This window comes from Ruditapes philippinarum, unplaced genomic scaffold (assembly GCF_026571515.1).
Source record: "Ruditapes philippinarum isolate M1 unplaced genomic scaffold, ASM2657151v2 ctg5140_1_1_1_1, whole genome shotgun sequence".
Lineage (NCBI taxonomy): Eukaryota > Metazoa > Mollusca > Bivalvia > Venerida > Veneridae > Ruditapes > Ruditapes philippinarum.
Genome location: NW_026857545.1, coordinates 1 through 60789, shown reverse-complemented (window position 1 = coordinate 60789; position 60789 = coordinate 1). Strand labels below are relative to the sequence as shown.

The window sequence follows — 60789 nt, the reverse complement described above, 5'->3', positions numbered from 1 at the left end:
TTATTAAACATTTTTAAGTAGCCCTGTAGATAGCCTCCTACTACTATTTTTATTCTTACATTTTGTAAGCTGCTTAAAAAGGATGCTGACTTGATACTTTTCATAACATTTCATCAGCCTACCCAGCATGCTTGTTGTTCTAAGAGATGTTTTATATTTCCCATTATCAAAGCTCGTTCAGCACGACAATAATTTTGTGTCTTGTGCTATGTTTAGCTTAATCAATTTAATCTCTTACTTGTTGGGTGGTTCTGGTATGTTTTTATTTTTATACTGTTTTAATTTAAAGTCTTTTTGGGGGGTTGGGGTTCTTTTGAACGCCCCCTTTTCCCCTTTTTGATCTTGTTTAAAAAAATTTTAAAGGTTTATTTTTTGTTTTCTTTTTTATCTGTACCCTATTTTTTTGTGAATACTAATTCCCTAATTTCATCTTCAGACAATATTGATTATGGTGCTGCTTAATTGAAACAATATCTATCAGTTGATTTATTTCAAATTTAATTTTTCCTACATATACTATACACGATTAGTTAAAAAATCAAAGAAGATTGTAAAATGCCAAAAGGGTACCGTTGATAAAAGTATGTTTGGGCATTAAAAGTTTTCAAAAAATATCCAAACTATTTTGAAAGTAATTATAAAGATTTTGTCTTTTTTACGGTAACAAACAACAGCTCTTACAAATGTTGATTTTTGTATTAGTGTGATAAATGTTCAGTTCCTGTAATAAAAATTCTTTTCACAGAAGAGGAACATAAAAAACACCATCTCTTGTAACTTGATATGCAATTAACAAAAAGCAGACAATGTGGAACAATTATTTTTCATTCCTTGAATTGTCTATGTACGTACTCTTTCAGTATTTCTGCTTTAATGACATCTGTCTAAAAATAAAACGATATGAGACCATGAAGAGTCCACTTTGTAAATTGCTTTCCTACGTGATGTATCTTTATTGTCTCCTGAAAGCTAGCGTTACTCGATGGATGTGATGGGTGGAGAGGATGTTTTAATGGATATCATTTTCAAATATGAAAAACGCGTACCGAGTTATTAATTTTTTTATTTTTTTTAACTTATTTATTATCAAATTTAGAAAGTCATGTTGAAGATGATTTATGCTCAAATTTGATATTTGGAAAAAATTATTACTGATTATTGCTATAGAGACTTTTTTAATGTTAAATAAACCTCTTTTGAATACACACAGAGAAGATACGTATTACTAACATTTCAAACTCTACACACTAAGGTAGACGCAGTATGAATGCATAGTGTCCGCCGATTATTTACGAAAGAACCACATATGCTTGACCAGTAATAGAGAATTAGTTTCCCAATCATAGTTTGTGCTTTGTCTTTTCAAAATTTAGTATTTCCTAAATATTTTAATGGCAAAAGCAAAAATGTACATTGGCTAGTTACTATGGTGGATATGACATATCTGCAATGCATATGAAAAGTAGGTAGTTATATATTTCTAAAAAAATATTGCAAAAAGTATGTAAAGGACAATATAATCAAGCAAATGCATAACAGTAAACAAATTACCTACAACTCAATTCTTAACTGTTTATAACTTACATATATCATAATGAATAAATCATACTTAATTAACAGTTTCATTTGTTGTTGTTTTTTTGCATCATTAGTATAAATTTATTGATGGTGGGCCAAACACAATGATACATATCGAGGTGAATATAAGTTTTAGTTCAGAACAGAAAACTGATAACAATGAATTGTTTTTGATTCTTGTTGTTCGTGAAATTCTATCAATATTCTTATATCATTCTTCGTCTTTGAACGGTATATCTGATGAGCATCTAAACCTTCATACACATACAATAATGATACGTGTATGTGTATTACGTTGTCAGACCACCTTTGTAATGTTATTTAATTTGATATTCAAGAGGAATAAGGAACAAACATTGCAATAAATAAATTGTGGTAACTAGTAAATTTTTTTCTTCTATAAACAAAAGTTGAATAAACAGAATAAAAAGTCTAACATTTTTTCAAGTTTTAAAGTATTCTTTTAATTCACAAACATGAACACTAATTAAAGGAAGGGAAAACTAGCAATATTAGTAATTACGCGAACAAAAACATAAAGTGTTCTAATTAATAAATGTTCTTCCAATTTCACGTTTTAGTAGTTTACATGTTTGCAACCAATAAGAATATTTGCGACTGTACATCACGATTAGAAAATAATGTCGATTAAACATTTAATGTTATAACTTTTCCAGATGTTTTGTATAAATAATATTACAGCTTAAAGTAAGTGTTGATATTGGAATTATGCATCAACTTTTTAAGAAGAACTCAATATTATGTATAAAAACCTACTGCCGATACATTGATTATAATTCTTCCGAAAAAGTATTACTACATTGATAGCAACAAATACTAGTAAATGAATTGTTGTACTGTTGTCATGTTTGGCTTATTTTATCTAATAATTTATTTCATTAGTTTACATTACAGAGTTTTTAGTATAAAATGTTTTCATCTTAACTGAAGGATAATAAAAGTAAGAACATATACCTATGTTCTATGAATTTATAACAACTCCCTGAATTAAACCAAAATGCGAAAGTCAAAAATTCAAGAAATAAACTGACTTGTTTGTATATTTTGTTTTCCATTCTAATATTATCGTTTTAAACAAAATTTAAATTGTCGGTAAATAATCGATTTTTTCGTCTGGACGCTTGCTGCACATAATTTGTGAATGATAACAAGCGTTTATTCCATTAGTAAGTTACTTCGAGATTTTTCGGCGATTTTTCTCGTGAAGTTAACAATGCCTCATTAAATGAAATTGCGGTTTGAAAAGGGGCAGAAAACAATGCAATTCATGCCTGTTGACACAAACAATAACCATTTAAAAGACTGCCAGTTTGTCAACGCATACAGCAAACGATGAACGGTCTTCCTCCACCAGCCGTGGTAAAACAGACGCGGTTCCAAAAACAGATTATCAGAAAGAAAAAAAAACACGGCAATTTCAAAATATAACTGGTTGAAAATTTGGTCATGGTTATCATTTGACTCAGAGAAAAATCGTATGTTTTGTAAGTTTTATCTTGAAAATAAGAAAAGCAATGATTGCAAAAGTTGGTGTAGTGAATTTAAATTCACCTAAGTATATGAAAAGACCTGAAGTAATACAATAGCACAAAGATGCAGTTAAAGCCACCAGAACATGCAGCAAATGTAGTAAAGACGGTAATAAGTCTCTCTGCATCTGCTGTAATCAAAGGTTTTTAAGCTGTTCTGTTTTGTATAGAATAATGTTGAACCTTCTAAATTTGAAAACTTAATTTACCTTTTGACAAAAAACTGGCAGTAATGATTTGAATAGTCTAAAATGTAATGATCGTGTGCAGTATAGTAGTTATTATACAGCTAATGAACTTATTAACGCATTGAGTGAATACATTGACACTGAAACGGACTTGAAAATACACAACTCCCCTTCCATCAAAATACTTGCAGATGAAGGCAATGATTGCGCGAATAAAAAGTGAATGATATTGAATGCAAGAATTATAAACCCTGAAACTGTTATTCTGGAAAACATTTTTTACGTGACCTCGAACATGTGGATGGCACCGGTGTTGGGTTGACAGGTGTAATTCCCGTTTAACAAAAAAAAGAGACATTAATATTGGCGAAACACTTTAAGGTTTCGGTCCAGTTGGAGCCAGTGTTATGAGTGATCATGACAATGGTGCCAAAGGTTTACTTTTGAGAATTCATTCTCATTTATTACTTGTACATATACTTGTATGGCACATATACTCGCACGTTGTAGTAGCCAGGCTGCAGATGCAGTTTCAGTAATAAAGTCTCATCAACAGTTGTTAACCAATCTTCTATATTATTTTAGTCAGTATAGTTCAAGTGAAAAGGAATGGCACAATGTCCAGCAAGTTCTTCATTGTCCAGTTCTTAAATACAAAGAAATTCATGCAGTAGGATGGCTTTCCTGTTACAATGCTGTAAATGCTATATATCGTACTATTGACCCACAATTAAGTAACTTTCATCAGAGGGAAGCTGGAAAGGATCCTAAGGCAAAATGGTTACTTAAGTTAATGAGTACTACTGAATTCATATACATATGTCACATATGTGCTGATCGACAACTTGACCAGAGTGTCAAATTTATGTCTTTCTCTACAAAGAAAAACAACAACAACAAAATAGAACTTCTTTAGTATATTCTTTATCTATTTATGTTGGGAAGTATTCCCTAAGATCTGTAAACATAATTTATTTTTCATAATCGAAAAAAATTTAAGAAATATTCAGCATTCTTTTAATACATAATTTATCAATGAATTACTTTTCTAATTTAAATATAAAACATTGTTTCAAGGGACCAAAAGACACAAATATATGATAACTTATTTAAGCATTTGACATTTTAAATACATTTAAATGATTTTGCAAAACTAAAGATTTGTTACATTTTGTAGGTTTATCGAGGTGTTGTTGGTCCACCACTTGTCAGTACAGAAATTGTACGAGACTAAATAAATTATAATATCCATGAAGTATCGTGTGGACAATTTTATCAACTGGTGGCAATTATCGGTAGTCTACCATAATGATGATGTTGACGAGATCACAATATTGGCTTTGTAGCGATGATGTCTTTTTTCTAACACCTGCATATTGTACGTACTTTCAGTCAACCATACAATATTCTGACAAACTTAAGTTCCAGACCTTGAACACCTTGACCTACTTACCAGAATCAGATCGTATGCTAAAAAAGGAAAAGAAATTCCCTGTGAAAAGACAAGCAATTATTACATGTTTTGCATCACATAAACAAACTTTACTTATTTATTGTCTTTATCAGTAATTGAGCCTGTGTTAATTGAATCGCAAAAGGATGTTAAATTTTATTCTTGTTATTATGTGTGCTACTGAAAGTAGAATTAGATCGTTTTACAATGTTTTAAAATGTTTTGGACTTACTTTAGGGTTTCTTATTTTCTCTATCTTATCGCCACATCAGAGTTATTTGTGCCGTGTGAAGGCTGTAAAAAGTCGCCCCTTACATTCAATCAAAGATGTTATATTTCCGATCCTTTAAGATCGTTCAACACGACATTATTAATCCCCTTTCAAAATTTCATTTTGTTTAGTTCCGCCCATTGTTTTCTCGTTTCGGGCACACGCTTTCTGTTACTTGGGGACCCTACATAGCTTTCAATGTAATGGCACGGAAGTGTGTCATTAAAGGTTCCATCACAACCGCCGTATGAACATATCTGCGGATGGTTCTAAATTTAAAAGTTTGCAAGTTTATGTTTCAGTGTTGAATTCTGTTTAAGCCGGTGCTAGGGGACGTGGACGGTAGTTTACATTTGACAGTTCTGTCCATGAATAGGCTCAATCAAACCGAGCCTGTGACATTTTTGGACTTTCTTTATGGATTCGGATTTTCTCTATTTTAATAAGTTCGAAATTAAAAAGAACCCTATGTCAATAACATGTGAAACAAACAAGACGACCCATAGAATAGGAGACACTGATGACTCTGACAGGATTATGCATTTATTATCACATGTTTGTGTCTTTTAAATGTCAATATTGCACTTTACAATATTGACAATCTTCTCGGCAATTTCTGCTTTTTTGTTTGTTTTTTGGATATTAAGTAACAAGAGATGGTGATTTTATGTTCCTGTTCAGTGATATGAATCGTTTTTTTTGTTTTGTTTTTTATTACAGGAGTTGTACATTTATTAAACTTAAAGAAGAATTAACATTTATAAAGGCTGTTGTTTGTGGCGTATTAAGGACAAAATCTATATATTACTTCAAATAGTAGTTTGATTATTGTTAGAACTTTATAACGCAAAAATACTTTTATCAACTGTAGATCTTACTTGATTTTTGTATACATTGCTTGCAATGTATACAGAGTTATAGCTGCATTTCAGAAATTAATACGGTAGACTGTTTTGCTGAACAACATCCACCTTCGGATGAAACCTCGATAAAAGTAGATCCTCATTTTGCAGGATTGTCATATTAAGATCACTTTTTATTAAAATATTGTTTGCACAGTTGTCAATAAGCTTTGAAAGTTCAAAACTATGCACTTTCAGTTTAAAGAAACATTTCTAAACATGAAAGCAAAAAATATGAAAATTACTATTTCATTCATTAAAGCATTGTGTAAACCTACGCTTCAAACTTCGTATCCACGCATGCGCGTGCAAGAATGAATGAATTACGACAGACTCAGTATAAAAATATGTCCAACATCCAAAATAAATATTAAATCAAAGAAGTAAACCTTATTTACTTTTAAATATACACTTAATTGCATATTTTTTTCTATTTCAAACTGTTTTAGAAAACGAACATATACAGATATATATGTCTTATTTAGTGGTATGTAACATTGTAAGCGTCTGTATGAATGGAATGAAAGTTTACGTTCTGAAAACGTATTGTCATATAATTGCATATAATAGAACCCTATCAACATGGTGGCATCGGAGGAGTATGCAATTATTTGTTGCACACCTGCAGTGTGAAGTATCTCTGCCACTTTAGTGAAATATATCGCCCAATAGCCATTTTCGGGAAGGGGAAGATTCGTACTCAATATTATTCGATTTGAAGATACGTATTCAATATTATTCGAACCTAGGATTCGTACTCAATATTATTCGAACTTAGCCTTCGTAATCGGTATTATTCGAACTGACAATCATGACAGATACGTTTAGACCCCCTGGACATTTAGATGTTGAAAATGGTAACATATCACATAACTTTATAAAATGGAAGCGCCAATGGAAATTTACTTGACCAGTGTTGACTGCCAGTGGAAATGCTGAGAAAGATGAAAAGATACAAGTAAATATCCTATTACACTGTGCTTGACCTAAAGTTATCAATTTACATGGGCAAATGCAGAACATAAACTGAAAGTGAAAAAATTATTTGACAAAATAGAAAGCTATTAAAATCCTAGAAAAAATGAAGTGCTAGAATCACAGATTTTGGGTAACAAATCCAGATGAATATACATCATTTGACAGTTTTCTTACAGAGTTTTAATTTTAGTATTTTGCCAGGCGGGTTTTCTTTCCGAAACCAGGTGGTTCAGACCCGTGTGCCTACATTAAAAAAATAAGACGGGAGATGTCCTTTACAAACTATAAACACATATTAGAATTGATAAAATATGAATTCAGTATTTGATATCTTTGAGACCTGATATTCTTTCTAGACCTTCTCTTCCCTTTATTTAAGGACCTGTATAATGGTGTTGTAGTTAAGATTTCTGTTTGCTGCCCTGTGTGTGTAAAATTCCATCATGGGCCCTGTCACCACTAGAAATGTACACCAATTTAACCTCGGTACTGAATAGGTCACAAGTTCAGAAATATATTTTGAAATATGTTATTTACAATCAAATCACTAAGTCAGGCTGAGCCACCCTTAACATTTTTTTTCCATAACTCTTTAGACTATTGATATATATAAGTTAAATTATTAGCCATATATGAGCTTATGATTGCATGGGCAGTTAAATTAAAGCCATTAGTAAAAAAAAAAGTTGACCTGGGATAACCCAAGTGAAGAGTGAAATATGACACGCAACACCTGCAGGCACATTCTAAATATTTAGATTGGTGTTTATGCTCAGATTTAGCACAAATAGTAATTTAATTTCCCCTGATACCACAAATATGAATTTATTTAGAGTCCTGAAGATCTTTTTATGATGAAATCTTAATTGAAAAACCAGGTTTAACTGAATAATTATAAAATTCATTGCCACAATAACTAGAAGGTACATAAAGCATTCAAAAAAAAATTCTATCCATATTCATCATTCCTGGACCTCCATCCATTTGATGAATTTCTCCAACTGGTAAATTTTTCATCTTATTATGTTCTGTTTTGTTAATATAAAAGAATGTTTTTTTATGTTTATATACAGCTAGAATGATCTGTAATGACTAAGATAAGACAGATAAGAACAAATATTTAGTAAACATGAGTTACATCCCTTCAAATGGAGATAAAGATGAAACCCATAAGAAATTGCCATGTCTGACAGACAGCAAAATTATAAAATTCTGCAGGCTCAGTTTGATTAGGCCCATTAGGAGGTAGTGGTAATAACTGTGGGTATATCATTTTCAAGGGATGTTTCTGATATTAATCATATGATTAACTTTTAATAATGGGTCATTATCAATGAATGTTTCTTTGACTTCTATATACCCATGTATAATAGATTATTGACATTGCCAGCTAGATAGCTCAGCTGAGTGAGTCAGTACAGCCCACATACATGTATAATAGTCTGATTCAAGTTTGATTCCGGTCAAACTGCACATTTTTTCTCACCCTGTGATATTTTCACCCTGTTACTTTTAGGGTCCAATATATGTTTATGATGGTACATAACTGAATCATAAGTCAATTCACTTTGTTACTTAAGTGTTCCAATGAAAAAGGAAAAATTTCAATATGCTGGGGATTATGTCAATGCATAGAACTATGAGACTGAAAATATTTAAGTTGTAGAGCTGCTGTATGGTATTCCAAGGGTTCTGGGTTTTTGGTAGTGCTGAGGTATGGTATTCTGAGTGTCTATGGTTTGAGTTTTAGTCAGGCTGCATTTTATTTTCTCACTCCTTGATATTGATAAATATTTTCAGCTCATTATTGGCTGGACTGCATATATTAATGATTTATTTGTATTAAATCAATATTGTTAAATATCTAATTATTGTCTATATATGTGACTTTATTTTTGATAAGGCATTGTAACAGTACTACTTCTTAATTTGACATTTTTTGTATTAGGGGGAGAAGCCCTTAATTAACTCCTTACCAGTAAGTTTTATTGTGCACGATGATGATAGCTTGAAAGGATTTAGCTAAATAAAATACTTCATGGTTCATTTTTTTCCTATTGGATTGTGAAATATTTATTGATTGTCAAAAAACTATATGAAGTTCTCCTCGGTGACATTAAACAGTCCCAGCTGGCCATACATGCAGGACCTTCAGACCATGAGACAGGGTGGTCTGTACCAAGACAAATCCGATATCGAGACATGATGAACAGGACAGACGGTGATGTTCAGATCCCACACTCAGAAAGGCAGTACACTCAAGGTCCTGGTCTTCAATTACTTCATTTGCTTACTTGGAGTAAAGGTGCCGGAAACAAAAATATGGTATCACAAAAAGCACAGACTGTGATAAAAGTCAAACCAAAAAAGATACTATAAACTGAATTCATAGATTATATAAAAGAATTTTTTTGATTCTTTAAGTTTATAGTTAACATAAAAAAAAGATATTGAGTATTTAATTTTGATATATAGCATATTAACACATATAAAGTGCATTATGCCATATAAATTTCAACTTAGTGCTTAAATACTTTCTGATGCACTCAGTAAATTTACATGCTTTAAACATGATTTACTAATCTTTGGATTCCCACACTCCTCCCCACCTAGCTCCAATGAGATTCACTTGGTTGACCATACCATGTACCATACCTAATATTGTTTGAGTACAGTTTGGAATGAAAAAATGAAAGTTTATTCTAAATTTTATAAAGCTTTTATTAAATTTCACAAAGCTTTCAACACATCAACAATGTAATTGTCATTTTATTTTTTGAAAATGTGTTGGACTGCTGGTCTGATGCATGTAGATGCTGCGTTGGCATATAGCGATTCCCCTCTGTGTGTGTGTGCATGCATGCGAGCATGTGTGTGTGTTTTATACATAATATAGTAAACATCTTTTGAAAACATCTTGTCCAATTTCAACCAAACTTGACAGGGTTGTTCCATGAGTGAAGGGCTTCCAAAGTTGTTCAAATACTTAAATAAGGCCTAGAGCATAGATATTTTGCATAATGCATTGTCTGGTAGACATTCACAAGATTTTCACATTATACCCCGGGGGTCAAATTAGCCCTGCGCTAGGGTTCATAGATTTTCCTGATATCTATGTAGTTAAAACTTAAAATCTTCTCCTCTGAATTGACAAAGGCTAGAGGTTAGATATTTGTTATGAAACATTTGGTAGTGAACCTCTACCAAGATTATTCAAGGGTCAAAATTAGCCTCACCCCTTTGGTCATATATGTATATAGCAAAAACTTTTTAAAAAATCTTTTTATCAGAAGGTTTAAGGCTTAGAGCTTAGATAGTTGGTAAATAATATCATCAGTACGTCCTTTACCAAAGTTGTTCAAATGTTGCCCCTAGTGAAATAGCACAGGGTGTCATAGGTTTTCCTTTAATGTATAAACATGTATAGAAAAAAAAAACTTAAAAAATATTCTCCTCTGGATTGATAAAGGCTAGATGTTTGATATTTGGCATGAAACCTTTACCTGTGTAGTAGACCTCTATCACTATTGTTCAAATTATAGCCCTGGGATAAAATTTGCCTTGTGCGAGGGTTGGGGGAGGGAGTCATTAATTTTCGTTATATACTTGTAGTAAAAATTTAAGAATGTACAAAGCTTAGGGCTTTGATGCCTAAATTTTGTCAAGTACAAATGCTTTTATTTTGAATCAATAATTGCACTATGGAGTGCATTTTTTCGAGTGAATGTGTTTTGCAGCTGTAAAAAGTTGCCCCATACTTCACTTCAGTGTTGTTATAATTTCTTGTCCTTCGGGATCATTGATGCCAGCACTATTACGTGTTGAGAATTGAATACCGCTCAAGCCGGTGCTAGGGGGCGTGAGGGATGTTGCACTTATTCAGTATCTCTCATGTACAGACTCAATCAAACCGAGTCTGCAATTCTTATGTAATTTTGTTGTGATTAATGCTTCCGAGGGATCACTTTGTTTCCAGAATTTTGCATGTAAACAAAAATGTTCGCCTAACTTTTAAGTCTTGCTGAATGATTCAATACCACATTTTTATAGACTACAAACCCGCATGTTGGTCTTGTTTTTAAAGGAATAGATAAAAACACTGAAGACTCTATTTTAATATTTCAGCATTGTATACTGCAAATTATAAACAGGTCTTTGCAAACTGATTTCTGTATTGCTCTTCAGTTTCGCAAACCATATAGTCTTGCCTGGAAAAACACTCACTAGTCTGTAGGAACAACACCTCTTTCTTGTCCTATTAATAACTTGAGAAGAAATAAGCCAAGATTTGTGTTCGGAATTGACTGTAACCAGAAGATGACTTCTATTGAGTTCAGTAGATTAAAATCACATGGTCTTGATAACACAAATATTGTCAAGCAATGTATACCTCAGTGCTTGCAGTGCTTTGATTTAAATTACTCGTATATAACATTTGTAGAAAAAACTAAATGTGAAATAAATCAATTGATAGAAAATGTTTCTATTAAAGCAGCACGCCTCCAGATCCCTGCTATTTTTCGTGAAAATTTTGAAAATGTGTTAAAAAGTAAAATAGTGTGAAGCTGACAAAGAAAATAATATGCGCAAATGACACTAACAATCCATGTAAATTACCAAAATGTGGTCAAAATATGCAAATTTGCCCTTACTGCGTTAGTCACGCATTAAAAATATGTTGTTGTTTTTTTTGTTTTGTTTTTTCTTTAAATAAGGCCATTTATCGCAAATAGCATGGAAATTATTACTTTTATCTTCAGTTTTTTAACCTTTCAAAAAACCTCAAAACATTTTTCTCAAATTTGTGTTTTTTGTAATATTTTGTCTCATCTGCAGCTTTAAGCAACAACTTAATCAATAATGTCTGAAGATAAAATTAAGCAATTGGTATTCACTCCATTTTCGTGGAGACAAATTAGAAAGCCAACATATCCAAAGACTGATTAAACAATATAAAATAAAATACCAGAACCACCTAACAAGTAAAAGATTAAATTAATAAAGCTAAACATATCACAAGATACAACAATATTGTCGTGTTGAATGGGCTTCTAAGATTGGAAATATTAAACAGCTCTGACAACAACATCTTTATTTCAAAACGCATGCTGCATAAGCTGATCAAATTTTATGAAAAGTATCAAGTCAGCATCTTTTATAAACGGATATCAACCTGTAAGAATATTAATAGCAGTAAAGAATTCTTGTCAGGACACTATCTACAGAAATATAAAAATGCTATTGTTGTATACAGAATGTTTTCATTGTATGATCTTTAGAACAAAATAGAGATAAGAAAATTGGCCCAATGGGGCTGCTTATAATAATTATAACTGCCTTTGCCCATATGCTATTTTTGCTGGTTGAAATAAATTAAGTACACGCTGAATTCGGTAAGGTAATTTATGCTTTTGTACTTCTAATGTGGTATTACATAACAGTAAAAGCGGATGTGTATGCTAAAAGTACACATTAGCGTCTTAAAAAATCTCCTCTTAGTTTAAGTACTGATAGTTGTACGAAAAAAGATACACAATTTTTAATTTATATCGTTAATTAGCGTAATGTTCGCCTTTAAACATATAAGAGCTCATAAACATTGAAAATGTCTTTCGTCGCTGTCATCTATTGAATACAGCATTGCTCAATACATTTGCCCGCCAGACTTTTGGGAGTTCCTTTGCTTTATTCTTCTGGTATTTTGTTTCAGATATATAATCAGAGTTTTTGTTTAAACTTTTCAAATGGTGTTTTTGCATATTTTATATCTTAGATGAATAACCTATTGCTGTTATGCAAAAGAAATTTTTCAAAACTGAAATGAAATTACAATTAATGCGCTTATGTTGAACGGTGTTTGTTGTTGCAGAACATGGCATCTGAGTTGTGTTAAACTGTAAATTAATCAATTGAGAACTTAATACAGTACCTATTATACACTAGTTATTTATGCATTATAGAACTGTATAAAACTGTCTTCTTAAAGACATTCTAGAGAACAATGTTTTGAAATAAATTAAAATGAATTGACAAAAACGTAACACAAAACATGAATTTTGCTTTGGGTTACGTGTTTGTTATTATCTCTCAGGAATAAGATAAGTTTGAGGTAATCAATGATATAATCATGAGATAAATGATAATAATTTCATGACATAAATGTTAACAATTTCATGCAATAGCTTTATTTTCATTGAATTAAGAACCAATCATTTCCCCAAGTTGATTGAAGAAAGAAATATAATCTAGCAAGAGTTCATCTTGAACTTGGACATTTTGTCATGTTAAATATTCTGATATTTCAAAATAAGATTCTACTCTTTGAATGATAAAAGAGAAGGGTTTGAAGAGATTTTCTTTCTCCAGTTATTTGCATGTATATCCTGAATACGACATTTAAGTAATCCTATATAAATATCTACTAAAGAAGGGGATTGTATTACAACAATAAATCATTGTGTTATACATCTCTTATTTTTGAAGACAAATTCAATCTTGTTATACTCGGCACCATCCTTTATTTTTCTTTTAATGATATTTGATAAAATAAAATTATAGATGTTATCATAATGAATTAATAAAACTGCATTACAATCCTATCTTTTCTAACTATATATAGATCTGGTCTACCCAAATCATCATATACTGTTGATACTGAAACCTTTATCAATCATTCCTTGTATTGTCTATGTACTCTTACTGTATTTCTGCTTTACTGGCATCTGTCTTACAATAAAACGATAAGAGACCATGAAGTGTCCACTTTATAAATTGTTTTCCTGCATGATGTATCTATATTGTCTCCTGAAAACTAGTGTTGTTCGCTGGATTTGGTGGGTGGAGAGGATTCTAGATTTCAATCAATTTCTCCAATAAAATGTTTTATCCAATGATGACCATTATATATCTTTAAGACAAATATTTTATTTGCAAAACCAAATAAATGGGCATTGTAGATATGACATATTTGCAATGCATATGCAAATTAAAGTAGGTATATAGTTTACAGCAATATTGCAAAGGGTATTAAAATGACAATATGGTTGAGTCAAACAAGTGTATAACAGTGAATATATCACCTACATATTAATAGTAAACTGTTTGAATTTCTACATGTAGCACAATAAATAAAATTTTGATTAATTAACAATTCCATTTTTTGCATCATTGATATAAATTTATTAATGGTGGGTTAAACACAATAATGCATGTCGAGTTCAGTATAGAGATGAAAATTAATGAAATTTCTTTTGATTCATGTTGTTCGTGTGATCTTCTTCAACTTCTATAAATATTCTTATATCATACCTGTTCATTGAACGTTATATATGATATATATGATGAACAACTAGATAAAGCTATAAGAATCATACAAGTATGTGTATAACATTGTCATTTACCCTTAGCAATGTTATTTATCTTGATATTGGTTTAAATAATATTTATTTTCCAAATAGATTTACACACATGTTATACAATTATACACAATCGAGTAATAATAAATAGAAATATAATAGAAACAATCATTGTGTAAGTATAGCATACAGAATAGAGGATAAAGCTTTGTAGCTTATACTAAGCCTCGCTTATGTCTATCATAAGAATCTGCACTGACGATGTAACTTCATTTGAAACATTTATGAACCGGAACAAAATAAATAAACGAAAAGGTAGACCTGGTTTTAAATAAAAAGAAAAACAGATTTTTATACAAGATATCTTTATCTTGATATTCAAGGTGAATAGGAACAAACATTAAAGTAAATAAATTGTGATAACTAGTAAATTTTTGTATCTAATAATCAAAAGTTGAATAAACAGAAAAAAAAAAGTATTCTGTTAAAATTTCAAGTTTTAAAGTTTTCTTAAATTCACAAACATAAACACTAATTAAGGGAAGAGGAAAACTCGGAATATTAGTAATTACGCCAACATAAAGATTAAAGGGTACTTATAAATAAATGTTCTTCCCGTTTCATTTTTTAGTAATTTACATGTTTGCAACCAATGGAATATTTGCGACAGTACATCACGATTAGAAAATAATAGAATATAAAGCAAACTGATTAAACATTTAATGTAATAACGTTCGAATTTTCCAAATGATTTTGTTTAATTAATATAACAGCTGAAAGTTATGTTTATATTGGTATTATGTATTTACTTTTTAAGAAGTCTTGGCATTAATACTCCATATTATGCATACTTCCTATACAGTGTTTAAAATTCTTCCGAAATATTTATTACTCTTATAATTGAAGCAGAAACATAAGTGTATACAATGCTGCATTGTCCAGCTTTGTTTTGCTTATTTTTTAAATGTCCTTGGTTTCATTTCAGAGCTTGTTAGGTTAATGCTGGAAGCTAAATGATTTTTACAAATGTGTATAGCCTACATAAGGTTTATATACAAACATGCAATATGCCTTACTAAGGTTAATTATACTTCACTCATAATGGCTAATGTATTGAAGAGACCATGAACGTTTTGTCGTCTTTAATGATTTTTATACTTATATTTGTAAGACTGCAGTGTGAATGTATTTTTTTCTATTGTTTTTGACACTTGCAATCATGTTACGAAGTACAGTAGGACAATGCACGTAATCATTCTGCAAAACTAAAGCTTTCTCATTGCTTTATAATCAGCAATCTAATGAATAATTAAATAGAGTTAACAATAAATGGAACCTATGCACGTTATTATAAAGAAAAAATAATGTTCACCTTAAAGGGTATAATAGTCATTTACGTGCAATATATTTTAAGAAATGTCTTTTGTCGATGTCATTTGTAGAATTAAATATTGCTGTTGGTGCATTAGCTCGTTAGCCTTTTGGGATTTTAAATTCACGTTTCTTCAAATATCTTATAGCAGATTTATACGTTGCTTTTAAAAATTTTCGAGTTGTATAATGTAAATATGTCAAAATGCGAAGGCATGTAATTTTATACTACATTGCCTGGTTTAAATATGTAACGAAATGGCTTATTGCTTAATAGAATGAATATATAAGGTTTGTTAAAATGTAATTTTGGACCATGGGCCAAATGCACAATATATACAATATAAAATGTGCGTCAGGTTGTGTCACAAAGAATATTGCAGAATACAACAGCAAACCAGTATACATTGTACACCAAAAGAGAATAATATACATTACATAACATATAATGTGCAGCACGTAGTGTCAAGTTCAGAGAAATATACTGTTCAATATACATGTACATAATATATTCATATACCTAAAGAAAAATATAATTCAAATACACGTATTTAGTTAACGAAAGTATTTTATACTAATAATATGTATGTTAATCTTAGCATATCAGTGCATTAAGATTCATTTTTAAAAATGATAAGGATTTGTTAAACCAAAATCACAGTAAAGAAAGTTGAATATGTTGTTTATCTTTCGGTGTTTGACGTAAAGATTAAAGATGATTTGATTTGTGTCTGCATTTCAATCAAAATAAGCATCTTAAAGGACTTTGTCAGTATAATCATAGTGGATTTTGCCTGCATACAATGTGTGTTGTTTAACCATTTAGAAATGAATCGAGGATTGTTTTACAGTTATAATAATCGCGATCTGTGGAAACCATATTCACGTCGTATGTTAGTTATTAGAAGTCACTGTATTAAATATTTTCATTTTCTATTTCAGTTGAAACAAAGGATTACGATGCCAGCAGATATGACGCAGTTTGTAAGTATTTGTTTTGTATGTGCATGTATTTATCACTGTATGTTAAAGATTTGTTTTTACAAGAAAAATGTCAAATTGGCGTTACCTAAATCGTTTCTTTTTAGAATATACAAAAGTTTATAACTATTCATCAAATGTCCTTTGGTTATTTACTAAATTATATGGTATATGCTTAAATGAATTATAAATCAAGTTATGTCGTGTTTTAAGTGATTTTCTATCCAACCAGCTACTACTTAAATGAATCATCTTGAGGTGGCGGCGTTGCCGAGGGGTTAACGCGTCGGACTAGTAATTTAAGGATTGCAGACCGCGTGGGTTCAAAAATCGGTGTTTCCTTGAGCAAGAAACTTTACATTCATTGCTTAGTACTGGTTAGTTCCAGGAACGGATTCAAGAGTGCTTCAATAAACTTATAGATTCCAATACAATCGAACTAAAATAAATTTGTATGAACTAAATGGGTCATTTAGTGGAGTTGTTTGACCCTGCTGGTTACATGCACCCGTCTATCAGATTATATGACTGTCTTGTATATTTGACTGCAGGAGTATCTGAAACCATGATATTGCAAGGGTTTAACAAGAATACAATAAACACGTAGATAAAAGCATCATTTTGACCTAACTGTAATATGACCTTGATTCCTTTATTTCATTTACCTTCAAAGTCAAATTTCATAAAAACTCAAGATAAATTTGTTCATGAAATAATCAGATTGGGGACAGGGTATTGTGTAACACAATTTGTAGCAACGGCAAAAACAATTTTAATGAGTTTTTTTTGTTTGTTTGTTGTTTTTATTTGTTTTGTTTTTCGTTTTGTTTTTAATGTATAAAATGTTTGAAGTAATGCATTAAGAATTTTAGGGACTTGGGAACAGGTATATACATGTGTATGTCATTTATATCTCATTTTCACAAAATATATACTTCCATTCACTTTGTTGCAAAGTTCTCAAGCAGAGAAATATTATAAAAGAAAACAAAAGTATTATTTCTCATCATTGTATATCAAATTTTGCCCCGAGAAATACGATGGTTACAAATCAATGATATAGAAATGTGTCTTGTATATTCTTGCTATATTTTGATATCATTGTTTAGGAATCAATGAAAATATAGGTAAAAAATATGACTTTTTAAAGAAGTATGTTCGAAGAAGTTTATTGCGGAGATTCCAGGTCAACAAATTGTAAAGCAACAAAATATCTATGTGCTCTATGAAAGCTTTTTTTATTTTGATTTTCTGCTAAATGTAATCATGTTTTTTTGTTATTTGTTTCACATATGACTTTTGTCGGAAGCAAAACTGAAGAAGTAAAAGATATATCAACTGGAATTTTCATAGATTAATATATCTCAGTAGAGAATATTACATTAGCCAAGAACAATATGAGTCAATAATATTAGAGAAATTGCTCTTTATATAAAAGAAAATTCTGGAGCATATCTTCAAGGCATTTGAATTTATGCTTTTACATTCGGTAATGCAAGATTTCCGTGTTCCATCTTAAATCAAATTACATATATTTGATATAGATAAGAAGTTATTTTAGTGAAATTGCACATTGTAAAATTCTGTCTGAGACAATAATCACGATATTTGAATTAATGCGTTACATCTTAGGACCATAATAATGAGGATTTCACATGGCATAACATACATAATTTACTCGTATATGTAAAACGTAGGAATATGTTGGTAGGAGTTGGAAATATTAATTTACATAATTATGTAGCTTGAACAAATCTTTCTCGTGTCTTACCTGATTGCAGTGGACGGTACTCAGGGATTATTCTTTACCCATTTATGCATGTAAGGGTGCGTTCCGGTTACAGCAGCCCGCTTTTATTAAGATTTCTCTTTTGTTAATTAAGATTTGTACTTCAATATTACTTGAATTTTATTATAGCGCTTCTAACATGCTACCTATGTATTATATCCCGATAAAGTATTCTTATCAAACAGTTCTTTAACAATATTTCAACGAACATATTTCATCAGATTATTGTCTTTAAAAGGCGGGGATATAAATAGATAGTTTCGGAGCATTGGTACTTATTTTGATGTTGTCATTAATATGGCCAAGGAAAACTCTTTCAAATGTAAACGTGTTTTCAATAATCTATTATCTTCTATGTATAAATGTGGCCAATAACTATATTCGGTGTGTTTCAAATTGTTTGATAGTAAGGTGTTACCGGTTCCTAAAATGTGCGTGCAAATATCATTAAGAAGAACTTATGTTTGAACATTTTTATAACTTTGTATTAACAATAAAGTTATTGTTGTTTCTCTTGGTTTAAACATATTTATTTAAGCTCGATTGCGAAACAAGTTCTTGTGACTTACATTAATCACTTTCGAGTCCGCTTCCTGGACCCTACCAGTATTAGTGTCATATGAAGATACACACATGGTCTTGACTCGATCAGAGCTCGAACCCGTGATCCTAGGGTTGAGAGGCAGTCACCTTAACCAATAGGCCACCGCTCCCTTTTTTTCTCTTTCGTACAAACCAATTCTTTAGTCATGTATTAGAGTGCATTTATGTGATGAGGTTGGGAATATATCACAAAATTAATGGTTTGAGTTGGGTTATGGAATGTTATTTTTGAAACTTTCTTATATTTTAAAACTTAGACTGTTGTTACATGCCCTATGTTTTATTTTCTCCTTGTAGTAAATGATGGTTATCTTACACTTTTCTGATATTTTTATAACAGGGACACAGTTATTCTATACAAATACAATCAAGCGAATTATCATCGGCTTCAATAACAAAACAGTATCCTCTTTCTATTTATGTTTTACTGACATCTGTAACTTTTAAACGTACAGTAAACTAAGTATTTGTTATTGTTCAAAAACGTAAAAATGTTCTGATTTAAAAAGTTTTTTTATTCCGTTAAAAAGTCGTGATTTCTTAGTAAGTTCATATACTTTATAATACATGTATATAGTAATACCAAGGCAATATAAGTGCTGTACAACATACGTGCCTAAAACACTTCATGACCATAACTTATCTGCCTTATAAGTCGTGTTCCTGGGATATTAGTTATATGATTATATGATATGTCTACTTATCTCATTCCATATACACATGTAATTTATCTTTCCTGGAAGAAAGTAGTATTTGTTAACTAGGTCATAAACAATTTAATGATTACATACATGAAATACAATACAAAACACATCTACAATCTTAAAAACATGCCAAGGAAATAATAGAAAACAAAGGAGTTGCTTCAGTGCTTAAAAAACAAACTAAACGATCTTTAAGCCCTATCAAATCAGTAAAGTATTTGTACTTTCATACAGTTATAAAATACAAAGAAGTAACGAATATATGTTTTTTAGAAATAACTGTAAAGTGCATTAAGGAAACAAGCACCTGTCACATTAGATGTAATTGATCTGAAGAGGTAACCTTTTGATCTGACAATTTTCTATTTTCATTCGTTATGTTGTACAGATGCTCTTTCAAAGTATGAGACGTCTATTACTTTAAAATGTCGCGTTCAAGCTGGTTTGAAATAGAAAAAAATATATATGTATTTTTTAAATTTTAAAATATTTTTTTTATTTCTGTATGAGGTCGAAATTATTCAAATAGTTAATTGTGTAGTATATAGATTATTTATAATAATTCACGTGTAAGCAAAAAAAATATAATACAAGTAGCTTGATGTATGATAAAGCTACGGTATCAAAAAAGTACAGTTTGATGTATATTTAACCCATTACTACATGAACATTTTGTGAAAAATGCCTGTTTCATTAAAAGGCCTCCTGTTACAAGTTCAATTTGCCATGAAACTATAAAAAGGCTTCAATACTGATCAAACTTGGCACAAATCTTGATTTGACCATGGCCTTTGTAACGGCATACTCAATTTTCAATTTCCTGTATCATGCCAAAGTGGAGACATTTCAAAATTGCCAAAAGTCACTATTTTGCGTTGATTTTTTCAATCATAACTGATTTCAAAGTGCTGCAACTTCTCAATGGATTGAGATAGAGTCAAAGACTTTTCAGCGTTGGTTACGTGTTACCTTAAGGTTGACCCATAAACCTTTCACAACTCCAAAATGTTCTTGGATATGAGAAGTCTGCTGTCTCCCTCCATACTTTCAAGCAGAAAGCTATCATAACGTAAAGAAGATCAGAGCTCGAATAAAGTCATATTTATATTTTACGCATCATTATTCCATGTTGGCTATTTTATCTGTTTGACATTTTATATTGAAGACACTGCGAATGATATATACATATAAAGGCAATGACAATATCCGTAGGTGAAATAAGAGACAAACATGAAAAATAAATCGACTTTCTCGAATTCATAAGTAAAAAGAAATTAAGTATTTCACATGATTTCACTTGTACATTCGTACAAGTAACAGAGACAAGTATTGTTCTATTTTAATTGATTGTTTTGTTGTTATTATTATTATGTTTATAATTTTTATTTATTTTTTTTTAATTAATTAATTAATTAATTAATTAATTATCACCATTTATAACACCTTTATTGAACTATCTATGCCCAAGATATTGTTTGCATAACATAATCGATTCCAGCATTTATCATAATACTTTAACAAGCGTTTAATTGCACTTATCTTGAATAATGTAATCTTTAATTTTATATGATAAATCTTTTTACAGAACGAAAAGATAATGGTTTATTTAAATGTAAGCCTATTGAAGGCAAATTAACAAGATGGGTATATTTTAGATCTTATAAGATGACATACATAATAATTATACAAAAATATTATTTCGGGGCTAAACTAAGAACTCCAAGATTATAAAAAAGGAAATGTAGTTTTATACACTTTTTTTTTTCTTAACCTTAAATACAAGATAGGAAAATATCGCAAACTGAAACGATCGATAATTCATTCAGCTTTACATTGTGTATATTTCGTTAATGACGGACAAAAACTCATGGCCATTGAACAGGTCTACCATCATTGCTTCGAACCAAAAACGGACGCTGCAGGGAGAGGCTGGGGTTCACACCAAATCCTGTTTCAATAAAAACTATTAACAATTTGATCAGCAAAATTGTCGTCATATTAGGTTGAAGTCTACCTTGATATAATCCGAGACAGGGAACATCGATAATAACACAATATACATTCATAATTTCTTTGAATTTTGAAATTTCACACAAGTTAATCTGTGAACTTTAAACAGCATATAAACAAGTACATAGATATTTATTATAATCAAACAAAAGACGCTCAACGCGCATTTTACTGGGTTATTTAAAAAAAACATCCCTTAATTAAGAACGCGCATAACGGCAGACTTGAATGTGCTGCAGACGCGGTCTCTCCGAGGGTAGTGGAAATTACAAGATGCCGTCCTCGTCCCCTCCCCATCTCCCTCCCACAACACCGACTTTAGCAGAATTCAACATTCAAATACGAAAATGGCGAAATTTTGAATTCAGAAACATCCACAAATATTTTTATGTATGCCTGTCCAAAAAAAAAACAAACAAATGAACATAATGCAGTTACTTACTTTAAGAAATATTAACAGTCTTTTTATTGCGTATAAGTAGTTTTATGGTGTCAATATCGATTTCTTTCAGAACTTTTTTTTATTTTTACGCTAATTAGAGACGGGAAAATGCGGGAGGATTTGTTTTCCTTAATCGACTATAAGTATGATGGTTTATAATAACATATCAGGTATACAAGTCAGCCGTTGATGTTAAACTAAACTAAAGACGTAATTTAGATGACAGTGACATGCAAAAAGGTATCGTAAATTCTAACAATATGCGTGCTTTCCATTATTTTTATGACACAAGTAAGCGTATATTATAGTCCTTATTGGGAAAATGCAAATACATAAACCTTAGAAAGGCAGAGGATAACGGTAAAGGGATAACGTGGCCTTATAATTATATGGCGAGTTATCAGCTCGTTTTCATTCATTTATCACCTGAGGCAATAAGGCACAAATTGTGTGTGTTCTAGTGAAACAAGTGTCAACACTTACATACCTTTCCAGAGTCTCTGATTTAAAAGCTTTAAAAGCATTCTCCCCAGGATGTCATTTCACATATATGTTTTATAGGGAGATACTGTTATTTCGTTGGAAGCATACTGAAAGTAAATATCGATTCTTTTCTTCGGATTACAGAACAATAAATGTGCGACGATGTATTTTAGCTAACTTAAAGGCAAAATGTTGTTCTCAATTTAAAAATCAATGGAATATTAAGTAAAGTAAAATCAATTTATGAGATTATTTTTCACGTCCAAATATGCAATAAATGAAAAGGTAAGCTAGTTAAAATAATTGTACTTAAAAGTGAGCTATGCAAACTATTTTTTACGCAACAATCATGATTATGTAAATGTTATATTGTTTTAACTTTTAAATTACGATTAAAATTAATCGTGTTGAGATTGGTGCTAGGAGGCGGGGACTGTAACTTGCACTTTCCGTGAACAGACTCAATCAAATAGAGAAAATAGATAATCCCTAAAGAAAGTCAAACACGGCAAAATTGTAAATGTTGCAGACTCGGTTTGAGCCTGTTCATGGACGGTACTGGAAAGTGCAATTTACCACCCACGACCCCTAGCACTTGCTTAAGCAGAATTCAACAATTAACACGAACTGGTAAAATTTTGAAACATCCACTGTTGTGTTCGTAAGCTGGTGTGACAGATGAACTGGACGGAAGTTAACAATTACCAATACCGTCCTTGCATATTTACAATTTTGTCGTTTTGGACATACTTTTGGGATTCCGTTTTTCGCAAGCAGAAGGGGCAACAGGCTTGAAAATTTAATACCGCTCTCTGCAATTTTCAATTAATTTTGTTGTGATTAACGCTTTCGAGGGATCACACATTTACCAGATTTTTGTATTCTCATTTCCTTGTACATAAGCAGACCGTCTTTCTCAACAGGATAAACTAAACCGGGACTACAACAATCATTTTGGCTTGTTGTGCTACCTTTTGGATACTTAAGTTAATATTTCCATATCAAAAGTAGATAAAATGGAAAGGTAGAGTTGTGCCGGCGCCATTTTAATAAACGGACTAAACAATGGGTGATTAAATATTTGAAACACTTAAACAAATCATAATAATACATATTTGTTTTGTACTATAGTCATATCAAGTTCAAGCTAAAACTAAACCTCTAGTGATATGACTGTCATAGGTGATAGTTGCCGTGGATGGTCGTAGCTTGCAGTTTTCACTACATTCAATTAACCCATTTACGTTATATACACGCCTGTTTTTGTTTGAGAAATGTTGTTAAAAAAAGTGACCTCTTTTTCGGCGCCCCCCCCCAACCAAAAGATACATCAGGGGGTTGCCAGAAAGGGGATGTGCCCCCTTCTGTTTGGGGGGTTTGAAGGGGGGCGGAGTCCCCGTCATCGCCAAGAAAATTAAATTTTGGACTTGTGAGAGGCTATAAATGACCCCAGATTGATCATAAGGTAACGTGTAGGCAACGCATTTGACTCGCTTAAATGGAGCGACACAGGGAGGGATAAATAAGTTTATCCAGACAGTTTAAATATTTGGTTAAAATAAATTCTATTGAGGACATTTCAAGCGAAATAAACTGTCAAAATTTTTCAAAATAGAATACTGCAGTAGACAACTTATGGAGGTGCTAGAGAGCGTGGGGAATGGTGCACCTCATGTACAGACTCAATCAAACCGAGTCTACAATTTTCTTGTAATTTTTTTCGCCCTTTTTCCAGAGTTTTGTAATGCATGTAATGAATTGTTACTTACTGTGTTTTTACACATAAGCGAAGAATACATGAAGAAGGAAATATGTCTAAGGGTTATACGGTCTGTATTCTCCTGCGCAACGGTCCAATGTTTCACAATTGTTCTTGTGAAGTACCGTTAGTGTATTTACTGAGTACACGGTCTGGTGTCCGATGAATCTAACAGTCACAAGGGAAAATGACATTCACTTTGTTTCACCTACATCAAAATTATAACATAAGATTTTTCAAATTTTATATCGTCTTGATTTCCCAAAGGAAAAAAGAATTAATGAGTTTTTAGAATCAATAATTTACTATCCTTTTATGTTATTTTTGTTTTGTTTTGTTTGTGTTCATCTTTTATAAAATAGAGAAAACGTGCAGTATAAGTAACAAATTAGGTATTACAAGCTGCCTTACCGATGCTTTGATTGTTTGATGCTGTGTGGAGGTGTTAAGTTAATTTTGCATTTCCTTATTCTGTTCTTTCATATATTTGTCTACTTTCAGGATGTTGATCAACAGAAGAGATTAAATATGGCAAATTATTCAAACATTCGGAATTAAGATAAAATGACGTTGCTAAATTCAAAGAAATTATCGCTTTGAAATATATATCACTATTTTCTACACGCCAGACAACGAGACATTCTTACATTAATGTAAATTCTCAGAAAAGACAACATATGCCTGAAAAGGGCATTGATTCCACGATAAATAGGAATAATACGACAAAGGTGATAATTAATGAGTAGTTTTTTAATAGGAAATACCTCAAGAGGAATTACTCTAAATGTAGTATGGCTGATTTAAATTATCACGATGAGTACAGTCCAAGGCGAGCGTTCCTTTTAAAAGAGGGAGTAAAGAAAAACAAAAAAGTCTTTGATAAAGGTATTGGAGCAAACCCGGGCAATGGATGTGCTGTTCAAATGGTTGATCTCCCGGATGACGAAAATGTTTTTTCATCTAATTCTCCGGAAACGAAAGGGACTGAGACAGGGACTAATAATGTGCCCCATCTTATTTATGGAAATTATCATCGACACACACAAATCCCGATTCAGGTCAAAATATATAATTTTCTAGAAAGACCGACCGGATGGAAGTGTTTTGCCTATCATTTCACAGTGTATGTATAATTTCATTATATTTTAATTACATAGTATACAACGATTTAAACAAAATATTTTCATACGTTTCTTTAAAGTTTAACCTTCGTAACCTTCAAGTCGAATTTATGATAGCATCGTTCATTTTATTTTAGTGTATGTAATATCTAGTTTAGTTTTTGTCTGAGGTAACTAGAATATATATACAGTTGTACTCATCGTAATTCACCACGTGAAATGTGCTTATTATAACCGGATTCGAAGGATTTCAATTTCAGTCCTAACTAAAATTGTGTTATAAAGTTAGGCTGTGCATTACATTTTTCCATCTCTTTAATGATTAACATTTTCCTTTAGCATTTATATGTATTTAAACAGGTACATTTAGCTATGAAGGGCTACTTCTCTTTACAAGATTAATCCATGATATTTCAATCGCTAGAAAAATTAACGGTATTGAAAGTTGATTATGATTCCACTTATCCATTAAATCAACAATTATCAAATTGGATGAATCTTCCAAAAGTCCATATTTCTGGCAACTATCATACATCTGTTTTATTTTACGAGTTTCAACCAAATCAATAAAACATATTTTGCGGTAAGACGAGAGAATATGTCGTAAAATTAAATAAGCTATAAATAGACGTCACGAACTATGATCAATTGGCGGAATAAGTTTTAATGATCAGAACGGCGGCTCTTACATTTTTACGTCTAAGATTCCTGACAAATTATTACGCTTTTAATAGCATGCGACATTTTTCTATACATTTAATTGCAAGCCTGTTTCTCGAAAGAGGTAATATGATAGTTTTTATTGTTACATCAAAACAATTGCTTCTATTTAATTTAAGCTCCCCTGACAGCGCAATGTGTTAATAATGGCGGAAAACATAATGTTTTACTGAGGTTACATCAATGCTCGTGGCGTTGCAGACATTAACGTTTGATTGATTTCAGAGGGAAATTGTGATTTTGTCTCGCTCAAGATGTCAGTATCAGGCACAAGCTATACGGACACATATTCACCATGAATGTTCAATCTTTTATTGTGAAATAAACATTAAGCTGTAATAATGTGTTTAGACAAAATGTATGCACATGTAATATGTACACCATAGACTAATGTAGATAATGTTAATATAATTATGCTAATACATATAAATAGCACATTGTATAATGATTGCGCATACATAAACTGTTAAGTACATATATAATGTATATATAATCTGTCCTATATATTATATTTTTGTTAATTACATTTAAAACATTTCTGACTGCTCTATGCATATGACAAATAGTTTGAGACAAGTATTTTGTAGGTAAGGTACCCTTCTAGTAGTCTAGTGTTATCCACTTTGTTACAGTACATTAAGAGTCATTGCGCAAAACATTATTCTTCATGTCCTCTCCATTATTAAATAGTGTCTTCGAATATTTGTTTTTATCCATTATCTCATCATTATCTTTGCATTATTCATATCTTTTATTATTCATATTAATGCCTCATCATTGAAGACTAAATTGATATTCATCTGAGACAAACTTTTTAATTACATACTTTTATTAAAATAATTTTTATAAAAAGTTTTCCCTCAAGGTCATCAATTAATGAATTGTATCGGGTAAAATGCTAGGTGACATTTTTAAAATCACAATGACACACAGTATGAATTAGAATAATATATTTGAAAGATAGACTTGTATAAAAGTAATCCGGTATTATAATTTTATAAATTGATAAAGAAAATAGTTAACTGAGTTGATACTGCGTCTTCCTTTTGATCAGTATTTCATTAATATAACTGTACGGTTTATTAACATTATCTTTACAGATTCAAAGCGATGTTATCCTGCCTTATTATAAGTGTTCTTTCAACAATAGAGGAGTTTTCTGGGTACTCCAACCAGGTGCTCTATTGGCTGGTAGGTGATATGTGTTCTTTTGTTTATATGTATTGTATATTTGTAGTGATAACATAATCTTTTTTTACAGATTTATGATGGTTTTGATCTGCCTTATCAGTAGTGTACTCTCAACAATTGACGAGTATGAAGAGTTTACCAATCTATTTTGGATGGTATGTAACAAAGCCATTTCATATATTCCCTTCAACCTTCACATTGCACCTGCACACGTTTTGTTACCCGCTACCAAAAATTATATTGCATCGCGTTACGAGATGCAATCAAGTAATATCTTTAAATTATTTCTTTGATGATTTAATACATTAAATATAATTATCTAATCGATTCTGTAGTAGAGTTATTAATCTCTAAAAACGTTGTATTATAACCTTTTTTTCAAATAATGACAAAAAAGCTTTTTATTCAAGTTTACGTAGACGGTTTAGATAACCTATAAATTGCCATTACATTTTCTTTTTCATAACAAGCAGCATGTTTGAGTTCAGAATATAAAAAATAAATACGTATCTCTAATGCTTAACCTGCTGAATTTCATAAATTAAAAGTATTTTGTCCTGTTTCCATTTCTGGAGCTGCTAAACGTCGACGTAAAGGATAATTAAAATTAAAATTTAGAGTTCAACAGTATTTAGCTCGGTCGCATATCACGGAGGTGTAGGTTAGTCTGGCTCTATACTGGTGACAAAGTTTCATCATGTTTGATTCTGGCAGAATAAAGGTTAAATCTGATATGAAAATAAATTTATATTTTATATCCAAATCTGACGTGCATTTTATCATTCAATTTTGATTCATTAAATGCTTTGTTTAGTAAGATTGTTGTTTATCGTGTTGTATTTATTTGTATTTTATGAATCTTATATTTACAAAAGTAATAAAACGCTCAACAAAGAAATGACACCCATAAGGTGTTAACTGAAATAAAAGTCGACTGGCGGCGTGGCCGGGTTGTTAACGCTTCCAACTAGTAATCTAAGGATTGCTGGCAGCTTGGGTCAGGGCAAGCGTCGTTTCCATGAGTAAAGAACAGATTCGAGAGTGTTTCAATATGCTTATAGCTTCCAACACAATCAAACAAAATAATTAATATACACTAATTGAAATAAGAGCTGTTTATACAAGATATGTAGAATGCGACACTTCACGAGTCAACAACAACCCTATTCCAACATTATATCTATCGTTAACTTTAAAGTCCGGAATGTTTCAAAGTCCGTAATCATGTGATTTTTTCCTCATTTTTCATTTTGAACGTTTCATTCGATTGTAACGTTACAAAAAGACAAAATCTGAACATTGTTCAGATTTTTCACATAATTATATGAAGACACAGTGTGTTTGTATCCTAAACGGATTTTTATGTAACTTTTGATGTAACAAATTATATTAGCCGCGTCATGACAAAACCAGCGTAATGCGTTTGCGACCAGCATGGATCCAGACCAGCCTGCGCTTTCGCGCAGTCTGATCAGGATCCATGCTGTTCGCTATCAGTTTCTCTACTTGTAATAGAGTTCGTAAGCGAACAGCATGGATCCTGATCAGAATACGCGGATGCGCAGCCTGATCTGGATCCATGCTGGTCGCAAACGCATTATGTTGGTTTTGTCATGACGCGGCTCATATATTTATATGTAACATTTGAATGTGGTTTTCAATTGTTACCCTTTCATGCATATATGAAACGACGTGCTATTGCTCAATTCAGACTCACAATGTTTTTCTCTCTGAAAGTAGAATTACTTTCACGTCAATTGTAATTGTATACTAATGCCTTCGCCGCGACAAGGACATTTGTTATTGAATTTACCTCTTCCCTCGACTTTTTTTAGGTCCCCTGAACAAATTTTTGATAGATTGGATTTGACACTTTAAATGTGATAAGTCGCTTCCTTTAGTGCCTTTACCATTTGTTCTACATAAAAGCCTGCCTAAGTAGTAATTGAAAGTTGTGTTGCTAAGAATAAAGACTTTTCCACCGCTTATTGACCATCTATTTTTGTTCAACCTTTTAACATCTAAGTCTCCTTGTTGATCATTATTTATTTTCTGAATGTCATTAAATGTGAATGTTAGATGTTTTTGTTGGTTTTAGTTTTAATAAATTCGATTTCTGTTTATGTGAGATGTTTTTGTCTTTGAAATTGATCATTTAAACTAATTTGTTTCTATGATTGATACTTTAAAAGCCTTTTCTGTGTAGTTCAGGCCACTGAGTTTGATTCACTACTATTCGTTGCTGTAAGTTGTGACTTTGGATACTTTCATAAATGGCAGTAATGCAGCTGGTAAACATTTGATATGGGTCTCTCCATGTACCAACTCGTGCCTGAAATAATGCAGATCGGAACATCTTAAGTCTTCCTCTGAAATAGCGTTAGAATGTCTCTGCGTGACCTTTTCGGTATCGATGATCTAAAACTAAAATAAAAAGTATGGGATATTATCCAAATCCGTTTGAAAACGTCAAAGATAACCCGACTTGACAACATTAAATACAACATGGTAGTCTCGATTTTACTGAATCTGTTCATGGACAACAGTGAGCTGCCGTTAACGCCACTTAACGCCAGCTGAAGCAGAAATCAAGATATATAAATAAGGTCTTATTAAGCATCATTAAAAGCATCGATATATTTTATTTTGTTGATGATAATGATACCTTTAATACTACACATTCGAAAACTGTATAATTTGTCATATCCTATCATCCGCAAATATAACAATATGTAAAGCCTGTGTATTTATTTGCAGAATAGAATAAAATATTCCTTTTCTGACAAAGATTATCTTGATATTGTTTATCAGCTTCTTATGTTTAAAATGACAAACAAAATATATAGAATAGATATTTACAATTTTACATGATATGTGTTTAAAACAATAACAAAGACTGCCCCCGGAAAACTATTTTTTTTCATAAATTTTTAATATATTTTTGTTTTCATTGTCAAGCTGTTCAGTGTTACATAATGTTGAAGTTTTCCATTTATCATTTCCAAACCATTTAATACCAGACGTTCTTCTTCTTGGATTGTTCATAGATAATGTGTAACTAAGTATGTAAAATCCCAAAACGATAAATGCAAATTGAAAATATCTTTTGTTGGAATTGACTTCAAGGCAAAAGACCTGGCTTATATTAATGTACGAACCGCTCTTCAGACATCTACAGACATTCTGAAAGGAAATTTGTAATATAGTTTCCTCTCCTTATCAAGGGTTATAGACGAGAATATTGCTTGCTTGAAGTGCTTGTCAGAAAATAAAAACATGTTAGCGCCTACGAATGTAAATACTCAAAACATTCAAGCAATAAAGTTTTACCTACAAAACATTTGAGACCAACAGAGAAGAAAATATTACAATCAAGTTAAACGCATTCTTTTAAAAACTGTGGCCTAGTTTGTTTATTTGTCGTTTTTTTTTAATGTTTTTGTCGCACCAACTCAGTTTAGGTCATATGGCAACTTTCCAGCTTTACTGGTGGAGGAAGACCTCAGACGCCGCTCTGTACATTATGTCAGGCACAAACGGGTACCAGAGTTTAATCACCGATAATTCCGTTAGCTAGCTGGATAGATGTGGCCTAGAAACAAATGGTTTAGTATCATAGACAAAATTGGTTATGTAATCAAATAATCTGAGTTTACTGTTTTATATCGAAACTGATATCACATGTTTTGTCACTACAAGTATTTATGTTAGAACAGCCTAACACCTTGCCAAATTAGCCTTTTTTTATTAGTGTAATAACAATAAAATAATTAGTTTTTTTAAAGCTTGCCATTTTTTGCTATAGAGTATTGTTACTGCCAATGGGTAATTATATAGCATCCGTTTAAATAACACATGTAAAACGTACAAAAGGTTAGACATACCTTATTTATTACAAAATACATGTATTGTAACGCCGGATCAGTGCGGTTGTACCCATCGTAGGAATTTCTTACAGCCTTTTTAAAACCAAATTATTATACAAGAGAAAAACACTGACATGCTATTATACTATATTAATTTAATTTTAAATCAACTTTAGGAGATGGGGGGTACCACTGTTATCCTGTTAATAGTCATTTCTTTGTTAAACTATTTATATATACATATTACACCGAAAATATGATAATATGATAAAATATTAGAACAGTCTTGAAGTTAAGTAAAGAGAAAAATGAACAGCAGCGCTGTAGATAATCTGTAGTAATCCAGAAGTTATTAAAATGTAATCAATAGTTAAATTGCTTTTATTTATTGAAATCGTTATTTCTTCGGAAGGATAGAGTTTGATAACACGATTACTTTAACCAAAAATTTCTTGTCTGTTACAAAATATCTGATTGATGTTCAGAATATCAGCATTGATATTTTTAATTATTAGCTCCCGACAGAGATGCCTGTTGTTTTGATAATCTTCTGAACGATTATTTGCTACTCTTGATGATGATGATGATAATGATGATGATGATGATGCTGACGATAGTGATAATGATGGTGCTGATAATGGTGTTTTATCAAAACATAGTACATTGTACTTGTTCGCAATGCAGAAAATTCGATATGCCAAATATTCGTGATATCGTTATTGACATACAAGTATACGTTTTTTTATATTACAGGAGATCGTACTTGTCGTATTTTTCGGTGTAGAATATATTGTGCGTCTGTGGTCAGCCGGATGTCGGAGCAAATACATGGGCTTAAGAGGAAGAATACGATTTGCAACAAAACCCATTTCACTTATAGGTAAAATCATAACCAATTTAATCTATAAATAATAAGCAAATACCTTATATCACTTTTATACAAATTAAAAACTCATAACACTCGTATTTAAATACAAAACTCATTAGTTATCCGTGTTCGAACCCTATCCGGAGCATGCGCTGTTTCCTTGAGAAATAAATTTTTCTGTCATTGATTATTAGTACTGGCTCGATTCAGGAACGGTTTCGAGAGTGTGTCTATAACCAAATTGCTTCCTTCACAATCGAGTTACATGTAAGATAAATTAAGTATAAACAAATACTCGTCACATATTATTTATTTAGATCCCTTTTATAAGAACTCCATTGTTAAGTTTGAAAGGTATAAAGTTACATCTTATGAAATAATTTTATAAAATTTATCAACAGTAAAATTTAAGTGTTTCTGTGATCTTATGGTCGATTCGTGAAAGAATTGTAACATACAATGTATCTGTTATTTAACACAAATGAAAACTGTTCGTTTACAGAATAAAATGCTCAGTAACAACATGTGCTGTTATATCAAGAAGGTTTTAACCATTTAAGATATGACATATAGCATTATACACCTTTTCAGCTTATTAAAGCTGCATTTTATAAATATATATGTAAAAAATAATTTGCGGTCTGTTGAGGTTCGGATGACCCAAAGTTTGACATGTAAATAGGATAAGTACTTTCGATTTCGCCACAATAATGTTGCCGAATTTAACGTAAAATCCCATTTTGGTTGTCTGGACACCAAAATAAGAAAGGGAGTCGCTCTCTTATTATACAAATGTAGCTTTTTTCTGTTTTTATGAAATTTATAAAATACAGCTTTAAATGTAATAAGCATAAAAACACGGTATTAAGTGGAAATTAAATTATCAACAATATGCATGCATGAATGTCTCAATTATTTCTGTTTTATTTTTCTAGATTTTTCAGTAGTAGCTGCATCTATAGTTGTATTTACAATAGGCTCAGAAGGACAAGTTTTCGCAACATCAGCAATAAGGTATGTAACTACTAATGAATGAGGCAGTCTTAAACTTCTATAATTTTTTATCATAGCTTAAAACATAGTTATAAATAGTTTTGCTCGTGGATAGTTTGTGTAGTTGTCGGTTTTTGTTAACAGTAAAATAATGAAAAAGCCGGACAAACTTTGAACAATGTAGTTATAACATGAAACATGTACCACAAAATTGATATAATCATACTGAAGTCAAAATTGATAAAAAAATGTATCAGCTTAAAATATAAAAATATTCTTACTAGCTGAAATGGTAACAATTAATTAATTCAAATCGTAAGAGATTTCAATATAAGATAAAATTCGAGTCACAGCAGCCAACACTATAAAGTATGCTCAAACTGTAGAAAGTTGTATTTTTAATTTAACATCATGTATGACATAAATAAAGTACTGAGCTTGAGACAATGTTAGCAACACTTACATCTTATATACATTGTTAATGTTTTGTATTTGTATTTCAGCAGTTATCATGTTGTTCATATTTCAGAGGTGTACGATTTTTACAGATATTGCGCATGCTTCATGTGGACAGACAGGGCGGTACCTGGCGGCTTCTTGGATCTGTGATATATTTACATAGACAGGTATAATCCTATTATGATTATATTTCTTAATAGTCATTAAGACGCACAATAGAATGGCATGTTAGCATTTTTTCTCATACAGTCATGCAAACAAAGTATTTTCTGAGATAGATAAAGTATTTTCAAAAATAGACTTCTTGTGTTTTTCTACGTGCAACAAAGTCCTTAGACAGAGAGTAGTTTTACAATTCTTTTTCTATTTAGATTGCAAAACATTAAGATGTTAAACAAAGGCTGGGATCTTTTTTTAATATCTATATACATGTATTTATCATTGTATGCTTTATGAACATTCAGTTGAAATCGTTGAAGTGCCTTGTAAAGTACGACAAAAAGACTATTTTAAAAAATAGATAAAAACGGAATTCCTAAAGAACGCCAAAAACGACAAAATTGAATGTGTTGCACGCTCGGATTGATGGACGGTACTGAAAAGTGCAAGTTACCGTCCACGCCCGTTAAACCTTGTGTACAGGGCACGAGTGATATATTTAATGTATGACATTCAAATACGTAAATTTCGTCATGCCCTGAAATTCCCCTCATTTGCATAGTTCTTATTTAATCTAAATCTTCTAAATCTTGTTGGATTTTTTTCATATCAATATTGTAATATGACCCATAAAACAATAGCTTCTAAATTACGAATTACTTGTAAGAATATGTTATTTTGTGTGAACCTGTGCCTTTTTGTCTATTTTAGGAGCTTATCACGACGTTATATATAGGTTTTCTCGGCTTGATATTCTCATCATATTTTGTTTACCTTGCTGAGAGAGAACATAATTCTAAAGATTTTAAGAGCTATGCAGACGCGTTATGGTGGGGTGTGGTAAGTGCATTTTACAACAGTACAACAATAACGCCTACAACAGTACAACAATGACGCCTACAACAGTACAACAATGACGCGTATACCTAATACAATACAGTTCTAAGTATTTTGCATGTATATTTGATCTGCAAATGATCTAATATTTAGTATAACAACACATTCGTATGCTTCTTCTCCCTATTTATACATGTAATCGTGTGTAAAATATAAAAATGGCAACAGTTGTAAACAGTTTTAACTATTAACAGTTAGAAATAAGCCGCGTCACGACAAAACCAACATAGTGCGTTTGCGACCAGCATGGATCCAGACCAGCTTGCGCATCCGCGCAGTCTGATCAGGATACATGCTGTTCGCTTACCAATCCTATTACAAGTAGAGAAACTGATAGCGAACAGCATGGATCCTGATCAGACTGCGCGGATGCGCAGGCTGGTGTGGATCCATGCTGGTCGCAAACCCATTATGTTGGTTTTGTCATGACGCGGCTCTAATAAGAAATTAGTAAAGAATAGTCAATAAAGGAACATGCTCCAGTATCTCTCTACAAAATGCATTTTTTATGAAATATACTTTCTAAAAGACGAGGAACTTGAAAACTAATACCATTTTGATACTAATAGGTGAGATTTAACGATGCTAAGAGTGTGTTTAAAAATGGAAAGACACAAAATATAATCGATTTCTATCATCTGTGCCCAGAGTACATATTTAAAAAAACGTTTTAAGACATTCCTCAAAATAGCTGTTTTGTGTGTGTTTCATCATGTTTACATGTATTTTTCTATCATTTGTAATTTGCTATAAGTATGTATTTACTTAATTGCAATAAACGTTTGAATTGAATTATGCTTTCATAAATTTACGTAACACTCATAAAAATGACCAATTTTATAGACACGTGATACATATTTTAGATTGTTTATAATAATAACATTATCTTGCTCACATTTTATTTAGATCACTGTTATGACAATAGGATATGGTGACAAAGTGCCACAGACTTGGATGGGGAAAATTGTTGCTTCATGTTTCGCAGTATTTGCTATATCATTTTTCGCGCTACCAGCAGTAAGTTTCTTCTACTTACTACTTTTATACTAACACATTTTATTAATAAAGTATATACATTCATTTGTTTTGCGTTTATACCTTTTGATATCTTCTCAAATAAAAATCTGGAAAAAGTGTGATCCCTCTGAAGCATTAATAACAACAAAATAACATGAAAAATTGCAGACACGGTTTGAATGGGGGATTGTGAAAATGTGCAATATCCCTCAGGCCCCTCAAAGTCAATTTTGTAATTTTTTTTACACTGAACATTATCAATTCTTAGAATTTGAAATTGAAAATCCATAAATTTTAGTCACAGATCTACAAGGTAAGCATGAAGTTATACGGGCTTGGATGGCTGTAAACTTTATTACAGAAGAAAATTTAAATTCTTACGTTTGATAGAACTGATGACATTTGCTTTCTCTAAGACATATTTTTAAAGCAAAAGAAAGAGACTTCTCATAAGTGTCACTGTGTTTTTTTAGTCCGAAAAAGAAACATTCATAAAGTGGAAATTGTATTGCATTGTATATCAGTGTACAAAGTACCGAATCATCTTACATTTTGAATGTTATTCCTTTAATTAAGTTTAGCTGTCAGCTTCCTTTTAGACAAATGATGAATAAAAAATAATTCCATTTAAATTCTTCAGACCAAAATATTTTCAGAAATTTGACAAATCAATAAAAGTCATTCTAGGTATTAAGTTAGTGTAATTTAGACGTAACTGTCGAAATATATATTTATAGTTCTAAAAAAATCGAAAACTGTACATTAATTACACTGTTTTTATGATATTAACCTGGGAAAAGTAACACATGGGTTATATATAATAACAGAATATAATGTTTCGGATCAAATTGTGCCCATGACACATTTAGCAGATTAAAAATATGATTTTCGTATACACAAACAAATTCGAGGATTGTATCAATTACAGGTAATCCAATATAGCTTTATCCCCTTTTAATCTCATTTTCTGTTATATTTTAAATTGATATCATTTTTTATGTTATTTAAAGTTACACAACTGTTTTCAGGGTATTCTCGGATCTGGTTTTGCATTGAAAGTACAACAAAAACAGAGACAGAAACATTTTAACAGACAGATACCGGCTGCAGCCACTCTAATTCAGGTAAAAGAAAGCATGCTGAGATTAGACTAAGATAATACAACAAAAATGTCTATAAAATGATAAAGGCAGATTTATCATTTGTTTCTAATAACGAAGTTAAAAGTTTTCCTTGACTAATAATTATAACAAAGAACATAAGAATAACCATTATATTCATCATTGTTTTCGGGCATTCATTCATTGAAACAAATTCCCTTTAATTAATTGATTAATTATATGTCTGATATTGTTATGTATTTGCTGTCGATCTTTCCTATGTGCTGTAGCAAATACATAACATAACATAACATAACATATTCTTTATTTGGCATAAAATGACAATATACATTTATAGCCAATACAGTAAACAATCATGTAATGTAAGAACATGATATACAATATAAATACCTTAACGAATTTTAATGTTTTACAGAGAAAGTTCTTGTTGCTACAAAATTTGAATAAATTTAAGTTCCTGTTATCTTACAATGGAAGAACATCATTAATAATAATATAAAGACCTTGACAAAGTTGAAATGTTGTATTTGGTGCTACAAAACTTGAATAAATTTAAAATGCTTACTGTTGTCATTTCTTTCTTAAAATGGAAAATACAAAAATTTGACAAGATACTAACTGTTGTCAGTTTTTCTTAAGATGAAAAATACAAAAATAAATTTGACAACTGAATAAATTTAAGCTACTTATTGTTGTCAACTCTTTCTTTAAATGAGAAATACGAAAAATTTGACAAGTAAAGTAATAACTGTTGTCCATTTTTTTCATGTGAAAAATACAAAAAAATATATATGACAAAGTCAAAAATATACTAAATGTTGTCAGTTCTTTCTTTAAATGAAAAATACAAAAATTTTGACAGGTTATTCAACATTTGCGTATTTGTTGTAGACATTAGTTTTTCAAATTTATGAATTGATGGCCAACGACAATAGTATGGTTTTAAGTATTTACGACGTAAACTATAGTATTTGGGGCAAACTAGCAAAAAATGGAATTCATTTTCTATCACGTTTAAATTGCAATTCGTACATAGTCTGTTTTCTCGCGCTACGTTTTCGTATCGACCAGTTTCTATTGCTAGGTTATGGAATGACAATCTAAATTTTGTAAGTGATATTCGAAATTTGTTAATGTTAACTTTATTAAGATAGTCTTCAGTTTCGAGTGAACGTTTATAGATGCTGTATGACGATAGTCTACTAGAATTTCTTATATTGCTGTACCATTCTTGCTTGTAAATGTCCAATATTCTGTTCTTAATTTGTTGAAAATTGATTGTTATATGTTCTTGATTAATCCATATGTTCGACATTCCTATATCATTTAAAATCTGTTTAATTTGGCATGCCCAGTTGTTACCACCATAAGAAAGACCGTTTTCTGCATCAAATTTTAAGACATTATACATACGTTTAAGCAGACAGTCATTTTGTAAACTAATTAATTTTGTCCAATATTTTAACATTATAAATTTACGATGTATTCGCATTGGATGTCTACCGGTTTCGCCATAAAGACCATCCAGGTTTGTTGCTTTCTTAACACATAAGACTTTTCTGAGAAATTTACAATGGATCGTTTCTATATTTTTTCCTTCTTGATATCCATAAACTTCAGCACCATAGTTTAAAACTGAGCCTACCATACTATCAAAAAGTTTAAATTTGTCTCCAATAGATAATTCTAATTGATTAAACACTGTAAATAAATTATGCAATGAAAACGAAGCATTATCAATATTGTGCTAATTTCTTTTGAGTTCTATTCCAATGACCATTTTTAAATAAATTAATCCCAAGATATTTAAAAAAAATTACGTTTTCCAGAACTATGTCATTATATACGAAATTGTAACTTGTATGTCTGCCTTTTTCAAAAATCATAATTTTCGTTTTATTAGTATTAACTTTAAGTCCCCAAGTTTGACAATATACTTTTAAATCATTTAGCATAGATTGGAGTGCCATAGGAGTATGTGCAAATAAAACGGCGTCATCCGCGAAGAGCAGCAGAAATATTTTAGCGTCGTCGATTTTAAAAAGGTCCTCTATATTGGAATTTATATTTTCTACTATATCATTCACGAAGTATAAAAATAATAATGTGAAACTGGGGTCCCCTTGTTTTGCGCCAATATTTGAATCGAAAAAAGACGAGACTGTATTGTTAAATACTTGTCCATTTATTCTTCGAACATAAAAGTATGCCTAAGTCAATTTATTGTTGACACTCTTGCTCTATATACATCAGTTAATCAAGGTTGAACAAATGTTGTACGGATTATTTGCGTCAATTCTGGTCATAAATTACTTTCGTTGATAATTCTTATTAGTCCCTACTCGATCTCTTGATAAATCAGTCTTTATTTCAGAGCGTGAGCAAAGCATTTGCGTTAATTATCAAGTAATAAATCACCAATGAGGATAAAAACAGGATATTTTGCGTTATCTCCCCGAATTAGTCTATCGTTTTTTTCATTAGATTCCATTCCATTTATGGCAGAAAATGGGTTTCTTCATTGAACTTTAGAATAGCAGCAAAGAGATAAATGAACCTTGTACTTAATTATTAAGCTTTTTCGTGATTTTAAAACATCATTGTAATATAAACGTGTAATGGAGCGTGAACGCTAAGCTTATATTACTAAATTGAACCTTTATTGCGGAAAAATAGGATTCTACGTAAAGAAAATTAATGTAGATATGAATGAATTGTCTTGTCAAAACGCCGGTATGCCTCAAAATTGTTTTATGTTATAGTTCTATAAAAGTAACTTATTGATCTATATCTGATCTTTTCCAAACAGTGCCTATGGCGATGTCACGCGGCTGACCCAAACTCAAAGTCAGAGGCCACGTGGCGTATACATATACACGACACGAGTAATGATGAAACGGTATTGTCACGTGTCGCACGGCGAGCTAGCTTGACACTGAGAAAACGCCGTTTGTCAACGAGATTTGATGCCAGCTCAATGAACAGTCGTACAGCAAGAGACAGCGTGTCGTCTGTCAACTGTGATGACAAAATTGGTAAACTAGGAGATCTTTAGTTTTAGCTTCTGATATTTTTCTTCCTATAAAATGCTCAAATGTACTTAATTACCCGGGGTGTAAAATATAATTCAGTCGATGAAGTTAAATACTTCCTAAGTCTATGCTTAATAGTATATGACAAACGCCAGGCTGATAATGAAACCTACACGACATTTGTTTTCACAAATTAGAGTAATTATTACGGCTCATATATATTTAGTTTGTTATACTTAATAAATTCATAAGTGTTTTGAATGTGATATTTTTTTTCAGGAACTCCGCGACCAAATCGCCGAGACAGTTTCTGGAGTCACCGTCCCAGCATTATAGGTTTTAATTTTGGAGGTAAAGACAATGACAATGACTCTGACTTCGAAAATGAAGAGCCCGAAAAAGTTGTTGTGTAAGTAAAACAGTTGATAAATACAACGGTCACGTCTCATACGTAAACTCGTAGTTATTTTTAAGAAATAGTACGCTGTATTGAGGGTCTCATAGAATTATAGTTACCGATCAGTCAGCCCGCAAACATTTAACGAACCGAAGCCAAAGGTTGAGGTCCGTTTAATGTTTGGGGCGGACTGGAAGGTCACTTTTATGCTATACGGTCTAAAGTGTTGTGTGTTATTTCTAATATTAGTCCGCACTTTACTAAAACAAAATAGTAAAAGTTCAGAGAGAAATGAAATCATACTGTTTGAATAACAAAATTTTAGTAAAATGTACTTATTCTTTGCGCGTTGTGTAAAATATTCATTGCGGTTACACGCTGCTTAATGTTTAAGGTCCGACGAAAACGTTATAGAGCCCGCTAAGGCGGTTCCTACACATTTTGGTCGTACCGGTGACGTTATCTTGAATATTATATTATTTAAAGGCTTTCCGACACTTATAATAAAGAAGAAATATATTTATGTAAGATATAATATTTGTAATTAGTGGATGGGCGTCTTTGGTAGTTTTGTTTATGTGTCTCATTTTTTAATCGCTTTCTGTTCTGAACAATACTATATAAAAGAATGTTTTTTTTTCTCAAGTGGCTCATCGTTCATGAAATTATTCGTTGAAGGACATGGTATATCTACTGTAAGCTGTTAAAAGACGGTCATTGCCATATGAAATATGTATTAAAACCAATCACATTTGATCTGAAAAAAATGCTCATCAGTTATCTTCGTCTTTAAAGATTACAAGACAGGTGTCTTAAATAGATGATTTTAATCATGCCATATCAACTAATATTGATACACTTCAATCTGACACTGGGCACCATCATAAAAGCATTATATGTGTACATGTGCCAAATAAAATGCCTTCTGCGTACGAAAATATATTGATTGCATCAAATTATTTGGTTATGATTTTGGGTCACCATTCTATTAACATGTTCAGTTATGGGAAATATTTGAGCCAGTAAATACTGTTAATCTTCAAATGTCGTCCGATTTAGTTGGAGAAAATAATTTAAAAATGATTAATGCTTTTTTATCGCATTTTAATTTAGTTTTAATGTAGATAGGGATCATCTAAATCTCGTTAGAATTTAATATGTCATTGTTTTGCATCAATTCAATTCAACAAAATTACCACATTATATTCCTTCTGTCACGCTTGACATGTCTCTTTCAGTATATATGCTTTGTAAAATTTAGAATAGTTAATGCAAGTAATTTCGATGCGCTTAAATCTTCTCGTAATAAATATAATAATTTTCAAAATCTGATTTAGAAAAGGGAAGATGGATTGAAAAAAGTAACATAAATGCTTATTTAAAGGAGAAAACTTTTGTGAAAATGTTAAAAAGTGGAAGTGAAGAAGAATTTCAAAAGATGCTTCATTTGATATATGGTATTCCTTATTGTCAAAACTTTTTTTATTGAGTACTTCTAAACAATTTCAAAGAAGTTTTCTTTTCTATATTTATAGAATATTTTGATTTGGTGTCTTTATAATAATATTATCATCTATCCTGCATTCTTCTTCAGCTTAACTGAAGCTCACAAAACAGCGATAAGAGTTTTGAGAAAGATGAAATATTTTGTTGCAAGAAGAAAATTTCAGGTAAATTTACATTGTTTGAAAGTATTTACTAGATAAGAAAGAACTCATGAAGTTTGTTGCAAGAAAACAACTTATCCCATGCGACTTTGCAAAAGTGAAGATCAATAATATATTTCATTTAATAATAAAATAATGTAAAAAATGAAAACCAAATCACGTATATATAATCATAGCACATGCTTACGAAAGGCATTTAATGCCTTTTTATTGCTATTCGTTTAAATAATTTTCTCTATATTTTAAATTCCATTCAATTGTTTTCAAAGTAACTAAAATTCAAACGTACAACACGCGTTTTTGCACTGTCATGCAGTTATGATATGGTTATATTCGGAGGTCAGTGAAAATTGGCCAATACTTGGTAAATGTGCATCAGAATCAAAAAATAACTGGTCCAATGTATGTTCGTTTGTTTGGTTTTACGGCTCATCAACACAATTTACGTGATATGGCGCCGGAACAGTAAAGATGATTTTGGTTACCCTCTAGTGTAACAAACTTAAAGCAACGCCATGGGTCAAAACCAGATCACCTGTCGGAGCTAAGAGATCCATAGACTCATATAATTCGAACCCATTTCGCCGCCTCGCACGATCACACAGGGATAAATAGTGATAGTAATTCTGATGTCTAAACCCTTAAAAACAACCACTCAGCCACAAAGGGGACTTTTGTTCTGATGGCTAAGATATTTCATTTTTAATATAATTTCAAATTTCAGCAAGCACGGAAACCGTATGACGTCCGTGATGTAATTGAACAGTATTCACAAGGCCATCTTAATATGATGGTGAGAATTAAGGAGTTACAACGGCGGTAAGAATAAATGGATACTTGAATTACAAGTTATAAAGAAAGAAAAAAATAGCTTATAATTAAAGTATATATAATGTGGAAATCGATCATTCTGTCTTTCATTTTATGAGTTTTCTCATTACTCTGTGGTCACACGAACAGGTTATTACAAGAAAATATAACATGATTTATAGAAACAGCTTTTTCCTTATGAAAAGTTTTCAGTTAAAAAAATGCTCTACAATAACGGACGCATCAATTATTCGTTAACGGTTTTTAAAATAATTTTGTTTTTACTTGACTTATAAATATATTTTAATATTTGCAATACTTTAATGCGTTTTAAAACTCTGTCATACTCGTATTTTGTAATCATTTGAATCAGTGTAACCTCGGAGAATACAACGCTTATGTATTTTACAAAGGGTATGATTCATAAAATGGGAAACAAACTCATAACCTCCACTTATTAATTTGTTTTTATTATATAGAATTGACCAATCACTAGGGAAACCGGGAATTTTACATTCAAAAAATCACAAAGAAAGAGAGCGGCAAACTATAAGTGCACGAGTTATGAAAATAGAATGCCAGGTTTGTACAGTACCCTTGCTTTATTTTCCTTAAATCCCCTGTGCCAAGAAAGCAATATGTTTCACAATAATTAAGCACTTTTGTTTTATCTTACACATGAGTTAATACCAAAAATTATTGTGTATTTTTACTGAGATCGTGCGCACTTTCTTAATTTTTCCAGGATAAAAAGGAACACTCATGTAAATTATTATCGTTTGATTTATCAATGTATGAAACAATTTATATTTTAATATATCATAGGCAATTAAATCATTTTAGGTGAATAAAATGGACCAGAAGATAGATCAATGTTTGGTATTATTACATCAGTTGGTAAAGAAACGACAAATTATAAACCAAGATTCTCGAGAGGATGAAGTATGAGAATGACGAAATAATCGAATATTACACGGAAAGTTACTGTAAAACACGAAATAACGGGATCTTACACGGAAAGTAACTTTACAACACGAAATGACTAAATGTTACATGGAAAATTACTTTAAAACACGAAAAACGGGATATTACACGGAAAGTTACTTTTTAACACGAAATAATGAAATATTACACGGAAAGTTACTTTATAACACAAAGTAACGCAATAAAACACGGAAAATTACTTTATAACATGAAATGCGAGAAAGCAGAATTAAGGTGTAAACAAAATTTAAATATAGTAGTAGTGATGCTACAACGAGGAACAAGTATTAATGCTGATGTTGCATACGGTAAAGAACAGTGAAAATTTATATTATAAAATGGCATAGTGACAACTCGTATGAAAAACAAATGACACGAAAACGACGTAACAGTAATGTGTTAAAAGGAATGAAAACTTTAAACAATCATTAAGATTATGGTATAGTGCATATAAGATATGATATAAGTATAGTGAGGTTGACAAAGGCAGTTTGACATAACATTGAATGTTTTATACAATAATGAAACAATATCATGAAAATCCGAAATAAACTATGACTAATGGTGAACAATAAATGAGCCGCGTCACGACAAAAACCAACTAGTGCGTTTGCGACCAGCATCCGCGCAGTCTGATCAGGATCCATGCTGTTCGCTTACCAACTCTATTACAAGTAGAGAAACTGATAGCGAACAGCATGGATCCTGATCAGACTGCGCAGATGCGCAGGGTTGGTCTAGATCCATGCTGGTCGCAAACCCATTATGTTGGTTTTGTCATGGCGCGGCTCAAATTATGAAAATGGACACCAAACATTATTGTCTCTCTTTGAAGATGTGATAGAAAGATTTTAGAATGATTCGGTTTTCAGCACACAAAAAATGGCAATTGCCTTTAAGAGGGGCGTTCAGTTACTTGTGTCAATGGAACTATGAAAGGTGCTTTATTAAACGCAATGATAATTTTTCACTTTAAATTTCCAAAGTATCTCCTTTTACACAAAGTCATGTTCTGATCGTTACAGTCATTCTGTAAAGGCCTGTTTGGGCACACCCTGCAGAAAAAGGATATTAAAACTACTCAATGGACCACAAGAATCGTATCGACGTCTAGATAGTTTTTTTTTTCAAAGGAAACAATTACAAAATTACAGGAGCAAAGGTCTGGCGAATTAAAAGGATGTTGTAGCTTAACCAACCTTTCATTTTAAACGAAATCTTTAACGACTTCACACTTTCACAAATACACTTACATTATTACATTTACACTATCAGAACTAAATTATGTTGCTTAAAAGATTTTGCATACAATTTACGATAAGGGGCCTACAAGAAATACCTTGTTTCAAGCTTTTATTTACTTGCGCCATTTTACACACAGTATCCTAGCTAGTTTTTTGATCGGCATCTTTTTGGATTGTTTATAACTTAAGACCGATAAAATGGAAATTTACCAATTCTCTTGTCATTGTTTATCTGCTCTTTATGTGCTGTTTACGTGGCAACAAAATTAATTCCAAGCACAAGTTATAGAAGCGCATCAATTACATAAATGAATGCCTCAACTTTTTGTAAGCACGCCAGATGAAATTGAAATATCCAGAATGATAGGAAACGTTTAAAGCATTTTTTGTTAAAATTGCCTGTAAATTGTGATCGAGAGTGATTTGCTGTTTGCCGTTGGACAATACTTTCACACGATATGTTTAAATTGTGGATGAAGGAGGATCAAGTTGTGACTTTACGGACACTTTATGTCATCACCAGACAAAGTGCTGTAACGAGGACTACATGTGTCATTGTTTTTCATAAGTACATCTTAAAATTAATGTGCTTATAATCTTTTGACCACTTGATCTGTGATATCATGCTCAATACGAAATTATTTAATATTTTTGCACATCATCAATAAAATAAAAGTTCATGTACATAATCGTTGATGAGTATAATGTTGTGTTATCATAAAGAAATTTTAAATGATATTGTTTTGTCTGTACATTAACTTGTGAATTTGTGCCAGCAATTCTTGCTTTATCAGAGGCGCTATTATGTGGGGTGTTATAGCCGGGCGTATGGAGAAGATAACCGTCGCACTTCATGGAATATTGTTTACAGTTTGTATGGCCGAAAACGCAATACAATTTTGATGTCACTTTTTTCCGCGCCACATGAAAATTACGACACAAAGCAATCATATTCAATTCTAACAAAAGTTCTTTGCAAATGTAATAGTTAATAAAACTCTTAAACCTTATTTTCTAGTTAAAGTATGTGAAAACATGCACGTTATAAGTCACTTTACAAAAAATGCTTATTGCTGATTGGCAATCAATGAACACTAAATGGTTCACTGTGACATGATAAAAATTCACGGCTTGCTATTAAAATAAAGTTTATCAAAATAATAATGTAAATACGTATTTATCTAAGTGACGTATATTTGCCAAACAATTACATTTTGAAGCAATAATGGGGCCTTACCTAAGCAATTTGCCTTTCTAAAATCCGATTAATTAATGGATAAATTTTAGATGGTTAGGAAGGTGTATCTTTCATATATTTTATATATACATTGTCGGTATATTTTGTTGAAACTATCACATTATCTCTTGCTAAATTAAGTGACAATTAATTTTTAATATATAGTAGTAAAGTTTACGATACAAAGATGAAATTCAAAAGATTTCACCATTATATGCTGTCTTAAACTTTTGTAGATTCGTTGTAAAAATAAGACATAATTTTTATATCATTGTTTTCTATCAAAATGTTGTAAGTTATATTTGTTGATTGTTGTTGATTTCCATCCGAATGCATTGATCTCTATATCGGATTATATCTAGCACTAATAAAGATACAGATTTATATTTTTGTACTTCATTTTCGTATGAAATATATTCAATATCATTACAGTTACTGCATGTAGAATCTGGTCAAAATATGGATTACAATTATCACATGACACATTATCACATATAATTGATCAATAGTGTTCTGTATGTAATTTCTTGGGGTAATGTTTCTTTCAGCACAATATTATATTTCATTAAGTACACGGCCTACAAATGAATTCCAAACGATAAATATAAAGTCAAATACCTCTGTTGCTGATAAAAAGTATTATTGTTATTTTTCAAGAATGCATATACATACATGTATATACTCTGTATGTAAAGGATTCAAAAAGGTTGCTTTGCAATATTACTCGTACAGTCGTGTTTTCCAATGTTTCCAAGCTCTGAAATTTCTTGACATAATATCATATAAATAATACATAGGTTTGTGAGTAACAGTAAAAATATGATCTTGAGGAAAATATTACCGCCTCGTGTAACAGTACTGTATCTTTACGAGGGATGATATTTTTGCAGTTACAAACCTATGTGCTTCACTGGGACAATATTTCTATTTGTTATTTTTATTTTTCATATTTTTACTGTGAAAAAGTACTGTTATATATGTCTCAGTACAATGGTGTTAGTCACATGTTAGACAGTCATGGATTACTGAATATCTCCCATTGGCCAATGGGAAATTTACATTAGAAAAATAGTGAGGGGTAATTAAATAAATTTAAGCCGTGTCACGGCAAAACCAACATAATGCGCAGTCTGATCAGGATCCATGCTGTTCGCTTACAAACTCTATAACAAGTAGAGAAACTGATAGCGAACAGCATGGATCCTGATCAGACTGCGCGGATGCGCAGGCTGGTCTGGATCCATGCTGGTCGCAAACCCACTATGTTGGTTTTGTCGTGACGCGGCTCATTTGTCGAAGAAGCATCATATCCCGATTCAACTAGTTGTACCTTTTCTGGTATTAATTTTATCATAATAACAATTTTTAAATGTATCTAATCGTTCTATAAACACATGTACGTATGACTTGTTCAAATTCTTTTTATTATATAACCATTTTTTTCTCTTTTTTTTGTACATTTTGGCAAGAATCGTTGTAACATTTTATTTTGCAGAGAGATGTATTTTTGCAGATATTGTATACAATTACTGGTTTAATACAGAGAATGTTGACTATGAAAATAAAAATTAATACACGATACAGTGGTCTTTTTATATAATATTGTTTCCTGTTTGTGTTTTTTTTCTTTCCGGTACAAATAGTTAGTTTAAACATTAATTTTATTTTTAGCTGGCTTGTAGCTGACTAAAACCTTTTCAAGTTATTCTGAATCTTACCGGTATTGTAAAGATTTATAAAAAAACATTGTCTTTGACTTAATACGGCTCGAACCAAGGATCCCTCGGATGAGATGAATATTGTTTAACCAACAGTCCGCAATTTAGGTTACCCACCTATGTTTTAGCAACAATTTATGTTCTATAAACATCAATGTTTGTTTAAATACCACCCGCTGTTTAACATGTTTAAGTGTGACAATTGTTTTTCAATTTTAGTTCTTGTGTTTATTCTGTGCAGCGGAACGTGCTTGTGTTATGCACAACTAGGGATGATACTGATAATTCATGTGAAGTTTCGTCGAAATCTCAACGGCAGTTTGACCTGTGACAGCCTAACAAGATTTTTCTTTCTTACCTCTGGCGGCCATTTATGCAGCGAAGCTTCCGCCAGAATGACTACATGTATAAAAATATATAAAATCAATACTTATGCCAAATACTTACATTTCATCCAAAATTGTAGAATACAATATCTTCATGAATAAATAGACTCTAACTCAGTTATGACTCTCGGTACACAAATCATGAAGAAGTTCTCTTTTTTGTATTGTTAACAATGCCACATGTCTGTAGAATACATTTAATGATCGGATCGTTTTTAAGCAAATGTTGTTTATCAAAATGTGGTATCTAATTAAAGAGCGCTCTGACAACGGGGCTATTCAAAGTATTGTTGATAAGGATTAAAATTAAGTAGATCGGCTCATCATTATTCTAATTAGCTTCATTTAGGAGAGGGAAAAACTGCCTGTGTGCTGCTAATTATTTAAAAGTAATGGGAGTTTGAAAGCATTTTTTCGGTCGGAAACGGAAAAATTAATGCATTACAACATTTTATTAACAAGGACAAGAAAAACATTATTTTTTGTTTGAAATTTGATAGGAGATGCGATTTTTGGGACGATAACCGTAATATGATTAGTTATATACGGCAATTATACCTTTGTTGTACTTAGTTACGTATATTTACCAATGATCTATTTATAATTTTCATCCCGTGTGTAATTCCTTTTTAATTTTTCAGTATCACTTGATCACTGTATGTACCTATAAAGTACGATACACCATAAATTTATATTAAAACACCATTTTATTGAGTTACAGCATTTTGCTTCACATTTTTAACTCTTTATCCGAGGTCCAGACTCAAATATCTTACATTACCTTAATGGGTGTTCTTTTCAGCCATCTTGTCCTTTTTCAAGGTGAAAGTGACACAACTAACGAGAAGAAAGGGAGAATATGTTAACATAATTATGTTATCGCTGTTTGAAGGTCACACATTAAACGAAACTTGTGCTACACATGTTCTCAATCTTGGCTGAGATATTGCCGCTTATAGCTGATAAGCCTGTTATCTTTACACAGGTTTATATAGAAGAACATGGTACAAGTATTCTATGCCCTAAGCCAAGATGGCCGTGGCCTTTTGGAAAAAAAATTATGCATATAGAATTCTACTAGCTCTTTCGTAATCTCTTATGAACTAAGTCTTGAGCATTCCAACCGAGGTCAAAGCGCTTGTATCTTTTATTCTTGCATAACAACTGCGCACCCCTGTATATAAATATATAAATACATATATTCTCAGACGAAATCATGCGAAATCATGCGAGGTCGCGTCGTTAACGTTGTTGCATCAGGCTGCAATGACGACCCCGGTAATTTCAATATGTAAATATACTTTTCAAATCCTTGAAAAGCATGGTGAAAATTGTTTTTTATACGAAAAACCAATAAAATGTAGACTTTTCTAAACGGATGTATAATAGTAATTTCTTTTGCAAATGTAGCGCTAATGCACCTTTTTACGTGTATTAACATCTGCATAAACCCACCTCCTGATTTATATACGTCCTCTTACTTCTGCATATATATATAAATGCTCTATGCATTAACCCCTTTTGTTTTACAGCTAAGCAGATAAGTAGAAATATAGTGCGTATCAAAAATGGTATATAAAATCAATAAAATTTTGCATAAAATACTTCATAAAATATGATTTTTGACAACCTATAAATTACTATGACGCTTTAAGTGTTAGTCAATATGTTCTTAAGAACTAAGTTAACAATACAAAAGTTATGAAGAATAGATAAAATATTAATTCTTTATTTATAGTTTATAATCTTGATAATAATATTGTGCAGCACGGCCGGATGGAAAGCTAAATATTATATGTCAGGATATACAATAAATCTTCAAATTAATACTTAGTCTAGTTCTCATGTCATCTTTAGCTTTTGCTTAAATTAGACACTTAAACAGGAATTTGTATATACCGCAAGAGATAAGAACCTCTAAAAAGAAATTTATTGACGCCACCTTGTTTCTTATCGATTGTTCAATGACTTTTAGACAGACATTTTTTACGATATAAATGTATTCAATTTTTGTAACTTTGAATAATGACACTTAATTACAGAACGTTGACATTGACTACTTTTGTCTTATAAAGTATTAGTATTTAGTTTTGTGTGACTAAATTGCATTGTTTTTAGTTTTGGAGCGTTCTTTAAGGATTCTGTTTTTCTATCTAAATAAAATAAATTTCTTATATAAATGATTCTCCGACAATTAACAAAATGGAATATGATTTCCGTACATATACATGTACATACTGTTGAAAGATATATTTGAGCCGTGTCATGACACAACCACTATAGTTCATCTGCGACCAGTATGGATCGTGACCAGCTTGCGCATCCGCGCAGTCTGATCAGGATCCATGCTGTTCGCTATCAGTTACTCTACTTGTCATAGGGTTTGTAAGCGAACAGCATGGATCCTGATCAGACTGAGCGGATGCGCAGACTGGTCTGGATCCATGCTGGTCGCAAACCCATTATGATGGTTTTGTCGTGACGCGTCTCATATATATCTTACTATATCCAGAGCACATGTAGATTAGCGGCCATAAACATCCCCGAATGACCTACCGCACCAAAACCTACTTTATTGTTACAATTTAAAATGCAGAGAGGTTACTATAAGTATTATCACGCAAATACTTCAATTAATTTAGTACATTTTCACGATCACTTAATATTTGAACTTAACACATTTTTTATTGAATGTCAATACTCCAAAATTTAATGAAATATTTATATCTTTGAATGTCATTAATTGTATTTACATATAAAATTTCATCTATATCATATATAATATTACAATGTAATTAACTCATCACCAAAAGGACGGAGTTACAATTATCGTGGTAGAAAATGTCTGGAAAATTCATTACTATGTGCATATTTCAATCTCTATTTGGTATGTATTAATATAAATATATTTCTGTCCTGGTAATTTCATATTTTATTCAATTTTTTTAATTTTGACTTTAGGAAATAATTTGACTCGGTTAAGCGTCTGACATGTATTTCTTTACAATGAATAAATATGAAATAGCGTAACTAATTAAAACAGAAAAAAATATCTATTTGCCATGTTCAATTGATTTTTTACTAAGTCGTGTATTTACTTTTTTTCTTTGAACCATTCTCCACTTTTGTCATCAATATAGTTTTGCTCGGGAGACCTGAATTACATGTTTGTTGCCAAAAAAAATGCAAACATTTTAATATGTTTTTTTACAAAATAATTTGTAATATAAGCTATGGACTTAAAATTAATCACTATGCGTTAAAAAATTAAAATTTAAAATTACAGCTATACTTGCTTCGATCACCTCGAAAATGATATAATATTCATATTTAGTATTATTTTCTATCCTTATTAAAAAAAGAAACCGACAAAATTCAGTTAAAACTTGTATCAGATATTGATGAGCAAATAAAATGGAAAAAATGCACTGTCAACTTTTTGAAACTTTTTTATAACATAAAGCAAGTATATAGAATGTCGTTATAACTTTAATACTTAAGAGATGTGCATAAAATAAAACGTTTAACTTCAAGTGTTGATAAACACTTTTGTTATTTATGTAGTTCTGATTCGGATAATTGCCTGTTCTCTTTACTAGACTTATTAAAAATATCAATATTGTATAATATTATAATTGATAAATAATAATAATAATTGAAATAATAATAATTATTATTATAATGATAATTTTAAGTTATAACAAAAATGTACTTTAAACTCACTAATTTTAAAAGCTTTTTTGTAATCACCCAAGCAGCCACTACATTAAGCGTTACCACATCTGTTACTATTACGCCTGAAAGTACAAGTTCTGTGACTACATCTGAGGAAACAACTTCCGCTACACATGAAACGTCCAGTGCTGGTGGTATTTCGGACTTAACATCTGTTACAACGATTTTTATTTCTTCTGAGGAGATGAGTACTACATCATCTGAACTGGAATCTACAAGTGTGACGTCTCTATCAACAACTGGTCTATCAACTTCCACATCACATCAGCCGACAACTGTAACAGCAAGCACAACTGTAGACTCAACAACAGGACAGACGGTAACGAGTACAGCAATAAGTGCAGCATCCACTTCTACAGAAGCAGAAACAACTACTACAGATATATCTACACAGTCACATACTACAATAACTGAAGCTTTAACCTCTGAAGTCACCAGTTTTGCTCCAACTGGTGATTCTTCAGTATCAACAACAAGCATAGTTTCATCTACAGTTCAGTCAACATTGAAAGAATCCCCAGGGACGAGTCTCTCCTCTATATTACAGTCACTATCGACCACCAAACTGACAACCTCAGAAATTACAAGCAGTTCGAGCATACAAGATACTCCTACCAACAACCCAGGTAAAACGAGAGATACATTTGTACGAATTTACTTTTAACAAAATATGCCAAAAATAATACGACCATTGTTTTGTTAAATGGTATGAAATGACATTTTAAAGTAGCATTCACATTTAGATAGATATCGTTTGAGACGGATGGGTCTTTTGTTATTAAACTTTGAAACTTAAAACTTGTTCAGTATCAAAATCAGACATGGTTTCTTCTACAGACCAGTCAAGCACAACCGGATCTTCAGGCACAATTTTTTCTTCTACAACACAATCAACATCGTCAACCAGTATGGCAATCTCGTCAGAAAGCAGCAGCAGTGCGGCGGACACGTCCAGTATAGCCAGTACTACGAATACACAAGTTACCGCTACCAATGACCCAGGTATATTATATTATTTTTGTTTGGATTGGTATTACTTATAAAAACTTTTGTGGTGTTTTCCTTGAGCAATTATACCAATTATCTTTTTCTTAATTATTATGTATATAATGGGTTACAATTTAGTAAAATATGTAAGATTTATTTATCTTAAATATTGAAAGGAATCATATTTTGAGTTTGCTTGTTTGTTTATCTAAAATACTTTAAGAAATCATTTTCTGTCTACAAGCCATCATTCATAATGACGATTACTATTTAACTAAAATTATCTTATTTCACTGAAAAATGATCTAAGAGACATGTACAACGTTAGAATGATTTATTCGATAATTATAAATCTATTAAAACATATCTTTTTTGAGGCTTAATCTTCTAATTGTCAGGTTAACAATGTTTGACATTCATATTCTCTTATTTTGTTTTAAACTATTGTATTTCACTTTTTTCTTTTCCAGGAAATTCATCTCCGAAGATGTATCAATTTCTGTGGTTATTTATCGCTACCATCTCGGCGGGTTTCTTTTTGTTTTAATGAAGACTTCGCACACCTTTTTCGTTTTGTTTGCTTCTCTTTACTGCTTCCGTTTTCTATCTAAGTAATTATTGCTGATGATATTACAACAGCGTTCACGAAATACCCACGAAAAATACAGAACAGAAAAAAAGACATAGTTACTAATATATTGTTTCTGAGCGTATGTCCTTCTGTCCTTCTATTACAACATTCTTGTCACATCTATTTTGTTATTAAAAAAATTATATAAACAGTTACTCGTCGTCGTTGTTTTCTTTCGTATAAAAATATACATACATTGTGTTGGCTTTTCTTAAGGTCTCCGTTGTTTGTTCGATAATTTTTCATTGAAACAAAAAAGATTATCTTCATTTCTTGAAAACAAAAAACTTACATTAAAGAAGGAATCTTGGTTAAGTATATGATTTGTTGACAAATATGATTATTTCAACAAGACTTAAAAATGTGATTAATGGCAAAAGAAATAGCAAAATTAAATTTATGTTTTAAATCAATGAACATTTTTTCTTGACATATAAATAAAAGAAATGCAAAAATCATGAATATATATTAACTATAAGCATGCTATATGGGGCAAGATAGATTCTTTATCGTTAGGTTTATTTGCCGTTGCGATATTCTTCTTTTATTCGGGCTAGAAGTTTTGGATCTTGTAAGATGTCAATAGCAGTGGCTGCAATGGCTTTCGCAACAGCAATGGTATATTTCTGGGCCACTTGGTCACCTGCAATAAATGTATTTTGCTTTATGAGAATGTTTAGGTCGAACGCATATGTTTTCTTTTAAATAATTATCATTTACTTGAAAAATGTTTGCAATATTATCTTCACAGAAAGTAAAACCATAGCTTGGTAGAAAATTTCACTAATTAATCAATTGATCAAAAGTTTACGATTTTTTAAGTTTTTTTGGTGAGAAAGGAAAAGGTTAGAAAATATAAATAGAAGGTACATTTGTACATCCAAAGATCGTAAAATGTGACGCCTCATTACCTGATGCCGCTGTGAATCCTTTCGTATGATTAACTGCATCAGTCCCAATGTAAAACATGGGATGTATACTCGGCGTTTCATATGACACATTTCCCATATCTGTGGATCCCGTTGGAGCATTTCCATCAAAATGTGCGACACCGTGTTTGTCGAAGTCTATGCCTAGTTGTGTACCATTCTTATAATACAAATCACTCATTGTTTTGTTATTCTTCATGTCGTAGTAAGGTCTACCCGACCAGCTAATTTCTACCTAGAAATATATATGAACCAGCAATTAGACTGCAAAAACGTCTAATCTCTAACAAAGGTTTATACTGTAAGCTACTCACTTTGGTACTTGATTCTGACACTTATATAACCGATATAGAAATAAAAAATAATTGAAATTTAAATGTGAACATACTACATGATATCCATAGCAAATTGCTGACAAAGAAATCACATGAAAAAAATAGTATACGCTACATCCTGTTAGAATAGATGATGGATTGAAACTAATCGATCCATACACTACTGATCACAACAGCTTAAAGATGACATTTTACGTTTAGCAAAATTGCCTCACCAACAACTTCAAAGCAATAAATAAAACGTTTACACAAATTTAGCTCAGTTAAGTGTTTTATATTAGAGTTACTCAACTGTACATCCTGTGGCCGCTGCTGCGCTCTCGAAACATTTATCTACCTTTTCCATCAATACAGTGAGTTCGGATTTAGTGGGTGTTCTTGCGTAAAACTCTAATTCTGTGAGGTCGGGTATAATGTTCGGTTTTGATCCCCCATTTTTGATTACACCTGTAATAAGGCCGTACTTATCAAGCATAAGATAGCACGGGTAACAAGATGAAAGATAGTAAGAAAATGGCGATAAGGATATTAACTTTTTATCAAATTGTAACATGACCATAATAAATGAGTCATTAACGTTGCGTGAATCGTTAACAATTAATTCTAAACAGACTTTAAAGATTTCAAACTCTAACTTTTTTTATAGTAAGAGTATTAACGATGTAGATGTAGCTGACTGGTAAATAAATTATTAACTATCTTAATATATGAATATTTCTTATTGCTTTCTCGTCGTTCGATCTACATAGACTGATTTCCTAATACATTTGTATTAACTTACCAGGAATTGCCTGCTTCTCCGCAAGTAACCGACTACATTTTAAATATTGTACGTGATTTCTGAATCATGAGAGACAAATAACCATTCGACTCAATGTTCGAGATCAATGGTCATGCCCGATCTTGGGCTTGATGTATTTTTTCTGTGAACATTAATCTCGTTGACTTTTGACTGTTATGGCCATTTGGCTCACCGCCAAATTCATTTGGGAGTAGTAGTCGATTACTTGTAGAGAAACTCGTTACTAATGGTGTGTTATCTAGTCAGGTGGCGACCCCTGGATTACTAATCCGACGCTCTCCTTATTTGGAAAAGCGGATGGGCAGGACACCTTATCAATTTTAAGCTGTAAGATGATGTATGATTTTCTCTGTAAGCTATATTAGATACTTGGGACGACACCAAACAAACAAAAAAGGATGTGACAAATATATCAAACCATTTTTCAAAACTTTCCATGCAGAAAAGAGGATGTATATAATTTTACAAACCATGAACTCGCCATGTTGGTTTAAACTGCTGTCTTAGACAAGAGACATTCTGATAACATAACACGGCTGCGTCAAGAGCGTTGACACCGTTCCAAGGGAAAGCACTCGCATGGGCTGATTGTCCATGATACTTGACAGTAACCCTCAAATACAAATATCATTATTAAACTTCTCCTTTATCATATTTACAAGACCACGATCAGTGTTAATTTCAATATCGCTTTTATAGTAAACAAAGTTATTATTTCCTTAATTGATATAATTAGATTTATCTATCGTATTGTTTTCAGTTTATTACTTTTTGATAGGCATACCGTTTTCTTTTTCTCAAGAAGTAACTTTTCATTAATAGGTTTGATTTTGTTGTGTGTATTGCTTCCGAGGGATTACATTTTTTCCGGAATTACGCTACACAACAGTGCTGTGTGGCAGCTCTAAAATGTTGCCCTCTACTTCCCTTTAGTAATGTTATATTTTAGGGATCATTAATTTCAACACGTTGGAATTAATGTTGCGAGTTATGCTTCCGAGGGATCACACTTTGTCAATACATGTATAAATGCCATGAATTCTATAATTATGGACACCCTTTATCTCTCGAGTTTTTGCGCTGAATAAAAAAAAGGAAAATAAAAACGCACTGTTCAATAGCCAGGGAATGAAATGCTGCAAGATTGAACGGTGATGGGTGTGCCATCATTGCTATATCAACGTCCTTGAAGACTCCAGCTTTTATCATATCAATTTTTCCACCGCCACCTTCTTCTGCGGGTGTACCGAGTATAGTAAGCTGAAAATATTTATATCGTATTAAAGAACCATTATTTCCACAAGGACACAAGTTGAATTTTTCACTGCAATGGTATAACAGCTAATTAGATATGCATGTAATATTATAATGGATGTGGGTCGATCAAAACATGTCAATCAAAATACGCAGTTTTAATCATGATCGTCATATTATTTCTTTTTCTTTTAAACTTGTTATAAAATTACGTTTAAATTCTCATCGTAATACGATCATTAATATCGATGTGATTTTCATTTCAATCAAAGTAAGCCGCACTTAACTTCAACAAAACATATTTGTCCTCTTAAATTTCATGTAGCATATTTGCTCTTTGAAGTTAGTGTACATCATTATGAAGGAATCGTTGATCTAATTACCTTTCCGAGGGGTTTCTCGCTGTTTCCTAGAGCAGCTCTAATACCGATACCAGAAGCCAAGCCGACCTCTGCGATCAAGTTATGTCCGCAAGCATGTCCGATCAGAGGCAGAGCGTCGTATTCACATATAACAACGATATGTGGACCGTCTGAGTTCTCGCCAAATGTCGATCTACACAAGGACAAGATATAAAAGGAAGAATATAATTTCTCAGGAAACTCTACAGTCTTACAATTTATAACCCTGTCGGTAATACTTACAACACTTTTGCGCTTACTGCGTTGGTAAAAACACGAAATATATTATAATTACATAATAGCTAGTTGAATGTCATGTTAGTATTCAGTATAAATACCATTGTGATATAAATATTAAGTTAAATAGGTTACAATCTTATACATGTAGTTACAATGACACTATGCTAATTTTCAGCTGTCACTAAGTTAGTTATGCATTTTAATAGTTACATATGTATACAGATATTGGTTTATAGATTATAGTAAAACATAATCAAATTATATTGATTAAAAAGGACTGCCATTGTTTTTAATCCAATGTAAGTTCAAAAGTTCGGAGAACAATGAGAAATTTTCGCAAGAACTAAGAATGCGATGTAGGAAAATTAAATAGGAAAAAAATATGTCGGAACGTATTTTATTTTTAATTAACCTGTACATTCAATGTCTTTACTGTATACGTAACTTTAAAGGTATAGTAATTGAAAGCAGGTGAAATTATCTCTTTTTTATTTAAATATTTATTATAAACAAAAGATTAAAGATGATGATTAATACTGAAAAATAGAAATTCAAGAATAAAACAATTTTCTTGAAGTGACCATCTTCTTTACTTTATGTTGTAGTATACGGACGCCGGCATGAGAAAATAAACGTTAACGTCATTCAAAATCTGACGTTAAAAGACGGTAACGTGGTCTTCGAGGACAACGTTGTGTGTTTAACATTTATTCTGTAATTACAAAGAAAATTAATGACAAAATGCATGAAATGAAACGAAAATGAAAACGATTTACCTGAAACCTGTCTTTGTGATGTAATTTCGTTCAACTTGAAACCCTTTCTCCTCCAGGAAAGCTGTGATATTAGCGTGTGCTTTTACCTCCTCGAAATTCTCCTCCGGGTTTTCCCATATATCTTTACTTATTTTGTCTAGATCTGTAGCAATTTCGTCTATTGCATCGTATGCTTTTTGCTTTAAGTCCGTCATTTTTGGTTGTCATACACTGTTAATAGAGGCTTCCTTTAATAGAAAATGAAATGTTGTAGCCTCTACTATGCATATACTCTGCAATACTCGGGTAATTACGTGATCTTGCATTTATACAGATACTCTGTATGGATGAACATTCACGTTTGACCTACTAAAGTTATGAACATTAAATTATGTAATCAGTCATGATGTTTATAGCCTTCCTTTATGTTTTGAAATACATTAAACTTCTACTCTTCGAGTTCTATACTATAGTGACTATTTGATGACATGTTGATCACGATATTCCTACAATAACTTTAGTATCATTAATTATACGAAAGTCCTAAACATGTTTAATCATTGATTAAATAGGATTGTATAACTAATTATCAAAATTTTCTAAACCACTTCATTTCAGTTGAATACTGTGCTCCTAAGATAACTATTTAGCATTTTATTTGTGCAAATTAGTCATGTTATTGATTTGTTTTTGTTGTTTTTTTCCTAAAGAAAACGCATATAGAATATTAACAGAAACGCGTGCTCTACCTTGATGCACATAGATTTTGAACTATTATTCGATTTTACATTTATGCCACTGAATTCCAGTATTCATACTTATTTTCATTTTCATATGTTCATGTACTATAATATAAAAATATGTATATTTAGGTGACAAGTAGATCACCTCGTGATCAATTTTACCATTTAAAGATATTTATTTCAAAAACCAAACCAGTTGAAATGCACATTGAAATACATGAAAGTAATATATATCAAATAACAACTATACCTTGCAAATGATATGTAGAACTGTTATAATTAAAAGTAACCGTCCATCTATTTATTATCCTATATCACCCAAATAATGTTCACTAATTTATAATCCTACTCGGCCTAGGTAAACAAAGTCGAGATTTATCTCTACATATAGAACACATGTCACTGGTAGTTAATATGTTGTAATGAGAAATAATATCTTTATCAATACGACTGTAACATCAAAGTTTTAAATTTAGGTTTAAACATAAAGTTCAAGGTCTAGTGTTTAGAAGGTTTGTAGCCTATTTTTAAACACTATCGTGTTTGATTCCTCAAAATTACTCTGTACTGGTGACATTCGAGAAACAAACTGTGCTTCAAACTACAGGCTTCGGGTTGAAAGGCAGACGACAACTACTAACCCACCGCTCAAATTTATAGACAAAGAAATAATATAGCATTTCATACGAGCAATTTGAAATAATTTGCATGTACAAAAATAATACAATTTATGCTATATACAAATACAATATACTTTTACATTCTTAGTATCGATGTTATATAGTATATTCAATAAGTTCATGAAAATATTAAATGAATTCAGTAAACCTCAATGTTTACAAATAAAAACGTGTATACACATGTACCTGCATGCAAATGAAACTTCAGTAAAAACACATATATATGAGAGTGTATCGAATAAATTTAAACATGGTACAAAATTATGTGAATTGCATTTAATCTTAGTATAAAATGAGAGTATAAAACCACCGTTTCCTTTTATTTATACTATCTATTAAATATGACAGTAAACTAGAAAACAGCACAGTTTAAACATACAAATCAAAATCTTACCGATGTTATCTCTCAAACTTTTTGAAGGGACGTAACTTGATTTCTTATATGTTGCACAAAAACAAGAGTTGCTTCCAATGCTACATGTTTGCGTAAATTGATATTTAAGATTATAGATTATACATTTTACGATATTAAATATTTCTACATTTAAATATCTTTTGATGTGGGACCAGTTAAATAATCATGACAAGAGGCACTATTTTCAATTTCGGCACCGGTGACATATATCCAAACAAATGTTCCCAATATTCTGTAAGTATATCCTTGAAATGTTATTATCTTTGAAATTAATTTAATAATTAATATCAAAGTTTAATCATTCAAGATTAAACTCTTTTATTTTACATGAATGACACATGTCTTAATCTATCGACCAGTTGTACTGCGTATCAATACGCATGCTCAGTCTGAAAGCTATATTTAGAACACTATATATAAGGAGCTGCGCGAGCCCGCTGCTTCCTTTTCGTTCTGGAACTCTATGAGAAAGGTAGCTGCTGATCATATTTTTAAATTTTTTGTTTTAAAATCTTAATCTAGGTTTTTAATTTTGGATGTAAATTGTAAAACTTTAATTATAATTTAAACCTTAACTA

The 60789-nt window shown here is 31.3% G+C and overlaps 2 protein-coding genes across 2 annotated transcripts; one reads left to right on the top strand and one right to left on the bottom strand.

Annotated features, from left to right (window-relative positions):
• The first annotated feature begins 16581 nt into the window (after positions 1–16581).
• LOC132750120 (potassium voltage-gated channel subfamily KQT member 1-like) lies at positions 16582–44307 on the top strand. The gene is made up of 15 exons (XM_060740063.1): positions 16582–16630; positions 24919–25540; positions 27520–27604; positions 32069–32195; positions 33119–33197; positions 33706–33802; positions 34506–34634; positions 35598–35708; positions 36737–36832; positions 39639–39864; positions 40141–40270; positions 41853–41928; positions 42650–42744; positions 43215–43317; positions 43579–44307. Exons 2-15 carry the CDS (start codon positions 25209–25211, stop codon positions 43681–43683), a joined length of 1791 nt encoding a protein of 596 aa, XP_060596046.1. The 5' UTR covers positions 16582–16630; positions 24919–25208; the 3' UTR covers positions 43684–44307.
• A 9039-nt stretch (positions 44308–53346) lies between these two features.
• On the bottom strand, positions 53347–59536 carry LOC132750121 (peptidase M20 domain-containing protein 2-like). Its single transcript, XM_060740064.1, has 8 exons — positions 59367–59536; positions 58395–58621; positions 57361–57532; positions 56835–56983; positions 56194–56336; positions 55214–55368; positions 54569–54821; positions 53347–54300 (listed from the first exon to the last, which is right to left on the bottom strand). Exons 2-8 carry the CDS (start codon positions 58586–58588, stop codon positions 54176–54178), a joined length of 1191 nt encoding a protein of 396 aa, XP_060596047.1. The 5' UTR covers positions 58589–58621; positions 59367–59536; the 3' UTR covers positions 53347–54175.
• Between the last annotated feature and the right edge of the window lie 1253 nt (positions 59537–60789).

Coding starts and splice junctions, on each gene's coding strand:
- LOC132750121 (XM_060740064.1), bottom strand. CDS start 58,588: ATGACGGACTTAAAGCAAAAAGCATACGATGCAATAGACGAAATTGCT. Junction 57,533..58,394: donor ATCACAAAGACAGGTTTCAG/GTAAATCGTTTT, acceptor GTCCTTGTGTAG/ATCGACATTTGGCGAGAACT. Junction 54,822..55,213: donor CAGCGGCCACAGGATGTACA/GTTGAGTAACTC, acceptor ATATATTTCTAG/GTAGAAATTAGCTGGTCGGG.
- LOC132750120 (XM_060740063.1), top strand. CDS start 25,209: ATGGCTGATTTAAATTATCACGATGAGTACAGTCCAAGGCGAGCGTTC. Junction 32,196..33,118: donor AAAACCCATTTCACTTATAG/GTAAAATCATAA, acceptor TTATTTTTCTAG/ATTTTTCAGTAGTAGCTGCA. Junction 41,929..42,649: donor TTGCAAGAAGAAAATTTCAG/GTAAATTTACAT, acceptor TTCAAATTTCAG/CAAGCACGGAAACCGTATGA.